The sequence below is a fragment of the Tursiops truncatus genome, chromosome 8 (genome assembly GCF_011762595.2).
Source record: "Tursiops truncatus isolate mTurTru1 chromosome 8, mTurTru1.mat.Y, whole genome shotgun sequence".
Taxonomy (NCBI): domain Eukaryota; kingdom Metazoa; phylum Chordata; class Mammalia; order Artiodactyla; family Delphinidae; genus Tursiops; species Tursiops truncatus.
This window is the reverse complement of record NC_047041.1, coordinates 103,165,969-103,226,916: the sequence shown is the minus strand read 5'-3', so window position 1 is coordinate 103,226,916 and position 60,948 is coordinate 103,165,969. Positions and strand designations below refer to the sequence as shown.

The 60,948-nt window shown below is 57.1% G+C and overlaps 5 protein-coding genes across 19 annotated transcripts in view; all 5 read left to right on the top strand.

Moving 5' to 3' along the window:
• The first annotated feature begins 5,067 nt into the window (after nucleotides 1-5,067).
• UNC93B1 (unc-93 homolog B1, TLR signaling regulator) lies at nucleotides 5,068-15,540 on the top strand. Of its 3 annotated transcripts, XM_073809260.1 has the most exons (12): nucleotides 5,068-5,238; nucleotides 5,409-5,550; nucleotides 6,085-6,277; nucleotides 8,564-8,725; nucleotides 8,929-9,061; nucleotides 9,409-9,502; nucleotides 10,056-10,180; nucleotides 10,696-10,878; nucleotides 11,732-12,005; nucleotides 12,184-12,292; nucleotides 13,830-13,948; nucleotides 14,790-14,944. In XM_073809260.1, exons 1-12 carry the CDS (start codon nucleotides 5,143-5,145, stop codon nucleotides 14,792-14,794), a joined length of 1,635 nt encoding a protein of 544 aa, XP_073665361.1. In that variant the 5' UTR covers nucleotides 5,068-5,142; the 3' UTR covers nucleotides 14,795-14,944. The 3 variants fall into 3 exon arrangements, with proteins under 3 accessions (XP_073665361.1, XP_033717174.1, XP_033717175.1); XM_033861283.2 differs by lacking the exon at nucleotides 12,184-12,292 and having other exon boundaries at nucleotides 5,071-5,238; nucleotides 14,790-15,540; XM_033861284.2 differs by lacking the exon at nucleotides 12,184-12,292 and having other exon boundaries at nucleotides 5,072-5,238; nucleotides 6,124-6,277; nucleotides 14,790-15,540.
• Nucleotides 15,541-15,833: 293 nt separating this feature from the next.
• Nucleotides 15,834-41,503, top strand: LOC117313237 (aldehyde dehydrogenase family 3 member B1-like). Of its 11 annotated transcripts, none has more exons than XM_033861281.2 (6): nucleotides 15,834-17,966; nucleotides 28,176-32,735; nucleotides 35,776-36,510; nucleotides 37,214-37,380; nucleotides 37,533-37,629; nucleotides 38,176-41,503. In XM_033861281.2, the coding sequence occupies exons 3-6, from the start codon at nucleotides 36,114-36,116 to the stop codon at nucleotides 38,526-38,528; spliced, it is 1,014 nt and encodes a 337-aa protein (XP_033717172.1). In that variant the 5' UTR covers nucleotides 15,834-17,966; nucleotides 28,176-32,735; nucleotides 35,776-36,113; the 3' UTR covers nucleotides 38,529-41,503. The 11 variants fall into 11 exon arrangements, with proteins under 11 accessions (XP_033717172.1, XP_073665358.1, XP_033717170.1 ...); XM_073809257.1 differs by having other exon boundaries at nucleotides 37,214-37,423; nucleotides 38,176-38,505; XM_033861279.2 differs by having other exon boundaries at nucleotides 28,176-30,605; nucleotides 31,729-31,813; nucleotides 32,537-32,735; nucleotides 37,214-38,304.
• A 1,495-nt stretch (nucleotides 41,504-42,998) lies between these two features.
• Nucleotides 42,999-45,983, top strand: ACY3 (aminoacylase 3). Its single transcript, XM_033861743.1, is given in 6 exon segments — nucleotides 42,999-43,097; nucleotides 43,894-43,954; nucleotides 43,957-44,104; nucleotides 45,068-45,118; nucleotides 45,120-45,147; nucleotides 45,717-45,983. Coding segments are annotated over 6 exon segments (654 nt in total).
• Nucleotides 45,984-53,757: 7,774 nt separating this feature from the next.
• NUDT8 (nudix hydrolase 8) lies at nucleotides 53,758-57,496 on the top strand. Of its 3 annotated transcripts, XM_073809253.1 has the most exons (6): nucleotides 53,758-53,882; nucleotides 54,480-54,574; nucleotides 54,982-55,665; nucleotides 56,305-56,437; nucleotides 57,011-57,088; nucleotides 57,190-57,496. In XM_073809253.1, the coding sequence occupies exons 3-6, from the start codon at nucleotides 55,472-55,474 to the stop codon at nucleotides 57,415-57,417; spliced, it is 633 nt and encodes a 210-aa protein (XP_073665354.1). In that variant the 5' UTR covers nucleotides 53,758-53,882; nucleotides 54,480-54,574; nucleotides 54,982-55,471; the 3' UTR covers nucleotides 57,418-57,496. The 3 variants fall into 3 exon arrangements, with proteins under 3 accessions (XP_073665354.1, XP_033717161.1, XP_073665356.1); XM_033861270.2 differs by lacking the exon at nucleotides 53,758-53,882 and having other exon boundaries at nucleotides 54,306-54,574; XM_073809255.1 differs by lacking the exons at nucleotides 53,758-53,882; nucleotides 54,480-54,574; nucleotides 54,982-55,665 and adding an exon at nucleotides 55,697-55,935.
• A 2,143-nt stretch (nucleotides 57,497-59,639) lies between these two features.
• The window catches only part of LOC101333911 (double C2-like domain-containing protein gamma), a gene marked incomplete at its 5' end in the record, with an annotated part of 5,592 nt that continues 4,283 nt past the window's right edge, over nucleotides 59,640-60,948 (top strand). Inside the window, 7 exon segments of the mRNA XM_033861271.2 lie at nucleotides 59,640-59,898; nucleotides 60,061-60,079; nucleotides 60,296-60,356; nucleotides 60,431-60,502; nucleotides 60,720-60,777; nucleotides 60,780-60,822; nucleotides 60,910-60,948. The exon segment at nucleotides 60,910-60,948 is cut by the window's right edge and continues 97 nt beyond it. Of these exon segments, the coding sequence (XP_033717162.1) occupies nucleotides 59,640-59,898; nucleotides 60,061-60,079; nucleotides 60,296-60,356; nucleotides 60,431-60,502; nucleotides 60,720-60,777; nucleotides 60,780-60,822; nucleotides 60,910-60,948 (551 nt within the window).

Here is a 60,948-nt window from a genome sequence, read left to right as displayed (position 1 = left end):
CCACCTGCTTCTCAAATTCATCCAGGGTCACTGTGTCAAAAGCTAACAAGACCGAAATTACTCCTCACTCAGCTTGGGACATTTGAATTTGCATTCTTCATGTCAGTGTTTTTAAAAATTAATCGATGTTTAAAATTTAGATGTAAATATATTTCCTTTTCGCTTTTAATAAGATTAGGACAGTGTCATTAACCACTGGGTGCCGTGATGGCAGGTGTGGAAACAAGCTACCAGGACCCCGCCCCCGCCACAAATGTTCTAAAATGAATTGATTTTAATAATGCCATTCAAAATTAAAAGTTACCAACATCACAGAAGGAGTCCACATGTAACAAGGACTCCAAGGACTTAATTAAATCATTTTAGGGCCCTAAATGGTACAGTAACCTCTGTTTTAGGCATGGACCAAGACCCCACAGAAAGCAAGCAATATTGCAGAAAGCCAACATCTAAGAAGTAGCTGCCAGAGACTTCCCTGGCCGTCCAGTGGTTGACTCCGAGCTTCCACTGCAGGGGGCATGAGTTTGATCCCTGGTCAGGGAACTAAGATCCCACATGCTGTAGCGGCGGCCAAAAAAAAAAAGGAAAAGAAAAAAGAAGTAGCTGTCAGTGGGGCTCAGCACAGGGGAGGCCAGGGGGATCCACTGGTATAGGCAGACCACCCACTTCCTGGAGCAGTGTCTCTGCTCCCCTCCTACCTTCTCTTTGCTTTCTGGCTGGTTCATAAAACACACTCCACTTGATTTCGTCTTGGGGGTCCCTCCTGGTGGGAGATAAACAGCCTGTGAGTTCTCGGTCTGCCCAAGGCATCTGCTGTTCAGTAAGCCTTGCCCCCCTTCCCCATGAGCACACAAGCCCGCCCAGGAGGCCTTTACCCTTTCTTCGACGACACACACCCGCTCTGGGTAAATACTGGGCCACCTGAAAACCTCAAAATGCTGGACGGGGGGCTCTCGGGCGGAGAGAGCTTCAGGTGGCTGCATCTTGGAGCTTCCTGACCCCTTCAGAGGTCACGCCATCTTCCCTTTGTCCCTTTATAGGACTTTTGTGGGCTTGCCCTCTTTCCAACATAGGGACAACTAAAAATCTTCCCTGTCCTCTCTCTCTCTAAGAGCCATTGGGCCTGGGACACTGCCCCTCTCTTTCCTTGGGTGCAGTAAAAGAAATGCTCACGTATTGATGTCTGGGGAAGTCATGCTGGCTTATCCGTGAGTTAACTTGAACTTGATGCTAACTGGAACAGCCTGTTTGTGGCCTTCCAAGCATACATTGTACATCTGCTTTAACCATTAAAGAAAAGGGCGCACTGACCAGAAGCAAAGAATGTCCATGTTAAAATAAAGATGAGGGCTTCCCTGGTGGCGCAGTTGTTGGGGGTCCGCCTGCCGATGCGGGGGGCGCGGGTTCGTGCCCCGGTCCGGGAAGATCCCACATGCCGCGGAGCGGCTGGGCCTGTGAGCCATGGCCGCTGAGCCTGCACGTCCGGAGCCTGTGCTCCGCGACGGGAGGGGCCGCGGCAGTGGGAGGCCCGCGTACCGCAAAAAAAACCCAAAACAAAACAAAAGGGAAAAATAAAGATGAAATGTGTCCCTTCCTGGGACGCCAATGCTGGTGCTCCTTTGATAATAAGACTTCTTTCTCAAGTGCCAAGGCCATACTGACTCTGTGTACGTGCTGATCTGTTTTTTTGAAACCATGAAGGAATGTCTCCCTGACTTGTTTGATGTTCTTTGTTCTGACAAGACATAAAACTGTGCTGAAAACCACGCTTCCTCAGAGCAGTTCCTCGGAGTTATCTGAGAGGCTGTCTTCTGGGCTATAGTCCTCAGTTTGGCTCAAATAAAACTCTATTCTATTCCCATTACAGATTGTTTATGGATTATTTTTTCATTGACAGGTGTCACACTCCCTTCTCTTGCCCCTAAAGGTCTCCTCTGGCCTCTAAGATGCTTCTCTTCCTCCTGGCCCCTAGGCTGGCCCCCTCCATCCTGTTTTCAGTGTGCAGAAGCCTTTTTCACCTACTCCTGTTTTGCAAGGGAGGAAATACTGGGGTGAGGGAAGATGAGGTGAGGGGGCTTCCCACACTAACGCCCAGACAAGACCGGGCACCCTGGGGACCCCGCTGCATGGCAAGAGGGCCCTTCCCCCACCCTTCCTCCCTGGCTCGTCCCAGGTTCTCCATTCTCCGTCCAAGGAGCTGGAGGAGCCAGGTGCACTTGGCTGAGGGATTTCATTCCATAACTGCCGCAGGTGCAGAAGGTGGCAGACAGGGAGGTCATTTCCCGACCACAGATGCCAGTCTCCACCCAGGCCCAGGGGCCCCCTTTCTGATACAGTTTCAGGAGGGTGCCCTCTCAGGAGGGGCCAGGGCTCCTCCCTGTCCTCCTCACCCACCCTCTGCGGTCACACCAGCCACCTCGGACAGCTACCTTCCCCTCCGGCCTGGTCTCCCGCCCGCCCGCTCAGTTCTACAGGACTGCATCCTCCTGGGGGCGGCAAAGTCCACTGCCTGCGTGTGCCCCAAGCCCCATGACCTCCTGGACCTCATCATCCTTCCCCACCCCGTGCCATGGCCATACCCTGGACTTTGTCTCTCCCAAGGTCATGAGAGTGGTAATGAGTCCACTCTCTGACCACAGCCCCCCCGCTGCCCACTGCATCCCTGCTCTCCCGCCTCCTCCTTGCCTCTGGACCACCTTGGGCCCTGCCCTCTCTCTTGCTCCTTCCCTGTCTCCCACTGCCAGGTCCTGCCTGCCTGACTCCACCTGTCTGCTTTACTCACATCTGCACCTGGGCACGGTCTGGAGAAAGTTCCACCACCTTGCAGCCAGGAGCCTCTGTAAATTCATACCCTCCACACGGCCAGCTCTCCACCTTCCCAGCAGCCCTTCTGGGTGGGTATTTGTCATCCATTCACCCGCCCGGGAAGGACCCCTCCTGGAAGGAGCAGGGGAAGGGGCTCTCCAACCGGAAGGAACAGCTTGTGCATTGTTCAGAGTGGGGGGGGAAGAAGGGGAACTGGGTAATTTTAAAAAATTAATTAATTAATTTTCGGCTGCATTGGGTCTTGGTTGCTGCACACGGGCTTCTCATTGCAGTGGCTTCTCGTGTTGCAGAGCACGGGCTCTAGGCGCGTGGGCTCAGTAGTTGCAGCATGCGGGCTCAGTAGTTGTGGCACACGGATTTCAGTAGTTGTGGCGTGTGGGCTTAGTTGCTCTGCGGCATGTGGGATCTTCCTGGACCAGGGCTCGAACCTGTGTCCCCTGCATTGGCAGGTGGATTCTTAACCACTGCGCCACCAGGGAAGCCCCCTCTACACATTTTTAAATCGGTTTTTGTTGTTGTTGTTATTGAGTTGTATGAATTCCTTTATGTATTTTGGATATTAACCCCTTATTAGATGCATAGTTTGTAAACATTCTCCCACATTCCATCGGTTGCCTTTTTATTTTAATTATTTCTTTTGCAGTGTAGACATTTTAAGTTTGATGTAGTCCCACTTGTTTTTTCTTTTGTTTTTCATGCTTTTGATGTCGTGTCCGAGAAATCATTACCAAGACCCATGTTGAGGAGCTACTGTTTTCTTCTAGGAGTTTTAGGTTATGGGGTCTTATGTGTCTTTGATCCATTTGAAGTTAATTTCTGTGCATACTGTGCGACAGAGGTCCCATTTCATTCTGGGCATGTGGTTATCCAGTTTTCCCGATACCATTTGTTGAGGAGACTATCCTGAAACCAATATTTTTAAAAGCTTCCCAGAGTACTTCTAACCAGGCTGACACCCAGAGCTGTGGAGTGTCAGCTCGAGCAAAGCAGAAATTTCATGGGCTCTCACTACAGCCCCAGACCCAGGGCCCAGTCAGGCAGGGGCAGGAGGCTCTGGTCCCTGCTACAGGGTGGTGTGTGTGTGTGGGGGGGTCGCCCCCCTGCAGTCCGGCAGCCCCCACAATCTCGGCCTCCCAGGGGCCCTGCCAGAGCTCCCACTTACGGGTGCCCAAAGGAAGCTCAGGGTGAGCGGGAGGTGGGCACGGGCTGCCAAGTCCTGTGGCGGGAGCCCTCTCCCCCCCCACCCGCTATGAGGGCTCTTTGCTGACCTGCAAACACACCAAATGGGTCAGGGATGACAGTGGTAGGGGTAGGGCTGGAGGTGGGGTAGGGATGACAGTGGTAGGGGTAGGGCTGGAGGTGGGGTAGGGATGACAGTGGTAGGGGTAGGGCTGGAGGTGGGGTAGGGATGACAGTGGTAGGGGTAGGGCTGGAGGTGGGGTAGGGATGACAGTGGTAGGGGTAGGGCTGGAGGTGGGGTAGGGATGACAGTGGTAGGGGGAGGGCTGGAGGTGGGGTAGGGATGACAGTGGTAGGGGTAGGGCTGGAGGTGGGGTAGGGATGACAGTGGTAGGGGTAGGGCTGGAGGTGGGGTAGGGATGACAGTGGTAGGGGTAGGGCTGGAGGTGGGGTAGGGATGACAGTGGTAGGGGGAGGGCTGGAGGTGGGGTAGGGATGACAGTGGTAGGGGGAGGGCTGGAGGTGGGGTAGGGATGACAGTGGTAGGGGGAGGGCTGGAGGTGGGGTAGGGATGACAGTGGTAGGGGTAGGGCTGGAGGTGGGGTAGGGATGACAGTGGTAGGGGGAGGGCTGGAGGTGGGGTAGGGATGACAGTGGTAGGGGGAGGGCTGGAGGTGGGGTAGGGATGACAGTGGTAGGGGGAGGGCTGGAGGTGGGGTAGGGATGACAGTGGTAGGGGGAGGGCTGAGGGGAGTTATTATGGGCCTGGCACTTTCCTAAGGTTTTGCATTAACTCAGTAATCCCGAAAGAGCCCTTGGAAGTCGTGCTGAGTATCCCTGATTTACAGGTGAGGAAATGAGGCACAGAGAAGTGGAGTTAATCCCCAAAGTTACAATACCGGGAAGTGGCAGAGCTGGGATTCCAACTCGCACCTCGCATTCCTGAGGCCGGCGATGGACGCACGGGCGCTCCCCTACACACACGCACACGCACACGCACACGCGCTGGGCACGCCCCCAGCGGCGCCAGGCCCTCCCCTCGTGGAGGAGGTGGGCCCCGGGGCGGGGCGAGGCAGGTCCCGGCGCCCGGAGGAAGTAGGGGTCCGCTGCCGGACTAGTCCTCCGGCTGGTCCAGCCATGGAGGCGGAGCCGCCGCTCTATCCGGTGGCGGGGGCCGTGGGTGCGCAGGGCGATGAGGACCAACTCGGGGTCCCAGACGGGCCCGAGGCCCCGGTGAGCGGGGACGGGGAAAGCGTGGCGGCGCGGGGACCAGAAGGGCCGGGGTCTCCCCCGCGGGAGCGGGATGCGGCCCCAGGGCCAGGGGGGGTGCCGGGGGCGGCCGGGGATGGACGCGGGGCTCCGGGGGTGCAGTGGCCGGGTTCGAGCGCCATCGTGCCCCGCAGCTGGACGAGCTGGTGGGCGCGTACCCCAACTACAACGAGCAGGAGGAGGAGCGCCGCTACTACCGCCGCAAGCGGCTCGGCGTGCTCAAGAACGTGCTGGCGGCCAGCGCGGGCGGCATGCTCACCTACGGCGTCTACCTGGGTAGGCGGCCCGCCGCGCCCCGCGGGTTGGCGGGTTGGGCCTCTGGCCACGCCGTTCCGCCCCGGGCCAGGCGAGGTGGCACGGCCCGGCGGGTTCTGCGCTGGGACCCAAGTCTTTCCCCTTCCCCCCGCGCGCCCTCCCCAGACCTGAGGTTTCTCAGGGAAAGAGAAACCTTGGGGCCAGTCGGCTCCCTTCCTCTTTCACTTCTTCTGCGCCCTCACAGCTGCAGCTGCGGCCTCCGCAATGGGGGTACGGTGCAGCGTGCCCGGGGCCCAGCCACAGGCTTCGTGAGTGTGTGGGCGGGCCCTGGGCGCCCTGGGCAGGTCTGCTGCCTTCGGAATCAGGGGCGCTGAGGTCCAAGTGGCTGGCGGAGGGGGGGGGGGGGCGGGGGTCTGGATTCAAGTCGCTGTCGTGGCCACTGGCAGGTAGGACTCTTGGCCCAGCCTGGGCTTCCCCTCTGTCCTCATAGGCATTGGAGTCGGGGATCCCTTTGGTGCCAGGCTTGCGTTCCAGCCTCTGCTTGGTTGCCCCCAGAGCCAGGTTGCCCCCTCCATGCCTGCTCCCTGTACCCAGGCCTTCTGCAGATGCAGCTGATCCTGCACTACGATGAGACCTACCGGGAGGTGAAATACGGCAACATGGGGCTGCCTGACATCGACAGCAAGATGCTGATGGGCATCAACGTGACCCCCATCGTGGCCCTGCTCTATACACCTGTGCTCATCAGGTGCGCCACTGCTGCCTCCCTGATCTCGAAGGGGTGCGAGGGCTGGTGGACACGGCGTCTCCAGCTGTCCTGGTGTTCTTGGGGGTGGGGTGGGGAGAGAACTTGCCTACCTGGAGGGGTGAGAAGGGGTGAAACCCAGGTTTGGGGAAGAAACAAGAGCTTTGCAACCAAGGCACCTTGGGTTTCAAGCAACAGAAATTCACTCAGGCTCCTTCCCTCAGATTGCCCGTACCCCATGTGGCATCATCTTCATGCCCTCCTTTGTGGCCTGGAGCTACAATGACCTTTTGAGATCAGGGCTGTGGAGTTTCTGGAGAGAATCTGATCAGCCGGCAAAGCCCAGGAACGCACCGCGAGCTCAACCAGCTGTGGCAGTGTTGAGGGACATTTCTCACTGAAAAGGGTGTGGCTGGGCAGGCGCCCCAGGGGGTCTCCTCCATACTGGAGCCTTAGTGGCATCTGGTGCAGTACAAAAATGCCCTCCACAAGTATCCTACCGCCAGGCAGTAGATCTGTGCTCACATGGGACCCAGAGATCAGTGGACACATTAGATGAGTTCCCCTGTCTTTCCGAAACAATAACACCCCCCTCAAACTCTTTTATCACAATCGCACAAACAACATTAGAATCGTAATTGAAATCAGAAAAAAGAAAACCCCTCCCAAGCCCTCCAGGCAATCAGCTGACTTTGTTTTCCCAGCGGCATGCATGGATAACATTTCTGTCCTTGTCAACTGGAGTGCGTGCATGTGTGCATGTGCAGTGTCACTTTTGCTTTCTTTTCACTGCACACCTCTTGGCCTGCTTCACAGTGGGGACTTTCGTGATGTTAGCATCTTCTGCAGACGTGGGGGCACTGAACTGTGGCTCAGGGCTGGACGTTGCGGCTCCCTCTTCTTTTTTGCATGTTCCCTTTATGCTTCTGGCTGTTTCCTCATCTTAAAATTAAAGAAAGAAAGAGAGAGAGAAAGAAAGGGAGGGAGGGAGGAAGGAAGGAAGAAGGAAAGAAAGAACGCCTCCTAGAATAAACTCTAAGAACCGCCCTTACTAGGTCAGAAGCATATGAAAGGCTTTCTGGCTCTTGAAACCTAGCAGTATTATTAATGGCAAACTCATTTCATTTCCTACGTGCTGGGCGTTTTATAAGCGTATCGCATTCCCTACAATCCAAGGTGGACGCTCTGATCTTAGACACGGGGAGACCAAGAGGTTGAACCCATCCCCACAGGCAGCAACTGGCAGATTGAAGGTCTGAACCCAGGCAGTGACTCCAAACCCCATGCTTGCCCCCCAACCCAAACTACCAGGCTGACTTTCCAAAGGGCTGTACCATCTGCATGACCTGTGGCTGTATGTGTTCTTTTTAAAACCACAGCCTCACCAGCAATGAGTGCTAGTATTTTTACTTTTTGCTGTTTCAAAATTTACAGTGCAGTTTGGGTGCCCTTCCCCAAATAGATCAGAGGAGGCTGCCTGTCAATTTATTATATGGCAAGATAAGGATAGTTAAAGAACCAGGACCCTGCAATAGAAGAGAAAGTAATTGTATCAGAAAACCAGAGTCATTGAGCTTTGAGCTTCCTGGAAACTCAGACAAAGAAAGGAAATAATGAGCACAAATATTCAAACAAACAGAACCCAAAACAAAACCAACCCAAAGACCGCAATGGTTGTGTCTAGCCTGATCAGCCTCCAGTGCCCTGAATGGGCCCTTACCCTGTCAACCTGCCTCTAACACGGTGCAACATTCTCCCAGAGCCAGTGAGGCCGTTGTTCTACAAGAAACTTCCCGACTGACCACAGTGGACTGAAAGGGCAAAGTGCAGAGGGGAAGGGGCGCCAGGGTTCCTCTCCCTGGTCCTCAGTCCCAGCTTGGGACAAGTCCCTCAGCTGTTCACCTGGGTCCTGTAGTCACTGCACGTGGGTGGAGAAGGGGGGCTGGGAGTCAGCCCAGGACACAAATGAGGGTTGCATGTGCCCAAGGGCCACTGACTCATGACACCCTCTCCCCGCTTTATCTCCTCTATCCCTGCAGTGGCCGTGAGAGGCTCGAGGTTGGGGCAGAGCCCACATTACAGGTGTCTGGTTAGAGTGGCTCCCCTGAGGCCACCAGCAAGTCCATGTCTCTGAGACTTATCTTAGGACCCTCGACTCCAAGGCCAGGGGTCCCTCCCCACCTCATACAGCCTCAGGAGCTGGGGCCTGGCGTTGTGGCCACGCTGCTTTCGGGCTGCAGCGGTCTGGATGTGCGCGTGGTGGCAGCATCCTCCTCCTACTGCTCGCAGGTTTTTTGGCACCAAGTGGATGATGTTCCTGGCTGTGGGCATCTACGCCCTCTTTGTCTCCACCAACTACTGGGAGCGCTACTACACGCTTGTGCCCTCAGCCGTGGCGCTGGGCATGGCCATTGTGCCTCTTTGGGCCTCCATGGGCAACTACATCACCAGGTGAGCCTGGTGGGCAGCAGGGTGGGAGACTGGAGACCTGGCAGAGCCTCTCCTGTGTTGCCCACCTCGTCTTGGGGACCTTGGACCAGCCCCATCCGCCCTCTGGGCCTCAGTTTTCCTGTTCGTGAGACATTGGCTGGCCAGTCCATAAGCCTGGGTGCAGAGGTTGGGCTAGGGAGAGCCTTCTCTCCTTTGTGGTCCAGGATGGCCCAGAAATACTACGAGTACTCCCACTACAAAGAGCAGGACGAACAGGGCCCCCAGCAGCGCCCGCCTCGGGGCTCCCACGCACCCTACCTCCTGGTCTTCCAGGCCATCTTCTACAGCTTCTTCCACGTGAGTGCCGTGTGTGGGGACACTGGGGGTGGGGTATTCCAGGCCCAGAATCACATATTGGAGCCCATTCCACAGTCTTTTCAGCTCTCTAATCCCACTGCCCTTTCTTGAGCCAACTCCTGTTTGCTTACCTCTGGTGACAGAGACCTCATTCCCTCCCTGTCTACAGCGCTGACCAGGAGGAAGTCTTCCTGCACTGGGCATCCCCCCCTACCAGGCTGCCCCCCGAGAGGTGGGAGGGCTCCTGTTCCCCCAAGGCTGTGCCCAGACCCGCTCCCAGATTGTGCCTGTGCTCCTTGCCCTGTTCCATGCCCCAAGCCTGACCCAAGCTGCCCTCCTGTCCACAGCTGAGCTTTGCCTGCGCCCAGCTGCCCATGATCTACTTCCTGAACCATTACCTGTATGACCTGAACCACACGCTATACAAAGTGCAGAACTGCGGTTAGTGCTCATGGGGGTGGGGTCCCTAAGGTCTGCTCACCTCCCCCACTGAGTCACCCAGCAGACACTGGGCCCTCAAGGGCAGAAAGGATGCCCTCGCTCACAGGGCTCAGGGCTGAGAGCCTGGTGTCCTACAGCTCTGATGACCGAGGCACAGGGCCTTGTCGTTAGGACATCTGATCCAGCCTGGGGTGGTGGTGGGGTGCATCAGGGAAGGCTGCCTGGAGGAGGTGCCATCTGGGCTGAGGCTGCCTGTGGGGTCTCTCAGGGCCAAGTATACCCTCAATGCAGGGCAAATGTATGGAGGTGGGAGGTGGACTGGCTCCCACGGCAGCCTCAGGGCAATAGGGCAGGAGAGAGGGGAGGTGCTTTCACCCAGTGGCCCTCACCTCCAAAGTGCTTCCCAAAGGAACCCTGCCTTTGCCGGCAGGGTCCTTGCCCACCCCCTCTAACCCTCCCCTCACCTGCCTGCTTTGCTGCGTTTCTTTGTGGCCCAGCTGACAGTGTGCCCTGCTCCCTGCCTCACGATGCCCCCCACCCTCCCCTTTCTCAGGCACAAACAGCCAGGGCATCCTCACCGGCTTCAACAAGACGGTTCTGCGGACGCTACCGCGGAGCCGAAACCTCATCGTGGTGGAGAGCGTGCTCATGGCGGTGGCCTTCCTGGCCATGCTGCTGGTGCGGCCCGTGTTGGGGGTGTGACGGGGTCAGATCTGGGGACCGTGGCGGGGAGAGAGGAATGCGGGCTGGGCGCGCGGAGGGCGGGCCGGAGGCTTGTTCTGAGTCCAGAGTTACGGCTGAGTCCTGGGGAGGGGCCATGAGCCGAGGAGCTGGGCTGGAGGCTCGGAGGTGTGGCTGGTGCCTGCGGACTGAGAGAGGAATTGGAATCCCAGAGGCCAGTAAGAGGGGGTCCAGGCCTGGTACGGGGTCGAGCTGAAGACAGGGTCCTAGAGGATTGGCTGTGACGCGGGCTGGATCTAGGGCCTAGGGTCAGAAGGTATGGCTCCAACTTGGGGGTGGGACCAGGAGGCAGAGCTAAGGCGTTGGGGGCGTGACTAGGTCGTCTCTTCGGGCTGGAGGCAGGGCTGGGAGGCTCATCTGTGGATTTGCCTGGGGGCGGGGCTGGGTCCTGGGGGCGGGGCCAGGATGCCCGGCTGCCCGCCCCCCTCCCTCCCTCACCTCCTTGCCTGCAGGTGCTGGGCCTTTGCGGCGCGGCGTACCGGCCCACGGAGGAGATAGACCTGCGCAGCGTGGGCTGGGGCAACATTTTCCAGCTGCCCTTCAAGCACGTGCGCGACTTCCGCCTGCGCCACCTCGTGCCCTTCTTTATCTACAGCGGCTTCGAGGTGCTCTTTGCCTGCACTGGTCTCGCCCTGGTAAGAGCAGCCTGAAGAGCGTTGCCAGATAAAATTACACGACGTCCGTTAAATTTGAATCACAGGATAACAACGAATAAGTTTTGAATATATATGTATAAGTATGTACAAGTACAGTGGGCTCTCTGCATTCGCGGATCCGGAGGGCCCACGGTACTCCCATTTTTTTTTTTTTTTTTGGCGGTACGCAGGCCTCTCACTGTTGTGGCCTCTCCCGTTGCGGAGCACAGGCTCCGGACGCGCAGGCTCAGCGGCCATGGCTCACGGGCCCAGCCGCTCCGCGGCATGTGGGATCTTCCCGGACCGGGGCACGAACCCGTGTACCCCGCATTGGCAGGCGGACTCTCAACCACTGTGCCACCAGGGAAGCCTGTACTACCCCATTTTATATAAGGGACTTGAGCATCCGCAGGTTTTAGTGTCCACGAAGCGTCCTGGAACCAATCCCCCACAGACACCAAGGGATAATTGTAGACCCGGATATTCCCCTCCTCCTTTTACCTCTCTCCCCCCATCCCACCCGTACCTTGGGAAAGTTACTTTCACCTCTCTGAGCCTGTTTCCTCATCTGTGAAGTCTCTAATGGCCATGCTGACTTCCAGAGGAGTTGCACTGTTGAGATGGGATAACAGCCATCAAGTGTTTCGCTCCATGCGGGGTTCAGCCTTGGTGTCTGGGGACACTGTCCAAGCATTTTCTCACTGTCTGTCCCCGAGGAACCTTCCCACAAGCCTCGGAGGAAGCTGGCCCTGCGGTGGCCTAGAGAGGGCAGGACGTGGCCTGAAGTGAGACCTCGTGGGGAGGGCCAGAGCCTGGGCCGGCTGACCTCCAACCCTCACCTCTGTTCCCCCAGGGCTATGGCGTGTGCTCGGTGGGGCTGGAACGCCTGGCGTACGTCCTCGTGGCTTATAGCCTGGGTGCCTCGGCCGCCTCGGCGCTGGGCCTGCTGGGGCTGTGGCTGCCGCGCCCGGCGCCTCTGGTGGCTGGGGCTGGGCTGCACCTGCTGCTCACTGTCAGCCTCTTTTTCTGGGCCCCCGCGCCCCGGGTCCTGCAACACATCGGGGTCCTCTATGCAGTAGCCGTGCTCTGGGGTGTGGGCAGTGCCCTCAACAAGACGGGGCTTAGCAGTGAGTATAGCCGTGGGCCCTGGATGGCTGGGCAGGGGACCCTGGGGCTTCCTCAGGGCGGTTGCAGGGAGCACAGACATCCCAGGGACAGACATGGGGTTGATGGGCACACTGGAGGGCTGTTACGGGGTCCCGTGCACTTGGTGGAGGTAGGTGGGGATCCCTGTGTGCACTCTAGGGGTGGAAGGAAGTCCCGTGGACACTGCGGGGACAGATGAAGGCTGTGAACACCCTCGAGGCATGCCACGGACATCCTGTGGACCCCCAGGGTGGGCACGGGAGTCAGGGTGAGATCTTGTGGCTCCATGGGCTGGATGTGGGGCTCTGTGGACCCCTCTTAGGGACAGTGCAAGAAAACACATTGGGGATGCCTCGTTTCATACCAGGGGACAGGGCGCAGCCTGGCGTAGTTTTCATGACACTGGAAGCAGGTGTCAGGGTCTGTGCCCCAGGGAGCATGGGATGCAGCAGGTGGCCTTGTCCACACCCCAGGAGGAAAGTGCACATATGGCATTTTTATGGAGAGGAGCTGGAAGCAGGCTGTAAGATCCCAACAGCAACCTTCAGAGTAGCCGAGTCCAGGCCCCAAGTCTGAGCTGCTAGGGTAGAGGCACCGGGGCCTGGGGCCCTGCTTGCAGAAAGGAGGGGGTGGGACAGAGTTCATCTGTGTGACGCTCTGGGCCCACAGGTGAGCCTTTGCCAGTGACAGGCAGCTGGTACACATGGGTGCAGCCATTTGGGTCTCCCACATCGGCACCTGTTCTGATGGGCCGGTGCCGTTAGCAGTTTTGAGCATCACCCCTATAGGGCATGGTGGAGGTCATGCCTGCTGCGGGCTGGGCAGGGGATGGTTCAGGCAACCTCAGCACCCAACATCCGAGAGAGAGAATCAGACACTATATCTGCCACAGGGGATGGAGCCCCACACCCTGGACCACACTGTCCTGGCTGTTTTCCCTCTGGACCTTGAGCCCATGATATGTCTGGACTTGGGCCAGATCCCAGCATCCTCTTCTGCCCAGCTCCGCTTACTCCCTCCTCTTATGCCCCACCCCCCGGGGGGGGGGTTCCGTGTCCCTTCACAGCACCCCCATGGGGTAGAGTCGCACTGCAGGACCTCAGGATGGGAGTGTCAATGTCCTGAGTGGCTGCCGTGCAGGCTTTCTCCCATTAAAACCTCACAGCACAGCATATACGTGTCATCTCATTTTATAGATGAGAAAAGTGGCTCTGGGGAGTTCACTTACCCCGAGTCACCCACAGACCCAACATCTGAATCCACATCCCTGTGCCAACTCTCTCCACCTTTCAGTCCTGAGAGTGGAATCTGAGTCTCCTGATTCCCTGTCCGAGGCTCTTTCTGCCCCACCCAGGGGAGGATGCTTTGGGAAACACATTCCTCCCTCCCAGCTTCAGGTTTGATTTGCAGAAAGCTTGTTGCTACAGCGATTTGCTCACCCTGAGCCCTGGGTGAGGAAAAACAGCCCCTGCAGGCCTGGCACTGCATGCCTGGGGTTCGGAAGAAGGCAGGATGTGACTGCTCACAGAACTTCCCACTTCTGAGGCCACAGATGGGTCCCAGAGCAGGCCCGTTGCATCCCAGCAGGGGGGCCCGCTGCTCCAGCCTCTGCTCAGCTCCCAGGCAGCGTGATAACCAGTGTGTACACTAGGGGGCCAGCCAGGACTGGTTTACAGCGGCTTTCTAGGCGCTCCTGCCAAGGGCTGGGACCAGCACAGGGCATCGGGGGTCACTAGTGGGAGAACAGCAGCTCTGGGCCCCAGCTGGCACCTCTCCCCTTTCTGCCCCATCCTGCCCACCTGCAGCACTCCTGGGAATCCTGTACGAGGACAAGGAGAGGCAAGACTTCATCTTCACCATCTACCACTGGTGGCAGGCCATAGCCGTCTTCGCAGTCTACTTGGGCTCAAGCCTGCCCATGAAGGTGAGTGCCCCGCCCCCACTCGATCCCCTAGACAACAGAAACTTCCTGAGTGCCCGCCCTGGCCTCACAGCCCCTGAAGGGCACCACTGCCCCAGGCCAGGTTCTGGGCCAAGTCCACTGGGCGGCCCCACACCCATCACTGGCTTATTACTTACCGCGTCCCCTCCTGCAGGCCTCAGTTTACCCATTTCTGAAAGGATTCACAGTTTGCTCTCCACTTGTGGGCACATCCCAGCCGCCTTGTGGGTAGTTTGGTAACCTGTTCTCTAGACGTTGGGCTCTGAGATGGATGCCGAGGGTCTGTCTCCCTTCTTGGCTCTCAGGGGTCCTTGTCCTCTGCTCTCACCTACTGGCGGGTCATTTTAGCAGGTTCCGGCCAACTTTTTAAAAAATGAGATAGAATAGGGAATAGCAGGGAGTATGCCTGTGAATATGTGTGTACGTACTGAGTTATTTACAATTATTTCTGACTGCCTGTTACAGTCAAAACCTCTAAGAAGCATTACTTATGATCCCGCATGTAAGGGACAGAGTAATCTAAGCTCTGGTAAGGGAGGGCCAGGCCTCCCTTCACATCTACCCTGTGAGGCAAAGGGATTACCATTACAGTTAGGGAAACCGAGGCCCTGATGGATAGGGTGACCATAAGGGACAGGGCTGGGCAGGAGGGTGCCCAGGAAGCATGGGTGGCGGGGCGGCTCCCAGGAGGAGGGAAGGACAGCAGAGGAGCTGCGGGGCTCAAGTCCCAGATGGGAGTGGGCTTATCGGGGCGAGGGGCTGGGCGGGGAGGGCGCAGGACTGGCTGCCCGCGGGTCCACCGCATCCCTCCCTGTGTGCCCAGGCTAAGCTGACGGTGCTGCTGGTGACGCTGGTGGCGGCCGCAGCCTCGTACCTGTGGATGGAGCAGAAGCTGCGGCGGGGCGTGGTCCCGCGCCAGCCCCGCATCCCGCGGCCCCAGCACAAGGTGCGCGGCTACCGCTACCTGGAGGAGGACAACTCTGACGAGAGCGACACAGAGGGCGAGTGCGGCGGCGGCCGGGGGGACTGCGCGGAGGAGGAGGCGGGGCCCGTGGGGTCAGAGCCCGGCCCCAAACCAGCCGGTCTCTGCCGCCGGCCCTGCCCCTACGAACAGGCGCTGGGAGGCGATGGGCCCGAGGAGCAGTGAGGGGCCAAGCCTGATCGCCGGCCTCGGTTTAACGCGTCTCGGGTCGGGGCCCCTATGATTCAGCGCCAACTTCTGGAAAGACCCTTGGCCCACCCCGGGGTTCAGGAACGGCCCTCCCAGAGCCCCGGGCGTTTGGGATCCTCCCCACAGCCCCCTCCAAGGGAGGGTGGGGCCTTGAGACCTCTTGGCCAGGCCCAGAGTGCCTAGGGACCGCACAGCCGAAACCCTCTTCCGACCCCAGGGGCCGCTCTCCACGACCCCCTACCGGGCCCAGCCCCGGGGCTGGGACCCCGCCAGTCCCGTCCCAGCTCTCGGCTACAGGCCTGGGCCGTGTGCGTCGCCCGCTTTGCACATCCTATCCCCATGGTCCGCCAAGAGGTACGACTTTAAGAACATGAGCAATAAAGAGATTTGTGTATTGTCCTGATCCGGAAGTCTCCTGCCGTGGGAGGACATTGACCACCCGGGGTGTGTGCCTGGCTGACCCTGCCCATTGGGTGCTGTGGCCATCTGCCTTGATCCGGGGGTGGGGGGGTGGGGGGTGGGGGGGGTGTGGGGGGTGGGTGTGGGGGTGGGGGGTGGGGGGGTGGGGGTGGGGGGTGGGGGGTGGGGGGGTGGGGGTGGGGGGTGGGGGGTGGGGGGGTGGGGGGTGGGGGTGGGGGGTGGGGGGTGGGGGGTGGGGGGGTGGGGGGTGGGGGTGGGGGGTGGGGGGTGGGGGGGGGTGGGGGGTGGGGGGGGTCCCTTAAGCCCCGCCCACCAGGCTGTCCTGGCTCCCGGAGGCACCACCCCTCCCCACACCAGCCGGCTTTTGCCAGTCGCACCCGATCAGCTCAGGACAAAGAAGTCGCTCTGGGTGGTCTGTAGGGACCGCAGCGGAGTGTGATGGGGCTGCCAGCCCCTCGTCAGTCTAGAGGATGGGACGAAGTCCAGAAACCCAGGTCCCGCTGCCCCCTCCTCAAGCGTCCCCAGCCCTCATGCCCACCCCCATCCTTTTTTTTTTTTTTTTTATCCCTTGGGACGCTTCTGCCCACAGCTCCCCAAGGGACTCCTTTGGGGGCCAAGTCCACTTCTGAGGCGAGTGCAGGTCACCCCGTGTCCAGTGTGGGCCTGGGGCATAGATGTCTGAGCCCAGGTAAACTTGGCTACTGATGTCTCTGGGCTACAGCCTCAGCTGTGATGCCCGTGAGGGATGCAGAGGCTGGGGGTAGGGTCCGACCCCTACAGCCCGAGGGCGCCCCCCACCGTGGGGAGAGGGAACTGAGGTCTCACTGTGAAGAGCTTTGAACGGTGGGGTGAGGACAGGCAAGGGGGCCACAGGAGAGTCCTGGAGCCCCCAACTGCGCCCCAGATCTGTACCACCAAAGCTGGGGGCCACACCATTCCTCACTCCTCACACGCCCTCCACCCCTGGCTGACTGCCAGACCCTGGTCTACACCCACTTCAGCGTCAGGTCTCCTAGATTCTTCCACCTGTAAACGGCGGCCCCCTCTCTCCTCTGCCTCATACAGTCCTCTTGAGTTTGGTTCCAGCAGCCTCAGCGGGGGCCCTGGAGCCAGGCTCTGCGACCTCAGGCAGGGGGTCGGCCCATCTGAGCCACAGTTTCCTCCTCGGTAAAGTGTATCTGTGGTGGCACCAAGGTCCCCAGGCCCTGCAGGAAACTCACAAGGGCACAGAGGATATCGGAGCTTTTCTAAAATTTGGACGTCTTCCCACTCTGAGCAAATTAATAGGTTCAGGTGGTCCACAGTTTCACTGTTAGATCACACCACGATCCTTTCATGTCATGTCTTCGAGAAGCTGGGTTTCCTGTGCTTTGGGGATAAAAAGTGAAAATCACTGTGGAATAGGAAGTGAGGCCTGGGGTCTCCAGTCTGATTCCAAGATTTGAGAAGCTGGCCCGGTGCACACGGCCAATTAGTAAGTCGTGGCGGTTATTAAAGAATGAAATAAACACAGTTTTTCTTTCTCTTGGTGTGTGTTACATTTTCTAAGCGACTACTAAGTTATTAGAGCCTAAGTACTTATTGGTTGGACCTAAAATAACTCACAAATAGAACAGTTAGATATTTCTTTTGGCCTAGGAGCACCATGAAAAAACTCCTGAGACACTGAGGGTTCCATGAACAGGGCAAGTTTGGCTCTTGTTAACCCAGGGCTGGCTCAGAGTAACTTACAGTGAGTCCCTTGTTGGACCCCGTGCCTCCACCCCCCACCTTGTCCAGAGAACCGGCGGGATCCTTTTTGGACCCAGCCTAGGGAAGGTGATTAAACCTATGGTCTGTGATGCCTGGGAAGGGAACCCCCAGGGTCTGCTGCGAACCAACATGAACTAGATACCAAGTTGTTTTCGGCAGATTCGGGGGTCTTGCAGTCATGGGGGACCGTGAAGGCCATAGGTCTCCTCTCCCCAGCCTCCCTACCAGGTGGTCTCTAGACTCAGACAGATGAAGGGCTGAAAACTGCCTGCCTCATACACAGACTTTCAGTGACAAACAGACCAAGACTGGTCACGCGGTGTGACCAGCACTCTGTCCTTCCCGTTCCCCACCCGCCTCTGGCATGGAACGGAACTTCTCTGACGGCAGATGTGGCAACATTCTCCTGGCAGGATTCCAGCTAAATTCCGGTCAGAGATGGGCAACCAGATGCTTGGGCAATAGGCCTGTGAATGCAGGGCAGGGTGCCATTTGGAAGCGTGTGGGCCCCTGGGCATGCCGGGCAAGGTGGGGGAGGGGATGAGGATGGTTCTACAACTGGTCTCATTTCAGAGTCATTTCCGGTGATGAGCAAATGAAAGCGTGGCCCAGGCACACGGAGAGAGCGCGGCTTCCGATCACATGCCTCACACCAAGGTAAGTTCCCCATCAGAAGACTCCATACCTCCTCTCGCTGCTCCTGGCACACGGACAAGACCCACAGACAGACACACGTAACAGGCCACACCCATGACAAGCAACACACACACACACACCCAGGACAAGCAGGGTAACTGTCACCGCCGCAAGCCCCAGCAGGCCGGTTCTTTTGGAAAGCCTAATTAAGCCATCAGATGTGAATGATGGAGCCCCTTGGCAGCTCCAGGCCTGGTTGTAAAGTATGACATTGATGTTTCTGTCACCTCTGGATAAGGCGACCGGGCAGAGGTCTGGACTCCGAAGTGGAAGATCAGACTCTGTGTCATGGTCTCAGTTTCTGTGATTTCGTCAATCTTCCCCAGGGTTATTTTATCTTTTTTTATTTTTAAGTGAACACTTTTGTGACAGTTAGTACATTCACAATGTTGGTATTGAATGTTTTTTTTTTAATATTTATTTATTTGGTAGTGCTGGGTCTTAGTTGCAGCATGCAAACTCCTTAGTTGTGGCATGAGAACTCTTAGTTGCAGCATGCACGTGGGATCTAGTTTCCTGACCAGAGATCGAACCCAGGCCCCCTGCATTGAGAGCGTGGGGTCTTAACCACTGCGCCACCAGGGAAGTCCTTGCACCAGGGTAATTTCAAAATTATCTGATTCCAAGACTCTACAGTGTAAGATTTTAACTATCTTTAACTTCTCAATGACGTGTTAGAGAGCCTGAAAAGTCTCCTGCTAGAAACACCTAGAGATCCTGGATCAGAAACAAATTGATTTTCAAATACATAGCTGAGCTCTCAAGAAAGTAAGCAGTCGCCCAGGGGGAGGGGCTGGGCTCTGAGACCAAAAGATGGCCCACTGAGTATTTCAGACATGAGCAGGGTGCCCCGATGCGTGGCAGCGTCCCAGACCCAAGACGTACTGAAGGAATAGGCAGAAGGCTGAGCAGCGGTTCTTGTGTAACCGCCTGGGTTTAAAGGTCTGAGGAGGTGGAAGGCCTGGACTTGGAATAGGCGGGTGGGGGCTTGCTTAATATCTGCATATTCAGGACTTGGGAGCACCTCCTACTGGAAGACACTTCATGATGTGCTGATTTTGATTCTCACCTGTACTGTGAGAAATTTGCGTTAGAATTGTTAATTATGCATTTTATATTTTTGATAATTTTTTTTTTTTTGCCACACTGCACAGCTTGTGGGATCTTAGTTCCCCGACCAGGGATCGAACCCGTGCCCCTGCAATGGAAGCTCGGACTCCTAACCACTGGACCGCCAGGGAAGTCCGTATTTTTGATAAATTCTGCAACTTAGGTTGATCGGTGTCAGCAGGATACCGAAAGCGAAAGTCGATATTTAGAGGGTCTTCGGGTTTATATTTAGAGGGTCAGTCTGGTCTCCATCCCTTACAGGATGCGGAGCAAGCTTGTGAACGTGGACATTTTCCTGAGGGTATTGTTCAGGCTATGAGCCTTTTATGAGAAGGGGAGACCTTCTGATAGTTGTTGAAGTTTCAAAATTTGGCACACGGGCAAATCCTTTTGTGTTGGATATTACAGCTTATGAGGCAACAGATGTTGTGGTTTTGCTTTTAGAGACAGCCAACCCATCAGCACAGCCCAGGAGTCAGGAGAAGTGCGCACGAGGCCCCGGCTGGTCAGGGTCCTGCTCCGGTGCTAACAGTAGCACCCGCTTCGTCCAGCTGAGCTGCCCCGTGTTGATCAGGGAAGGCCCACGAGAGAGGGAACCGCCGCTCTCAGGGAGCCCCTTTATTGTTTACTCACTTATTCCTAGGGGACCCCAAAGTGGTTAACGACTCTGGGACAGGGGTGGCCTCGCCCAGCATCATAGTCTCGGGCAAGGGACCAAGGGCGGGGGTGGGGATGGGGAAGGGGTGGGGCGAGACTCTGCCAGATGACCCAGGTCTGGCTTTATCCTAGAGATGTCGTCTTTACTGTAGCAAGGAAGCTTCTGTGGCCCACCTTCCTGACCTAAGACATATGCGCAGCTGTCTGAAAGGTCATCAGGTCAGAACCAGCGAGCTGTTATGTAAACAGAAGTTTTATATGCGCTGGGGAACCAAAAAAATTTCTTGCGAGACTTGCTCTATTACGATACTTGCTTCCTTGTGGGGTGTGGAACAGAACCTGCAGGGTCTCCGAGGTCTGCCTGTAGGTGATGGTACGGCTGGTCAAGCTCATACCCAAGACAAGGCCAAGCCAAGGTCAACCCGACTGGTTTGGCTGGTAAAGGCACAATGAGCCACTTTTAGATTCAAGGCATATTATTTCCATGGACAGCGAAAAGGAGAATAAGCCCAAGGTGCCAGCCCCTGGAGGTCCTTGTCACTCGCTCCGAGCTCAAGGGGCCCAGACTGCGAGGCTGCTGTGGGAGACCCTGCAGCTGGGGAGCTGATTCTAGACCACTGCTGAGTGCCTTTTTATCCTGTGCTTTCTTCTGAGGAGGGCAGCAGAAAGCCTCAGGCCTCATCAGACTGGAGGTGATAAGAAGCTCTCAGGACAGCCTCCAAGGTGGGTAGGTGGGCGAGAGGCAGACGGCCTCGCAGCAGCTCCCACAGGCCTCCCACCCTCTGGAGTCCTGGTGGATTATAGCTTCCTGCCAAGACTCAGATGAGCTGCGGTTCAGGCCTCTGCCTGCGTGGCCCGTGTGGACACGTGCGGGTCACTGGGGCGCAATGGAACCTTGAGGGCTTGTGCCCAGGTGGGCTCCATTTATGACGAGCAGACTTCTGAGAACTTGTATAACTAGGTTTCTTTTTTCCTTTTTTAAAAATTGAAGTATAGTTGATGTATGATATTGTATTAGTTTCAGGTGAACAAGCACAGTGATTCAGTATTTTTTGCAGATTATATTCCGTTATAGGTCATTACAAGCTAACGGATGTAATTCCCTTGCTATACAATAAATCTTTGCTGCTCATCTACTTGGTATAGAGTAGTTTGTATCTATTAATCCCATACCCTTAATTTGCCCCCCTGCCTTCCCTCTTTGGTAACCCCAAGTGTGTTTTCTATGTCTGTGAGTCTGTTTTGCATATACATTCGTTTGTATTATTTTTTAGATTCCACGTGTGATATCATATAATATTTGTCTTTGACTTATTTCACTGAGCATAATACCAAGTCCATCCATGTTGCTGCAAATGGCAGTAGTTCATTCTTTTTTATGGCCGAGTCATATTCTATTGTATGTATATATATATATATATATATATACACCACATCTTTCTTTTTAAATTTATTTATTTTTGGCTGCGTTGGGTCTTTGTTGCTGCCCGGGCTTTCTCCAGTTGTGGCAAGCAGGGGCTACTCTTGGTTGCAGTGCATGGGCTTCTCATTGCAGTGGCTTCCCTTGTTGTGGAGCACAGGCTCTAGGTGTGTGGGCTTCAGTAGTTGTGGCACGTGGGCCCAGTAGTTGTGGCTCACGGGCTCTAGAGCTCAAGCTCAGTAGTGTGGTGCACGGGCCTGGTTGCTCCGCACCATGTGGGATTCTCCCCGACCAGGGCTCGAACCCATGTCCCCTGCACTGGCAGGTGGATTCTTAACCACTGTGCCACCAGGGAAGCCCTGTTTATTTTTTTTTTTAATAAATTTATTTAGTTATTTATTTATGGCTGCATTTGGTCTTTGTCGCGGTGCATGGGCTTCTCATTGCAGTGGCTTCTCTTGTTGTGGAGCACAGGCTCTAGGCGCACAGGCTTCAGTAGTTGTGGCATGCGGTCTCCGTAGCTGTGGCTCGCAGGCTCTAGAGCACAGGCTCAGTAGTTGTGGCACATGGGCTTAGTTGCTCCACGGCATGTGGGATCTTCCCGGACCAGGGCTCAAACCTGTGTCTCCTGCATTGGCAGATGGATTCTTAACCACTGCGCCACCAGGGAAGTCCCACCATGCTGTTTTGATTTCTGTCGCTTTGTAGTATAGTCTGAAGCCTGGGCGGGTTATACCTTCAGCTGTGTTCTTTTTTCTCAGGATTGCTTTGGCAACTCATGGTGTTTTGTGGTTCCATATAAACGTTAGGATTATTTGTTCTAGTTCTGTGAAAAATGTCTTGGGTATTTTGATAGGGATTGCATTAAGTCTGTAGATTGCTTTGGGTAGTGTGGCCATGTTAATAATATTGATTCTTCCAATCCAAGAGCAAGGGATATCTTTCCATTTCTTTGAGTCATCTTCAATTTCCTTCATCAATGCTTTATAGTTTTCGGTGTACAGTTCTTTCACTTCCTTGGTTAAGTTTATTCCTGGGTATTTTATTCTCTTTGATGTGACTTTACATGGGATTTTTTTTAACTTTCTCTTTCGATGTTTCATTATTAGTGTATAGAAAAGCAACAGATTTCTGAATCTGTATCATGAATCTTGTATCCTGCTTGTATAAATAGTTTTCATGAAATTTGTAAATGGGAATATGTCACCTCAAAAATCCAAGTAGGAAAAAAAAAAATCCAAGTAGGCCTAAGAAATATTATTAGAAAACTCTTTAATAAGCATTTGGGGGAACTCCCTGGTGGCCCAGTAGTTAAGACTCCACGCTTTCACTGCTGAGGGCTTTGGTTCAATCTCTGGTCAGGGAACTACGATCCTGCAAGCCACACAGCGCAGCCAGAAAAAAAAAAAAAAAAGCATTTGGACACTTCTGTGGAAAGTGTTGTCAATAAAATGTCACACTTGGATTCTGCGGACAACTACATGTGACCGAGGGTCTGTCTGCATGGATTTCATGCCACAGCTGGGCTCTTCAGGTATCCTGGGGAGTGGAACACAGGTGTACCGTGCCTGGTCCAAGGTGAATGCAAATTGCTGAGGGTGACGGTGTGCCACACGGGAAAGCCCCGATTGAACAGTGGGGCCTCCAAGAAGGTTAACAGGGTAATCCCTTAGCCCTCTCTGCTGGAGCTCCACACAGAGAAGGACTTACCTCAGAAAGAACTGTGGGTGTACCTTTCATCACATGGACTGAACTTCAGTGAGAGTCACAGAATTCCCACAAAGTTTTTGAGAAATTTCGCCAGCTTGGACTGAAAGGACGCAGACAGTTCAAAACAAAAAGAGGCCATCAGAACCCTGCCGAATCCATCAAATTCTACCGGCAGGAAGTAGGCTGAGAAAACCACTCAGCTGCAAACACATGCTTCCTTTCATGAAAAAGGAAGGATTCAGACGACCAGGACCCAGAGAGCAGAGCCAAGAGCCATGGAGAATTCTTCCCAAACCTTGGAAGCTGATCAAAGAACTTCCAGCATGTTCCTGGCTGGATTGCAGAATTGCTTTGGACCATGGGACTTCCTGGCGGTCTAGTGAGTAAGACTTCATGATCCCAATGCAGGGGTCCCGGTTTCGATCCCTGGTGGGGGAACTAGATTCTGCATGCATGCCACAACTAAGAAGTCTGCACGCCTCAACTAAATATCCTGCATGCCACAACTAAGACCCGGCACAGCCAAAATAAATAAATAAATATAAATAATAAATAAATATTTAAAAAAAAGAAGCATTGCTCTGGACCAGTCTGGTCCCCCGTGCCTCACATTTTCTCCCTCTTTTAACGGGAATGTCTATGGCAGTTATCCTGCACTGAGGTTATAAGACTGCAGTCAAGGCATCAGCCAGAATTCCAGGCATCTCAGGGCTCAGACGGGAGTAAACAAGAGAAGCGGCAGAAAGAGCATGAGCCGATGGAACAATAGTCTTTTAGTTTCATGGAAACAAAATTCAAATAACACGCGACTCACCATTTTGAAGTTGCAATTCAGTGGCATTTTCTGCATTTGTGAAATTATGCAATTCATACCCCTCTCTAGTTTCAAAACATTTTCGTCACCACTAGATGAACAGCCTGTACCCACTCAGCAATCACTCCCCATTTTTCCTGTCCCCAGACCTTGGCAGCCAACAGCCTGCTTTCTGTCTCTATGGCTTTGCCTATTCTAGACATTTCATGTAAAAGGAAGCATGCAGTATGTTTGGTATCTGTTTTTTTTCCACTTAACATAATGTTTTCAAGGTTCGCCCATATCGTAGCACATGTATCACTACTTCATTTAAAAAAAATAGACTTTATTTTTTATCGCAGTTTTAAGTTCACAGCAAAACTTCATTCCTTTCTATGGCAGAATAATATTCTATTGTATGGCTATACCATATTTGGTTTATCCATTCATCCATTGATGGACATTTGGGTTGTTTCCATATTTTGGCTGCTGTGAATAATGCTTCCATGAACATTTATGAACAAATATTTGTTTGAACACCTGTTTTCAGTGTTGGGGGGTATACACCTAGGAGTGGAATTGCTTAGTCGTGTGGTATCTATGTTAAACTTTTTGAGAAACTTGCAAACTGTTTTCCAAAGCAGACGCACCGTTTTATATTCTCACCAGCGATGTATGAAGATTCTAATGTCTATACATCCCAACCAAGACTTGTTATTTTCTGTTTTTATGGGGTTTTATTGTTGTCATCTCATTAGAGCTATCCTAATGGGGGTGAAGTGGTATCTTATTGTGGTTTTGATTTGCATTTCCATAATGATCGATGAGGTTAGACGTCTTTCCATATGCTTTTTGGTCATTTGTACATCTTCTTTGGAGAAATGTCTATTCAAGTACTTTGTCCATATTTAAATTGGGTTGTTTGCCTTTTTGTTGCTGACTTGTGAGAGTTCTTCATATATTCTAGATATAGAACCCTTACCAGATATAGGAATTGCAAATATTTTCTCCCATTCTGTAGGTTGTCTTTTCCCTTTCTTAATAATGTCCTTTGATGCACAAAAGTTTTAAATTTTTGTGAAGCCCAATTTATCTATTTGCTCTTTTGTTATTCGTGCTTTTGGTGTCAAATTTAAGAATCCATTGTCAAATCCAAGGTCATGAAGATTCACCCCTATGTTTTCTTTTTTTTAAGTAGAGTGCAATATATTTCCCACTGTATTCTCTCTCTCTTTTTTAGAAGTTTTATTTTCTTTTATTATTTTATTAATTAATTTATTTATGTATTTATTATTTTTATTTTTGGCTGCGTTGGGTCTTAGTTGCAGCACCCGGGATCTTCTCTGCAGTGTGCGGGCTTCTCTCTAGTTGTGGCGTGTGGGGTTTTCTTTCTCTAGCTGAGGCACGTGGGCTCAGTAGTTGCGGCGTGCAGGCTTAGTTGACCTGCGGCACGTGGGATCTTAGTTCCCCGACCAGGGAACCTGCGTCCCCTGCATTGGAAGGCAGATTCTTTACCACTGGACCACCAGGGGAGTCCCCCCATCCCTGTTTTCTTCTAAGAGTTTTATTGTTTTAGCTCCCATACTAGGTTGTTGATACATTTTGAGTTAATTTTTATACGTGGAGTGAGGTAGGTATTCAGCTTCTTTGGCCTGTGGTTGTCCTGGTAACCCAGCACCATTTGTTGAAGAGACTATTCTTTCCCTACTGAGTGATATTGGCACCTAGTTGGCAATCGATTGCTCATAGATGTTTGGGTTTATTTTTAGTCTCTCGGTGCTATTCTATTGGTGTATATGTCTGTCCTTAAGCCAGAACCAAACTGTTTTTTTTTTTTTTTGCGGTACGCGGGCCTCTCACTGTTGTGGCCTCGCCCGTTGCGGAGCACAGGCTCTGGACGCGCAGGCTCAGCGGCCATGGCTCACGGGCCCAGCCGCTCCGCGGCATGTGGGATCTTCCCGGATTGGGGCACGAACCCGCGTCCCCTGCATCGGCAGGCAGACTCTCAACCACTGCGCCACCAGGGAAGCCCCCAAACTGTTTTTGATTACTATAACTTGAAGTAAGTTGAGAAATCAGGAAATGTAAGTCCTCTTTGGTTTTCTTTTTAAGTATATTTTTGGCTATTTGGAGCCCCTTGCAATCATGTATGAGGATTGGCTTTTCCATTTCTGCAAAACATTGCAGTTTTGATAGAGATTGCATTGTATCATAGATCGCTTTGGGGAGTATTGCCATATTAAAAATTATTCAGTTTTCCAGCTCTCGGGTCCTGCTTCCAAGATGACCAGGAAAAGAAGGAACAATAGTTGTGCCTAAAAGGGCTGTGGCAACATGCAGCCTACTCGTTGCACCAACTGTGCCCAGTGTGTGCCCAAGGGCAAATCCATTAAGAAGTTCATCATTCAGGGACTTCCTGGTGGCGCAGTGGTTAAGAATCTGCCTGCCAATGCAGGGGACATGGGTTCGAGCCCCGGTCCGGGAAGATCCCACATGCCACGGAGCAACTAAGCCCGTGTGCCACAACTACTGAGTCTGTGCTCTAGAGCCCCCGTGCCACAACTACTAAGCCCCAGTGCCACAACTGCTGAAGCCCGCACGCCTAAAGCCTGTGTTCCGCAACAAGAGAAGCCGCCACAATGAGAAGCCCACGCACCGCAACGAAGAGTAGCCCCTGCTCGCCACCACTAGAGAAGGACCACGCGTAGCAATGAAGACCCAATGCAGCCAAAAAATAAATAAATAAACATTTGAAAAAAGAAGTTCATCATTCAAAACACAGCAGAGGCTGCAGCCATCAGGGACATTTCTTTTTTTTTTTAATATTTATTTTACTTGTTATTTATTTTTGGCTGCGTTGGGTCTTCGTTGCTGTGCGTGGGCTTTCTCTAGTTGCAGAGAGTGGAGACCACTCCTTGTTATGGTGCGCGGGCTTCTTATTGCGGTGGCTGGGACTTCCCTGGTGGCGCAGTTGTTGAGAATCTGCCTGCCAATGCAGGGGACACGGGTTCGAGCCCTGGTCCGGGAAGATCCCACATACCATGGAGCAACTAAGCCCATGCACCACAACTACTGAGCCTGAGCTCTAGAACCTGCGAGCCACAGCTACTGAGCCCACGTGTCACAACTACTGATGCCCATGCGCCTAGAGCCCGTGCTCCGCAATAAGAGAAGCCACCACAGTGAGAAGCTTGTGTACCACAATGAAGATGGTCCCCACTCGCTGCAACTAGAGAAAGTGTGCACGCAGCAAAGAAGACCCAATGCAGCCAAAAGTTAATTAATTAATTAATTTAAAGAAACACAAGAAGCAGGGCTATTTCTATGGTTGGGTATCTGAATAAATCTTATCTGTAGCGAGTATAGACTAGAATGAGGGTAAAGCTGTAATTGGTCCAGCAGTTACCCATACTAGCCAGGATAGTGGAACGCTTAGTCACTTTTGTGGTCTGGACAACGTTCATGTTTGGGGGATGATGGTGTGTCAGGGGAGGTTTGTTGGTTGTAACAAATGTACCCCTCTGGTGGAGGATGCTGACGGTGTGTGTGGAGGGGGGACAAAGGGAACTCTCTTTACTTTTTGCTCAATTTTGCTGTAAACCTAAAACTACTCTAGAAAATAAAGTGAATTAATTTTAAAAAGATGCTCGGCAAAGGATTACTGTTGCGAATATATAGAGAATTCCTACAAACCAGTAAGACAAAAGAAAAATAAAACAATAGGAAACTGAGCAAAAAACTGAACTGACAGGAAGCCTGAATGGCCCACACGCCAATGACAATATGGTCAGCCTCGAGAGCAACTGGGAGAATGTAAAGTAAAACAATTGTAAATGCCTTTGCACATCTATTGGATCAATTTCCTAAGACGGCCGTAACAAATTACACAAGCTTGGTGGCTTAAAAACCAGATGTTTATTCTTTCACAGTTTTGGAGGGCAGAAGTCTGAAATCAAGGTGTCACAGGGCCGTGCTCCCTCCGAAGCCTCTAGGGGAGGATCCTTCCCACCTCTTCCGGCTTCTGAGGGTTCCAGGCATTCCTTGGCGTGTGGCGGCATCACTCCAGTCTCCGCCTCGTGTTCACATGGCTTTCTTCTCTTCTGTCTCAAATCTCTCTCTTCCTTTTTCTTATGAGGACCCTTTTCATTGGATTTAGGGCTTTCCTGAACAATCCGGGATGATCTCATCTCAAGACCCTTAACTTGATTACATCTTGAAAGACCACTTTTCCAAATAAGATCATATTCCCAGGTTCCAGGACATGCACATACCTTCGTGGGGAAGGGTGGCACCATTCAACCTGCTACACCCATTGGCAAAAAATAAAAAGTCCAACCATACCAAGTGCTGGAGACCATATGGAACAAGGGGACTGTCATACAATTGTCAACAGGACTTTTAATTAGTCTCTTTGGAGGCAGCATCCACAATCCTGGGAAAGTTGAAGATGTACGAACCGTATCACCTGTTTCACTCCCAGATACACACCAAGAGACGTGACCCAATGTTACTGGCAGCAATGTTTGTAATCCACAAAAAGGGAGCACTTCCTAAATGTCCACCAGCAGCGGAATGGGTAAGTCGACTGTGGTGTGTTTATTCAACCACAGTATGAGTAAGTACGGATCACGGTGGGAAAACCTCAGAAACAGAATGTTGAGGAACAGAGCACATTGCAGAAAGATAAGAATATGACACCAGTGGTCTGAAGTTTAAGCTATGCAAAGCAATCCTATGTAACGTTCAATGATAGCAGATATACACCAAGAGCACGATGCCACTCACAGGGTGATAAACGTAAGGCAAAGGTCTGACGAAGCTGGGTGGTGTGTACATGGTGATTATATGCTATCCTGTGTGTTTTTGTGTGCTTGAAACATCGCATAAGGCATAAAGAAAAAAAGAGGATTCTGTGTGTCCCAAATCCCAGTGTTCTCCATATTCTGAAGTTTAGAGCGGCTAAGAAGAGCTTGAGCTCTCAAGACTACACGTTTCCCTGGGTCCACGGTGCTAAAACAGAGTGGTTCTGGGGTTTTCCCACACTGAGATTCAAGCCCATCCTGGGACCACAGCTCCCCAGCTGCCCCTCTGCCCCGTGGTGTGAGGGGCATGCAGGCTCCTCTGGCCCTGCCTCTGCTCCTTGCCACACCCTCACCTGGCTGGGTTCTTGGAGCTGGAAAGGACACATCAACCTTTGTCCCTCCCACCACCCCTTAGGCTTCTCACTGCCTGCAGTGCTTTGAAGTTTCTGGAAGCATCCCACCTGGTCCGATAACTACCTCCCAGCAACCTTGTCAGATGGGTGTCACTTTTTTGCTTCTTTTTCCCCATTCTATGGATGGGGAGACTGAGGCTCTGGGCTTTCTGGACAGGGTTGGTTCCTGTCTGAAGAGCTTCCACGTGGAAGAGGCCCGGAGGGATGCTGCCAGGGGCCCCCAGATCTGTCACAAACCTATTGGGTAGCTTTTCCCAGGAATGACCAGGGAGCAACCACCTGCTCCACCCAGGGAATCCAGTGGCAGTTTCTAAATCCATCTGAACCTTGAGATCATTTGGGAGCTGGTTAAAAACGCTGATGCCACCTGCTGGGGCAGAAACACAGAGTGAGCCCCTGGAATCTTCAGGTCCCCAGGGAGGTTCGAGGGTCCCTGAATTAATCTGTTGAGTCCCACTGAGGAGGCCGGGGTCCTGGAGTCCTGGGCACTGCTGTTATTTTTCCCCCCAAGAAGGATCCCCCTCACAGGGCACCCAGCAACTTGGCTCTCTCCCTGCTCCTACCTGAGGGAATAGAGGGTCCCTTTCTCCAGGCCCCGCCCACCAGGTGGAGAATCATGCCAGGTCCGTATCTTAGGCAGCTTGGGCTGTTCTAACAAAATACCACAAACATTTCTTTCTTGCAGTTCTGGAGGCTGGAAGTCCAAGACCAAGGTACCAGCTGATTAGGTTTCTCATGGGGGCTCTTTTCTTGGCTTGCAGGTGGCTGCCTTCTCCCTATAGCCTCTCGTGGCAGAGAGAGCCAGCAATCTCCCTAGTGTCTCTTCTTATTAGGGCACCGATCTCATCACAGGGGCCCCACCTCCTGACCTCCTCTAACCTTAATCACCTCCCAAAGACCCCAGCTCTAAATACCACACACTGGGGGTTAGGGCTTCAACATATGAATTTGCAGAGACACCATTCAGACCACAGGAGTCTGTCAGATCTCACTGGAAGGTCATGGCCTAGACCAGAGGCTGCTGCTCTGCCCTCAGATTTGTCACAGCAAATCCCTCACTCCCCTACCCTGGCTGGTGGTTACTTCCTGGAAAACACAGAAACCCCCAGAGGAAATCGCCCCTCATTCTCCCACGCCCAACTCTGCAAAGCCCCACCCCACATCCACACGCGCCACCCCCGGTGACATCCCCATCAAGGGGATCATCCTGTAAGCACCCAGCGTGTCCCTGGACCACCACTCGCTACCCGACCCCGCCTGTCAGCCGTCACCCATTCTCTGCTTCCCTAGAGCAGCAGAACCTCTTGCAAGAATCATCTAGGGTGGTGGCTCTCAACCGGGCTGATGTCATTCCCCTGGGGACACTTGGCAGTGTCTGGAGACCTTTCGAGTTTTTGAGGAGGTGTGTCCCCATAAGAGAGAGGCAGAAGGAGATTCGACACACACGGCGAAGGCCATATGAGGACAGAGGCAGAGCTGGGAGGGCTGTGCTAGGAGCCGAGGAGCGCCAGCAGCCACAGAAGCCAAAGGGGCCACGGAGGACCCTCCCCTGGAGCCTGCAGAAGGGGTGCAGCCCTGGCAGCACCTGGATTTCGGACTTCTGTCCTCCGGCACTGGGAGACAGTAACCCCGCCGTTTCCAGCCTCCACGGTTGCAGCCGTTTGTTAGGGCAGCCGCAGGAAACTCATCCGACGGGTTTGCAAAGCATCTTACAATCGTTTTATTCTGCGTTTCGCAATTGCTCTGGAGGTTTTTGGACATATTTTCATTGGCTTGCGGGTTATTCAGGCTGCTTACCGGTTCCATTCAGTTTAGTTTGTTTCGTTTTTTTGTTTGTTTGTTTGTTTTTTGGCCGCGAGGTGAGGCTTTCGGGATCTCCCCGACCAGGGACTGAACCCACGCCCTCGGCAGTGAAAGCGCAGAGTCCTAACCGCTGGACCGCCAGGGGATTCCCTAGTTTGTTTTAACAGGTTTACTGAGATACAATTCACCCCTTTGAAGTGCATAATCCGATGGTTCCAGGGAGGTGGGCCTCGTCGGTCTCTAGCCCCCGCGCCCTGCTCTTAGACTGGACTTGCCAGCCCTGGCTTCCCTTCTGGTGTCTTGTGTGGCTCCCGCTGGCCTGGTTCCAGTCACAGCCAGGGATGATGCCCACGATGCCAGGGGGTTCTCACGCTCTGCCTGGAACAGCTCTCCACAGCCCTTGGCCGCGGGTGTTTTGGTCCCTTGGGACAGGCTGGGGTTTGCTGGGGGGACAGGGTCAGACCATACATGAGGGATAGCGGTGGGGCCTGAGCCCATTCTGCTGCTTCCCAGAACCTAGCAGGTGCTCAAGAAAGGCTCGTGGAAACATTAGTAGCCAACACTTAAGAGCGCCCGATTTTGCGCCAGGAGCTATGAAATGTCTTGTCTATTCTTTCATCTTCTCATGTGATCCTCTCAAGAACCACGACAATTAAGTGCAAATGTTACCCCAGGGAGGCTCAGGGAGGTTAAGTAACTTGCCTAGGGTCACACAGTAAACAGAAGAATAAGGGAAAAAAGGAATGAGGTGTGCCGCTCTGCAGCCACAGGTTCCCCAGCCTGTCCAGGCTCTCTCTGCAGCTGCCAGGGCCCCTCCCTCTGCCCCAAGGATGCCAGTCGGGCACATTAGGAGCATGCAAATGAAGGAGCCCTGCAGGGTGGGGATGGGGGCATAGACTTGAGGACCTGGTGCAGGGGCTTCGGTGGGCCGCTGAGGGTGCAGGCTGAGGGCGTCCTGGAGGAGGCTGCCAGGGTCCCATGGATATTTTCATCCTGTAACCTTTCTCCTTATCAGGTAACTTTCTGCCAGGCCCTCCCCAGTGATCACAGAGCAGCCTGGAGTTGCCAGACCTGTTCCCAGGCCAGCTGTGCCAGGTCAGGTGAGGCAGCTGCCGGAGGTGCCGATGTATAAACCAGGAGGAGGCCAGACTAGCTGGAGCTTCGGTGAGGTCAGCCCGGGTGCCACGCCACTGCCAGACGTGGGCCCGCGACATCTGGTGGGGGGCTGCGCAGGCTCCTGGGAGGATTGGCCGTCAGCGGAGGCAGGGGTGAGATGGGCCAGGAGCAGAGTCAGCACATGTGAAGGCAGCATGTCAGGCAGAGAGCAAAGGCTCAGCAAAAGGGTCCAGGGTCGGAGCCCACACCTGCGGGGTACCTGGGGTCCCGGGGTGAGGGCCAGCAGCACGAGGTGCGGGGAGATGAATGGGATGTGAGTCCACAGGGTGGGGGGCCATGGTCCTGGGGCCTGGCTCAGCACAGGGAGGTGGGTGCTGCCCTGCCCCAGCTGTGTACGTGACCTCCGGCCCGTCATGCTGTCTAAACCTCACTCCCCCCGCCCCCCCCACAACCCCTGTGACAACCAGGAGTACCCTCGGAGGAACCCTCCATCCCTGGCCTCTGCTGGCCTGGCCCCGGGGGTAGAGGCAGACCCTGTCCTCCCTCGAGAGGCTCCCCAGGCTGGGGGAGGAGGTGGCGTGTGGACAGACGGGGGCCAGCCAGGCGTGGCCCGGGCTGTGATTGGGACGTGCCGGGGAGTTGGGACGAGGGAAGCTTCTTGGGAGGTTGTAGAAGCAACACTCACTGTTCATTTCTGATTCTGGAAGCATTGGATGCTCACTGTAGAAAATTTGGAAGCTGCAGAAAGATGCTGAGAAGTCAAAAAAAGTGCAGGGCACATATTGATGCTGGTGAGGAGGTGCTGCAGGACCACCAGACCTGGGACTGAAGCCACCACGTAGCAGCTGTGAGGAGGGCAAATCGGATCACCTCTCAGAGCCTCGGGTTGCTCTTCCTTACAACGAGGTAACAAAAAGACCTTTGAGGCTTAAATGAGACGATGCACGCTGAGCACTGGGCCCCAGGCGCCAGCTCTGCTTCCCCTCCCGCCTGTGTTCTCGTGCCCACAGAATAGGTCCCAAATCCCTATGTGAAGGTCCTGTCAGGCTGCTGACCTGCCCAGTTGCATCTTGTTTTTCTAAATCTGCCCCCACAGGGCCTTTGCATGTGCCGGCCCCTCTGTCCCGACACCTGCCCTCCGAGGGCCCTGCCCTGCCCCTTTCCCACTGCAGTCGGGGCCTCTGCTGGGTCTCCAGCCGGCCTCTCCCAGGGCCTGCGGCACCAATTCATTTATTTGTTTTTGTTTTGTTTTGTTTTTAGTATTTATTTATTTGGCTGCGCCAGGTCTTAGTTGCTGCACGCGGAAATCTTTTAGTGGCAGCGTGAGGGATCTAATTCCCTGACCAAGGAGCGAACCCGCCCCCCTGCACTGGTAGCACGGAGTCTTAACCACTGGACCACCAAGGAAACCCCACCAGCTCATGTTTATAATTATCTTGTTTTCAGTGTCATTATTGTTCCACGTCTAGACCGTGAGCTCTGCACAGGCTGGTTAGGTCTGCCGTGGTCACCTCTGTGGCCCAGGTCCAGCCAGGCCCTGCCTGGTCAGCAGCCAGGGCCCCTAGTCAGCCCCACCTCAACGATCACCTGGGATAAGGAGCAAGGGGCAGCCATCCCGCTCCAGGGCCCCTGGGGATGCGGCCGACCTCAGCCCCATTCAGCCGTCTGCCTCCTCATTTGACTGGGCAATGGTGGGGCTGGGATTCGGCCATGCACAAGCTAAGCCTGAGGCTGTCCCCAGGCACTCCAGGTGTGCACAGTGAGGACACAGACAGTGACAGTGGAGAAAGTCAGGGAACCCCTGCCCTGCTTGCCTCACCTGGGAAACGTATGATTGAGCTGGGGCCGGGGTCCCTCGACAGACCTCAGGACACCTGGATGCCATAGCTCACCCCAGACTCCTCCACTCTGGGCCTTGATTCAGCCCTAGAGAGGCTCTAGGGAGCCATGGACAAAGTCAGAGCAGGGCTGATCGGACCACGAGCCACTTGACCCCAGCCCGGAAAGCCAGGTGAGAGAGGTGATGCTGGCACTGCAGGCAGAGCTCTGGGTCAGCCCTGCAACTTGCAGGCCTGAAGGGGCCCCAGGCAACCCTGGACTGAGGGTGGGCGCTGCCAGTGGTCAGAGTTGGGCCCAAAGCAGCCCCAGCCAGGCCCAGCTCCTCCAGGACGCGCTCGGGAGGAAACGGCCCCCTGCCCCTCTTGGCCCGGAGCCTGGGCCTAGGACTGACTTCTCTCTGCCCCTCTGCAATCTGGGGCAGGGGTCTAGGTGGGGCCACCCCAGGGCCCGGCAGTGGGTGGGCACAGCTTGGGGCCCATTCCAGCCCAAGACATGGTGGACAAGTCCTTACTGAACACCTACTGTGGGCCACGTCCTCCCCCAGGCCGTGGGATGGGGGGAGGGGATGGACAGTGCCGGGAATGAGGGCCTCACTGCCAGGCGGAGGGAGGTCGTTCTGCAGGTGTTGCCCAGGAACATGCCCAGTCTCTGTTCCTATCTCCCCATACTCCTCAGCTTGGGTGGCCCCCTGAGCCGGGCACCAGTGCTTTCCCCGTCTTATGGTTCCTAAGAATAATAAGCTCAGTGGCCAGGCCTGTGCTGTACACGCCCATGGAGGAGTGTTGTCCCCACTTCCCAGATGAGGAGACTGAGGTTCAGACAGGAGGAGGGGGAGGTGCCGATGGGGCCCCCGGCCCGCAGGGTGCCCATGGGGGACGTTGAGACCCATCTCACTCCATGGCCAACGCTCTGAGGCAGAGGTCCTGGGCTCAGGCCTGTGGGATGCTGCTGGACTCTGAGGACGACTCACATCCACACACAGAGAAAGAGAGACAGAGAGACAGAGACGCAGAGAGACAGACAGATAGACAGAGACGCAGACGCACAGGCAATGGTATGGTTTCATGGCCCCAGCTGGGGTGCTCAGAGCACTTCCTTGCTCAAGGTCCAGGCAGTTCCCCCCCAGAGACCCTGCTGGGCTCCTTCTTCCCACCCCCATACCCCATCCCTCTCCACTCTCAGCCCCACTGGGGCTCCCTTGGACGTCAGGCCAAAGCCCAGATGGGCTCCAAGGCCGCAGTCAGCCCTGCCGCAGGCCTTCCCATGGACGCCCCGCCAGGGTGAGCCCACGGGCCAGGCAGGGGCAATTCCAGGGCAGCTCGGCCCAGGCCCAGGGAGAGTCGCTGACTTTCTCGGGACCTCTGTCTCCTTGTGGGGACTCCACTGCACAGGCAGCTCGAGGACTCTGGGGGAGTGGGCTTTGGGGTGATCCTCGGTGGGGCCTCACTGTCCCAAACCCCAGCTCATGCCGCTGGACTCGGCCTTCATCCGGAAGGAGCCCTTGGGCCCGGGGCTCATCATCGCCCCCTGGAACTACCCCCGTACCTATCCCTGGTGCCCCTGGTGGGCGCCCTCGCGGCAGGTGATAGAGAGCCTCCTCCTTCCTGCCCCCTGCCAGTCCCCCCAGCCTCGTGGCCTCACAGCCGCCCACAGAGACAGGAAAGAGGGGCACCAGGTGGCTAAGAAGGCCTGGTTCCCATCTGGCCCACCATCCCCAGGCTGTGTGACCCTGGGGCCGGCAGGGCAACTCTGTACCATATTCTTCCCCTGAAGGTGGAGTAAGGCCGGCACCTGCCCTGCAGGTGTGAGGACTGAATGGAGACGGGGAGTGGCTACAACTGGCCACCCCCTCTCTCCCGCTCCGCCCCGCCCTGCCCTGCCCCACCCCCTCTCCTCTCCCCACCCCACCCCGCCCCTCAGGGAACTGCGCGCTGCTGAAACCCTCAGAGGTCAGCGAGAGCACTGAGAAGGTCCTGGCCGAGGTGCTGCCCCGATACCTGGCCCAGATGAGGGTGGGCCTGCTCCTTCAGCATCTGCGTCCCACACCCGCACCCCTGCCGGTAGGAGGTCCTGCAGTGTCCCCTGAGCCGTCTGTCCCCCCTTGCAGAGCTGCTTTGCCGTGGTGCTGGGCGGGCCCGAGGAGACGAGGCAGCTGCTGGAGCACAAGTTTGACTACATCCTCTTCACAAGTGAGGGTGGCCCCGACCAGTGTCCTGGGGGAGAGGGACATTGAGAACGGGATGGAGAAGGCCGTGGAAGGAGGAAGTGGTGGCCAGTGGGGTGAAGCGTCCCAGGTGGCAATCAACCCAGGCAGGTGGGCCTGGCACGGTGGGATCCGGGTGCAGCAGGGCAGGGGGCATAACCCAGTGGGTGAGCCAGGATGGGCTGGGAAGGTGGTGTCTGAACCATCTGGCCAAGGGCAGTTGAGGCTTGGGGTCAACTCTCATGTCCCCAGGGGGCCCCCGAGTCGGCAAGGTCGTCATGGCTGCTGCCGCCAAGCACCTGACGCCCGTCACGCTGGAGCTGGGGGGCAAGAACCCCTGCTACGTGGACGACAACTGCGACCCCCAGACCGTGGCCAACCGCGTGGCCTTCTTCCGCTATTTCAACTCCGGCCAGACCTGCGTGGCCCCCGACTATATCCTGTGCAGCCCCGAAATGCAGGCTCGACTGCTGCCCGCCCTGCAGCGTGCCATCACCCGTTTCTATGGCGAAGACCCCCAGAGCTCCCCAGACCTGGGCCGCATCATCAGTGAGAAGAATTTCCAGCGGCTCCGGGGCCTGCTGAGCTGTGGCCACGTGGCCATCGGGGGCCAGACTGATGAAAGCGATCGCTACATTGGTGAGTCCCGCCCTCCCTGCCACTGTGCCCGACTCCCAGCCCACCCCAGCTAAGGCCCCCCCACGCTGGGGGCCACAGCTGGGCCCCGAGTCTGGGCCCAGCCTGTAACCTCGGGCCCTGAGGCTCCCCGACCCCACTGCTAGAGCCCAGCCTGGTCCACGGCTCTGGTGCCACGATTCTGTGACACCAGTGTTCCGCGTTGCCGTGTCCGAGCCTGTGACCCCACGACTCAGCCCTCTGGCCCAGGCTCTGGATTCTCCAAGCTCAGACCCCGGAGTTCTAGGGCTCAGGTTCCAAACTTCAGCCCCAAGATCTGCTGCTGCACGGGGCCGTGACCCCAGGTCCTATGAGCCCACGATTCCTGGTTCTGAATTTCAACAGCCCGTCCTGAGCACCCGCTACGCTGTGAACAAAGCAGCCCCAGTCTCCTGGGCTGAACGGCTCAGAGGGTGACGCTGCTCCCCAGCAGGCTGGGACCCGGGACCTCAGGTCCGGTCACCCTCTGACTGTAAGACCAAGGCTGAGGGGCTCTCTGGGCCCCACAGGCCCCGGTCAGGCTGGGGAGCCCCTCAAGGTCACTTCCCGGGGGCTGTGGGGAGATCACCTTCCCCAGAACGTCCCTGAGCCTGGAGCCCTGGGTCCCTGGGCCCTGCCTGCCCGAGGCCCCACCCCTGGGGCTGAGCCGTGCCCTGTGCCCGGGCAGCTCCGACGGTGCTGGTGGGCGTGCAGGAGACGGAGCCGGTGATGCGGGAGGAGATCTTCGGGCCCATCCTGCCCATCATGAACGTGAGGAGCCTGGACGAGGCCATCGAGTTCATCCGCTGTCGGGAGAAGCCCCTGGCCCTGTACGCCTTCTCCAACAGCAGCCAGGTGGGGCTGGACAGAGGTGGGAACAACAGAGGGGCCCAAAAGGGTGAGACCGGTCACCTCCCCTTTCCCGGCCCACTTGTGAGGGTTAGGGCAGCAGGTGCCTCCAGTGTGGCTATAATCCAGGCCACTGGACAACGGCTCCCTGCACACAGGTGCCTGGCAGAGACGGGGAGCAGCATCAAGAAGCTGGCAACACGTGGCTGGCCAACTGTCTGCCCTGGCCGGGGCAGCTCCCGCCCGGACGACGAGGTGCCCTCTCTATCTGTCCTGCCCCGGGGCGGCCCTCTTGTCCTCAGTCGTGCAAAAGTTCTGTGTGGGCGAGCAGAGCCCCTGAAAGGGGAGGGGGCAGAGCCAAGGTGGGACCCGGCAGGCAGAGCCAGGCTGGCCGCCATGGAGCCTGTGCACTGCTGCTGCTGTGACTCTGGGTGCCGCTTCTCAGGGCCACGGACTCCCCTCTGTGAGCTCAGAGGGGCGACACTCACCGGATCAGCAGTGGCCCCTTTGGAGGCAAGGAGGGCTTCATCTACCCGACTCTGCCGTCCCTGCCACTAGGGGGAGTCGTTGAGCCCTGCCCTCCTTCACCCTCCAGCCCCAACTCCCTGGGAAGCTCAGGTTGGCACCCCAGACCCAGGAAGGCCCAGTTTTGCCTTCCCTCGCTGTTGATCCAGGCCCCAGGCCTCTCAAGGCCTCAGTTTCCTTATCTGCAAATGGCTCTTAGAATGGCCTGGCTTTCCCTGAGCTCCCTGCTGGGCGGTGGGCTGCTGCTGAACGGCCCTCACTTCCGTGCCCATGCAGACAACAGCGGAATGGCAGCTACCACAGCAAGTTCTCCTTTGACGCCTTCTCCCACCACCGCGCCTGCCTGCTCTGCCCCTCGGGCCTGGAGAAGCTCAAGGACATCCTCTACTCGCCCTTTTCTGCCTGCACACAGCAGCTGCTCAGCTGGGCCTTGGGCAACCAGCGCTGCCTCCTTCTGTGAGCACCCTGTCCATCTCCAGTGCCCCATCCCCACGACCCCCCTGTCCTGCTGTTGCCCAGGTGCTCAGTGGCACCCCAAAGGCTGGTGTCCTGTCCAGGAACACAAAGATCCTGCTGCTGGGGCCTTGTCTGAACAGACCCCTGGCTGGGCAGGACCTCTGGGACATTAGTCCAGCCCTTTTCAGGGCCAAAGTCCTCTCTGCAGCCTCCTGACAGATTTGTTGACCCTCTGCTTGAACATATCTGATGACAGAGAACTTACCCCCAAGGTTGGGCAGCTCTGGTGGTTAGAAAAGACTCCCTCACGTCAGATCTATAAATAAGCTCCCAAAATACAGAGTGATTTCTAACAGCTCCAGTCACACCTGGTTTGGGGAGCTGGGTTTGTCTCACCTGAAGTGATCTGATCTTGAACTCAGGTCTGGCCAGTCGCTGGTGTTGGCCTGAAGTGCGTTATTTACAAGGACTCTGATGGTGTGTGTGGAATCTATAGGAAGGAGTGCAATGATTGATTAGTGATGTCTGCTCTGGGCACAGGAGGGGGTTGTGCTCATGCTGGCCACATCGTCATTCCTGCTCTAATCTCCCAGAGAGAGGTCAGGGCGGGCAGAATCTAAATCTGGTCTCTTCATCTGACACATGGGAAAACAGATTTAGAGCCAGGATAGGGCTGAACTGAGTTTATACGGTAAAGCAGGGCAGAGCTGAGTGACAGTGGCCCTCATCTGGCTCACACAGAACCCTACCTGTCCCTGCAGTAGCTCCGTCACCTAGAAAGCTTGGGTTTGCGTCAGTCCCTGGCCATATTGTTACTGGGTGCCTTTGGGCATGTCCCTTAACTTCTCTGAGCCTTATCTTGTAGAATGGGGTTCCCACTTACCTCTTACAGTTGGTGTGAGTGTTAAATGAGATCATATGTGTCTGGGGCCCAGGGGCCCCCACCCCAGACATAGTAGAGTCCACACCCTCATGTAAGTTAAGCCAGCATTGGGCAGAGGCCCTGGCTGCAGAGGTGCCCCGGCCACACACCTCCGAGCTTCCCAGGGCTCTGTCACAGTCACAGTTTTTGCGACAGCAGCCTCTCCTTGTCCAGCAATCATGGCATGCTGCTGTCCCCAGGCTTGGGGGTGGTCCCAGGGTCCCTTAGATGCTGGTTCCACCCTGGGAACAGGCCACAGTCCAGAGTGGGTCATTAAGAAAAACAACAATATGGGGTGATTCCTCCTCCCACCCCCACCCCAGGACACTAGGCCAGCAAGAAGGAGTGGGCAGGGTGGTCCTGGGGTCATAAAGGAACACCTGATATGAGGGCGCTGTGAAAGGCTGACAGGAGGGGGTGAGCAGAGGCCAAAGTGGGACTCAGAACCCGGTCAGGATGGTAGAGGGACAGGCAGGGGCTCCAAAGCCCCTGGACAGGGACTTCCCTGGCAGTCCAGTAGTTAAGACTCCATGCTTCCACTGCAAGGGGCGCGGGTTTGATCCCTGGTTGGGGAACTAAGATTCCGCATGTCGCGGTGTGGCCAAAACCAACAGTAGCGGCAACAACAAAAAACAAAGTGGCCCTTGGGTGTGGCTCCCAGGTCACGTGGCTCTCCTGAGCCAAGACTTACAATTCTGTGGGATGGTTCAGGTTCTGACCCCGCTCTGGGCCTCCGTTTCCTCAACTGCAGTGAAGAAGTTGGACCTTTGGATACTCACGATGCCTCTGCCCTCCATCAGGCCAGGGTCTGCTGCGCATGTGTCCGTTCTCCAAGCTTGCACCTGCCCCTTTGCTCCCTTACTCCTCACAGCTGCCCGGACCCAGGAGGGAGCCTCATTCCCATTTCACAGGCAGGAGCCAAGGCCCAGAGAGGGCACTGACTCCCCAAGTCACACAGCTTGTCAGGGAGGGGTGTCAGAGCCAGTGGGGGCTGGGGGCCCCGTCTACTTCCTGGGGCTCAGAGGTGTGACTCAGCAGGCCCACCTCCAGACTGTTCTCACTGCTGTGGCTCGCACACACGTTGGTACACGCAGCACAGACGTGAATACACAGATCCTCAGACACCAGCGCACACACACACGAGCTTGCACACTCAGTTGGGATTGGGGGCTGCTGTTCCTGGGAGCTCTTGCCCTGGCTCCCAGATGCCCTTCCATTCTATAAACACTTTCTGAGGGTGTGGAGAAGAGGGGAGCCTCCTATACTTTTTGTGGGAATATAATTCAGTGCAGCCACTATGGAGAACAGTGTGGAGATCACTTAAAGAAACTACAGATAGAGCGGCCACATGATGTAGCAATCCCACTCCTGGGCATATAGCTGGAGAAAACTTTAATTCAAACAAATATATGCACCCCAATGTTTGTAGTGGTATTATTTACAATAGCCAAGACAGGGAAGCAACCTAAATGTCCAACGACAGATGAATGGATAAGGAATGCACAATGTAATGTACAAATGTACAATGGAATGTGACTCAGCCATAAAAAGAATGAAATCATGCCATTTGCGCAACGCGGATGGACCTAGAGATGATCACATGAGGTGAAGTAAGTCAGAGAAAGACAAATATTATATGATATCAGTTATATGTGGAATCTAAAAATTAGGACAAATGAACTTATTTACAAAACAGAAGCAGATTCACAGACATAGAAAACAAATTTATGGGGACTTCCCTGGTGGTCCAGTGTTTAAGACTCTGTGCTCCCAACGCAGAGGACCCAAGTTCGATCCCTGGTTGGGGAACTAAATCCTGCATGTATGCCGCAACTAAGAGTTCGCATGCCGCAACTAAGACCCGGCACAGCATAAATAAATAAATAAATTTAAAACGAAAACTAAAAAAACACACAAATTTATGGTCACCAAAGAGGAAGTGGGGGAGGGATAAATTAGGAGTATGGGATTAACATATACATACTACCATATATAAAATAAAAACAAGGTCCTATTGTATAGCACAGGGAACTATATTCAATACCTTGTAATAACCTATAATGAAGAATTAATTTAAAAAATTAAAATAATTTTTAAAAGAATATATATATATATATAAAACACTATTGTAAATCAACTATACTTCAATTTAAAAAATAAATTAATTAAAAAATATATATATATACCTTCTAAGAGGGCGACGCTAGACCCCAGCCAGGGGAAGTGAAACTTTCCAGGACCCCCTAAGGCTGTCCTCCCCAGAGCTGGGGGCCCACCACCTCCTGGCAGGAAGCATTCTGGTCTCCAGCAACCCCCCAGATAGCCAGAGCTGGTGCTCAGACCCTTCCTTCCTTCCCAAGAGGCCCAGCACCCAGAGAACAGCAGAAGCCCGGCAGCCTGGGGGGGCCTCTCAAAGACTGCGGCTTCTGCCTTAGAAAGCAGGGCCTCGAGGCCCCTACCCTGAGCGAAGCGGGGAGCAGGGACCCGGAGGGAGGCAGACACCCCACTGACTCCCTCCACCACCCCTGGCCAGGGGGTCGGCCGAGTCGCTCAACCTCCCAGAGCCCAGGTCCAGCCCCACGAACAGAGCGAATGGTAGCTGCCCTCCGTTTGCGGCGCCAGGGCCGTTGCCCATGAAGATTCAGTGACCCCACCCCCCCAGCTACCCTACTGAGGTACCAGCAGGCCTGACAGGTCCCACAGCTCCACCTATGGGGGTGAGCAGGAGAGCAGGAAAGTGCAGGTGAGCCCAGCCCTCACGAGGAGTTGCCTGTGATCTGAGCAGCTGCAAAGAGGGCTGGCCTGGAGGGAGCCCGAGCTGCTGGGCCTGGTTCTGGAGCTGGGCTGACACCTCCTGGGAGGACTCAGCCTGGTCGTGAAGAAGGCCTGGGACCAGACGCCTGGGGGAGGCCCAGCTTCAGGGCCCCAGTGCTGGCACGCAGGAGGCACTGGTGACCTGACGGTCACTGCCCAGCAGTGCCTCTCTACTCAGGGACCACTGGACCACCCTCGGCTCCTGGGGAAAGGACAGGACTTGGGGCCACGTGCGGGGGACTTAGCCTTCATCCTTACCCCCTTGTCCCTTGAGAGCAGCAAGAGGAGAGTGGGCTCAGATTGGACACCTCCCAGGTTCCAATTCCAGTTCTGCCTCTAGTGCCCTGGGTACCCTTGGGCATCCTGTCTGAGCCTCAGTTTCCACATCTATAAAATGGATCTGAGGGTCATTTCCAAAACAAAGCAAGTTGAATCATTTGAGGCATACCTGTCCCTGAAAACGATCAATAACAATGAAATATTTAGAAATTGTTTAAAGCACCAAAGAGCTGTAAAGCTGGGACCCCACAGCTCATAGCCCTTTAGGGTAAAGCGTGACCCAGGAGTGACCCTGGTCCTCTGAGGGCCGCAGGGACAGAAGCATGTTGCTGAAGGGATGGAGGGAGGGGGATATTCCTCATCTGGGTGGCCACCAAGGCACCATCTCAACAGGCAACTTGTGGTGGCCTGGCCTGGTGGTGGCCCATGGCTCAGCCAGTGGTGGATTCCAGGCCTGCCCTTCCTTGGCTGGACACCTGGGCAATGAACGGTCTGCACTTGGCAGCCCTCCAGGGCTCTCTCTGGGGGAGTAGTCTTCATCTCAGACTTTAAAGAGTCCCTACAAGCAATTTCCCAAAGCCTTGTGCAGCTCCCCAGCGGGAGCCCCAGCTGGCCCCAGGAGGCGGGGATGCTGAGATTCCCAGAGGAGGGACCAAGGGCAAGAGCAGGGGCGTGGCCGCAGGACCTGGACTCAGTGGACCACGGCAGCAGCAAGCAACAGTGTGAGGTAGAGGCAGGCAGGGAGACCCCAGCACTACTGACCTCAGGGTGGACCTCAGCCCATCACCCACTCCTGCGCCCTGCTCTCTACCAACTCAGCACAGACACTTCCTGCCCAGGGATCTCCTGGCCCATAAATACCCATCGTTCCAGGAGGTGCACATCCCAGCCCTGGTGGCCCAGGCAGCTGAGACCTGCACTGACAGGTAACCACCCCTTCTTCCCTAAGGCCCCTGCACCAGCTCAGAGGAGCATGGGGGAGGGGCAGGAAGGAACAGGAGTCGCCTGGAACCCGACACTCCACAGCCAGCTCCTGTGACACCGTCCACTTCCCCTGCTGTGCCCGGTTTCCCCATCTATAAAATGGGAGCACAGCCCTCTTGCTATAGGGAGTGTGCCTTGGTGGATCCATCTTCCCAAGTCTGGGCCCCTTTTCTCAACTTGGGAGAAAGAAACCCCTTCTCTCCAAAGGGAGCAGAGAAATGATCTCCTCAGAGAAAGGCAGGGGAGGGCAATGCTTACCCTCAAGGGAAGGGTGCCAATGGAGGGACTGCAGGCACGAGGAGGGACCAACCTGGGCCACTGGAGGTGCAGGTGGGACACCGCTGAGCTAACATCCAGCCACGGCTTTGGACAAGCAACAGCCCCGCCTGGCTTGGGCTCCTCAGGCCTCGGGGAGCTCACCACCACCAGCCTAGCTCTAACCACTGGGCATTGTGCTGGCGCCAGGGTTGCCTAAGCAGGTCCACCCGCCAGGTGCGCCACCCCACACGGCGACGTGCTGGCTGCTGGTGCCCTGAGAGGCCCTGCACCATGTGGCAGTGACCAGGGCTACTCACGGCAATGAGACAGCTAGCGCCTACCTGGCCGGCACTGGCTGCGGGTCCCAGGGGAGGTGCAGAGACTCAGCTTCTCCACCATGCCTGTGCTGCTGGCCAACCCGGTGGCCTCAGCCGCCTGCTGCCGCTACGTGGGCCATGACCTCAGTCATGCCTTCACCGGGTCCTTCCTCAGGTGAGCACCCTGCCCTGCTGCTACAGCTCCCGCTGGGGAGCTGCCCAAGGCTTTGGGAAATTGCTTGTAGGGACTCTTTAAAGCCTGAGATGAAGACTACTCCCCCAGAGAGAGCCCTGGAGGGCTGCCAAGTGCAGGGCTGCCAAGGGCCCCCACCTGCTAAGCTGGTCCAGTCCCTCCACCCGGCAGGAGGCACCCTTCTGCCTGTGATGCCCATTCCTCCCTTTTCAGTTTAGAGAAATTCAGATTGATGTCACCTTCTCCAGGAAGCCCTTCCGGATCCCAGGCTGAGACACGGCCTCTTCTGGGTTCCCCAGACCCGGGGCTTGCCTCAGATCAGCCCCCCACAGGCTGCGTTTACGCAACCACTGTTTATACCTTCCTTCAGTGGATACTGGCCGAGCCCCACCTCTGAGCCCCATCTCAGGCCAGCTCGGGTGAGAGAATGGGGTATAGGACTGAGGCGCTGTCCTCAGCTTACTAAGGACAGAGAATGGACTCAGCGACCACAAACCAGGAGGCTAAAGGCAGGGCTGGGGGCTACACGAAGCATCTAACTTGGTCAAGGGCAGTCAGGGAAGGCTTCCGGAAGGAGGCGGGGTCTCAGCCAAGCCCCAAAGGGTGAGTGTAAGTTAACCAGGTGGAGAGGAGAGGAGTTCCAGGGAAGGGCCCAGCAGGTAGGAGGCCTAAAGGCGAGACCAGCACAGTGCTTGGAGGTGTGGCCGGCGAGAGAGCTGATGAGGCGGGTGGGCAGGGCCAGGCTGAGGGTTTGGGGCCGTGCGAGAGGGCAGGCAGCCACATGAGCCCCTGAGCTGCTCTGTCCCTCCTGCAGGGTCTCAGGGGCTTCACTCCTGTCGGCGGCACAAGGCTGCCCTCCCCCGCACCACTCACACACTCTGACCCTCTGATCACTGACGGAGACTGTCAGGGGCTGACACTATATCTTCGCCCCTGAAATGCCAGGGCCAGAGACCTGAACCAGCTGCTGGGGCCCAAGGCCTCGGGCCGGGCCTCTACTTATCCCAGACCTTCACAACACCACGGCCTCCCCTGGAAGGCACCTACGTTTATGCCACGCACCTGCGCCACCACCCATCTTCCTTGTGGATGCTGAATAAGAGACATTTTGAGTGATTTCTCCCACAATTTAAAAATTTATCTAATAAACTTTTATATTATATTCACTATGTGTCAGGCACTGTTTTAAGCACTATTAGCTGTTTAATTTAGACTTCAGGATAATAGGAGGAGATAGAATAATCCCTATTTTACAGATGGGGAAGCTGAGGAACAGAGAGGTTAAGTGACTTGCTCAAGGTCACACAGCTAGCAAGGCTTTGGACGCAGGCTTCACTATCTGTGCCCGTAACCACTAGGGTACACTTCCACAATGACAAGTGCCTTTCTAAGGTGACTGGTGTCTCCATTTCTAGACACAGAGCCAGTTGGCATCTCAGCAGACACCCTGTTGCATTGATCGAGGAAGTGAAGGAGCAAGTGGGCAGGGCCATAAGTGAGCAGCATCTCTTAGGCAGTCCCTGCTGGGGTGGCCCGCACTGAGGCCAGGGCAGAGGTCAGCCCCAGCAACCTTGGTCCTTGGCTCTTCTCCCAGGACTGAGATTTTGAGCCACTGCGGCCTGGCGCACCCATCTTCCAGATGTTCAGCGGTGAGGACGTGCTCTATGAGGGGGAGTCCACCATGGACCCTGTGTTCATCAACGAGCTTGCCTCCTACGAGAAGGGCATTGCCTTCCTCCAGACTGAGAAGCTCACGTTCTCCGTGCCTGCCCTGCCCGCAGTGGCCTCCACCCCGCCAGCGTCCCTGATCCAGGCCACATCTGCCCGGCATCAGCCCTCCCTTCTGAACAGGGGGTCGTGAGGCACAATCTTGGGCCCAGGGCCCTCCCTTTGCCACCCACTGTGTACCATGTTTCTTGCCATATCCCCACACCTCCCTGCCTCAGTTTCCCGTTCTATAAAATGGAAGATGTCCAGGGGTCCATGGTTCATGTCCTCTCACCTGCACGGCCCCTCTCTGTGACCTCAGGGTCTGGGGCAGGTCTGGCTCAGGGTGGTCTTGGACATTCTGTGTGTACTGGGGCCGGGGGTGGCTGTCTCTGTGCCCACGCTTTTTCATCAGTGCCCAGGGGGAAGATCCCATAGTGTGTGTGTATGTTGGGGGGGACTTGGAGAAGTACTGTCCTGGGGCCAGCAGAGGGGCTTCCAGAGGCCATGACCCAGAGGAGGGCTCCAACCCCTCTGCATTCCCAGGGCCAGAAAGTGGATCTCTGTGTGCCCGTGTGTGTGGGTGTCCAGGCGTGTGCCTGCCCCAGGTGCTCTGTGGTTGTGTGTGTGTGGGGGGGGGGGGGCGTCTGCACACACATGTGTTTCCGAGAGCCTCAGTACCTTGGGCATTCTTCCGGGGGATCCATATGTGGCTGGTGGCACAGCCCAGATGTGCATTTCCAGGTGTGTAATGAGCTCAGGGCTCATGGGGGCTCAGGGGGCGTCAAGGCTGGGGAAGAGGTGCAGCTCGACAAGGCTCTCCCCACCCAGGACAGCCGTCCAGGCACAGGGATGCAGGGAAGAGGTGCAGGTAGGGCAGGTAGGGCAGGCAGAAGTCTCCTGCACCACCCAGGACAGAAGTCAGCGTCGGGGAGGGAGCGGGCACAGGGTCTGCGGCTGGGGTCCCCTCAGTCCTGCCCCAGGCACTCTCTGCAGGGTGTCCACAGCAGGGCTGAACTGGATGGGGTGGGATGATGCCTGGACACAGCCTCACACCTTCCATGCTCCACCCCCGGGGCCCACAGCCCACCCCGCCCCGTGTTGAGAGCATCGCTCCTGCCTGACAGTGGGGCTGGTGGAGCCCAGAGCTCCGTCCTCTCCAGGCATCACTCTCTGGGCCCTCTACACCCCCGCCGCCTGGCTCAGCCATCTCCCCGCGGGCACAGCTGCCACGCTGACTTCTGCTATTGAGCAGCGAGATGAGAAGGTGGGAAGGATATGGGGGGCACCAGGGACAGGCTGGCAGGCAAGAGGGATGAGGGGGCAGGGGGCCAGCAGGCGCCCCTGGCAGGAAGGGCAGACTGGCCGGGGAGGAGGCTGTAAAGGGAAGCGTGCCTGTGTGCATGGTGTGTATGTGTTTGTGTGTGTGTGTGTGTAAGAGGAGCGTGTGCACATGTGCACAGGAGTGGTGGCAGGTCATCAGGTCTTGAGTTCGTTTATGCATTTGGGCTGACATGTGAGTGTGCCCACGTACGCATGAGCATGTGTGTGTATGGGTGGGGGGTCCCAGCACACGGACCAAAGGCATGTGCAAGCACACACACACCAGGAGCCAGCAGAACCCCGGACCCCTGGGAGTCCGGGCTGAGGGGGAGCCACTAGGACTGGTGCAGATCCCCCAAACCCCTCCATCACCTGCCTATTTCTCACCTGCCCCACTGTGCATCTTGGGACAGGGTGGCACCTGGGGGCTGCTGGGACCCTCCAACACAGGCGCAGAGAACTCTCCCCCATCTTGCCCAGCAGCAGACTCCAGTGCAGGTGCAGCCTTCCTCCCAAAGCTGGCCGTGGGTCTATGCCAGGGGTCGGCCCATGCTCTCCCCGAGGGAATCCTCCCAGCCTGGCAGGCAGGGACCGGGGGCACAGGGGGTGGAAGCAGCAGGCCTCCCTGAGCTGAAGGGAGGAGAGGTCTGCCCCTGACATGTGACATGTGGCTCTGGGAGGGGCCAGCCCCTCTCTGCCCCCTGTTAGGTATGGCCTCTGCCAACCCCTTGTTCCCAGTGCCAGACTCTGGAGGAGGTGCGGGGGTCCAGCCGCCTTTGGGGACCCCAGTCGAGCATGCCCAGCTCGGTGGGCTCTCACCTAGTGCTCCGGCCTGGGGGCTCGCCTGCGATGCTCCCTCCTGTAGTGGGCTAACCGGGGTCTGGCCTGATGACCCTCCTTGCACCACATGGCAGACACCAGCTTCGGGGAACCCCCCTCCTCTGCCTTCCTGACTGGAGATCTGTGTGTTCCCTGAATGCCCAGCCCCAGACAGGCAGGGGCCGCCTGGGGAAGGTGTCTGGTCAGGACACGCCCCAGAGGCCTCTGACCTGGGCCAGCGTCCCCCGCTGTGGGGACTGTGTAGGCATCGTCAACCAGGATGGGGACAGCTTACTGCCCCCCAGGCTGGGCCAGCCCATCCCAGGTAGAGGCGATTATGCACTTAGTTCAGTTGAGGAAACTGAGGCACGGAGATGTCATGGTCCTGGCAGCGTTGCATAGCTCATAGCTCGGGCCGAGCGGTCAGGAGGACCTGGCTTCCTGCCATCCAGTCCTGGGGCTCTGCCTCTGCTGGTACTTCCGGCTGCTGCCCCCTTGCCTTTCCTGCTCAAGCTCCCTGGTGATTCCACACCAGCAGCCCCAGGTCAGGTGTCTGGGTCCTGGGGAGAGAGCTTCGCCTCTGCCATTCACCCCTCCATGCTCCTGCCACCACCGCAGCCCCCTGACCTCCCCGAGGCCCTGTCAGCCCCGGCCCCTCCAGTCAACCAGGCGTGGGCCCCTGCAGATCACCCAGCCTGTCCTCGAGATGGGCCCTTACCCTGTGTCTGGGCCCATTGATCAGGAATGGCTGGGAGGCTCCTAGCTGGGGAAGGGAGGAAGCCGGGAGGGGGGACCGGGAGAGGGAGAGGAGGCTTTGCCACGTCAGAGCCTTCCCACCTGCCCTCCTCCCCCACGGCATCGCGCCTGGAGCTGCACCAGCCCAGCCGGGGGCCTTGCACAGTCCAGTACAAGGGTGGCTTGGAGAAGGGGCTGTGCACACCCCAGAGCCAGGGTCCTGCCTACAGAGACCAGGTGCCTGGCTTGGGTGGAGAACCAAGACCTGGGCGATCGAGGAGGGAAGGCCAGTCCTGCCAGGAGACTGGGGACTGAGTGAGGGCCCGAGAGCTGAGCCGTGCTGCCAAATGGACCAGGAGACCGGGAGGCACTGACCAGAGGCGGGACACGCAGGGACCCCAGCTGAGCCGCCCTTCTCCAGGAGCCGGAAATCCGGGCTGTCCCCATGGCAGGTATGGGACAGGCGGCCAAGGGAGCCCCATGGGTGGGCTCAGGCTCCGGGGTGAGTGGGGTGGGGGGCAGGGACTGGGCGTGGGGACCAAGGAAACGCCACTGGACCCAGGGCCTGGGCAAGAGCATGGGGCAGGGCCACCCCAGGCTGAGGCCTCAGATCCCCCAGGGCGGGGTCGATGGGCTCACAGCCACCCAAGTGCAAATATAGGGGTGCTGACAGGCAGGGAGACACAGCGATTTCTGGGAGGTGAAAGCCTTATCAGACGTTGGTGAGTGTGGGCCTGGCTCCGCCCCTCTCTGGGCCTCACCCCGTGAGTATCAAGGTTTGGTGGGGGCTGGACAAGGAACCTCTAACTTCCCCTCCAAACCTGACTTCATGCCGGTGGGAAACTGTCAACTCCTGACCCCAAGAGGTGCTGGCTTTTAGAGGAGTTGGGCAGAGGACAGGGCCCTGCCCAGGGTTATTGAGGGTGCCCAGGGGCGGCACATTGACTGGGATGGGCAGGGTGTAGGCTTGTAGAAGACTTGGAAGCCAGTAACCAGCCTGTGAAGGCCCCAGGACCAGCAAAGCCATGAGCCTCCCCGACTTGGGACGCATCACCATGGACCCTGGGGGCTGGCATCGGTTACCGGGATGATGTACGTGCTCCAGCAGGACAGCTGGGTGATGGGCAGTTGCCCACGTAATGGCCTGGTCTAGATGGTGGGGGGCATCAGTCCATCCACCCTTCATGCCCCTCATGCCCCAGTGAGACCCACCCACCTCCAGACTACAGAACTCCCAGGGGCTTTAGTGAGGTACCACTTCTCACACGTGGCCCTCAGGGCTGCTAAGGATGGGGCCGTGGGCCCGGAGCCCCACACTCTCACCAGGCACCTACTGTGCACTGACTCTGGCCAGCACATCACACGCTATACCATCCCGGGAACCTCCGTCTACCCATCTATCTATCCGTCTATGCATCCATCCATCCAACACCAAAATTCTACCTCTGCCCAGAGGATCTCATGGTTTTACCAGGTCCTCAGCCCCTTACGGGGCTGCTAGAAACTGTTTCTCAGGATATTTTTCCTAGCTTTAAAATTGTAATTGTGTTAAAATATACAAAACGTAAAAACTATCATTTTAACCATCTTTAAGCGTTCAGTGGCATTAAGTGCATTCATACTGTTGTGCAACCATCACCGCCGTCTCCAGAACTTTTTGCATCTTGCAAAACTGAAACTCTGTCCCCATTAAACATTAACTCCCCTTCCCCTCCCCCTGTCCCTAGCAACCACCTTCCTACTTTCTGTCTATGAATTTGACTCCTTTAGGCACCTCTCGTGAGTGGAATCACACAGTATTTTTGAGGCTGACTTGTTTCACTTAGCATAACATCCTCAAGGCTCATCCACGTTGTAGCCTGTGGCAAGATTTCCTTCCTTTTAAAGGCTGAATAATATTCCATTGTCTGTATAGACACATTCTGCTTATCCACTCATCCATCGATGGACACCAGGGTTTCTTCCACATTTTAGCTGTTGTGAACAATGCTGCTATGAACACCGACGTACACATATCTGTTCGGGTCCCTGCTCTGGATTCTTTTGGGTTTATACCTAGGAGTGAAACTGCCGGATCATATGGTAATTCTATCTTTAATATTTTGAAGGACTGTCAGCAGTTTTCCACAGGGTTTACACCATTTGAGATTCCACCAGCAATGCACAAGAGTTCCAATTTCTCCACATCCCCGCCAACACTTGTAATGTTTCATTTCTCGTTTTTGTGATTGTTTTGGATTTTGGTAATAGCCATCCCTGTGGGTGTAGAGTAGTATCTCATTGTATCAATAGTTAGGTTGTTTTTTTTTTAATCACAAGGGTGGAGCTGTGGCAAAGTTTTTGGCCAAGACTTGTGCCAGGGCTGCAGATCAAAAGGTGGGCTCCTTAGAAAAACGTGAGGAGGCCAGAGCAGAAAGATGTTAGAACCAGCTTCTGGAGGCAGGATTTGGGCCAGTTTGGGGGGTCAGAGATGGGTAAGAGTGTTCGTGGTAATTCGGGGATCTCCTTCAGCTCAGTATTCCTTAAGCAGCACGAGGCAGCCAGGTCTCCCCAGAGCTGAGAAAGACCCCCCACCCCCATGACCCCACGTGTCACGGCATCCATAACAGATGTCCTTTATGAAGGACCTACTGTGTGCCAGGCTCGTGTGTGTCCTCACAAATCCTCACATCAGCCCTATAAGGCAGATATTAAGAACCGTTTGTGACAGATGTGGAAACTGAGGCTCCGGGAGGTGAAACAATTTGCTCAAGGCCACTAGGCCTCTTGATGGCTCAAAGTTTCCCTGGGGAGCCTGAAAGGTCCTGTCTCTGGTCTTCAGGAGCTTTAAGTGAGCATTTACCTCATGAAGTGATGCCGAGTTGGGGATCCTGTGGGAAAACAGGCCTGGCAGTCAGGGGGAGCTTCCTGGAAGAAGAGGCATCTAGGTGCAGCCTGAAAGATGAAGGCTGGCTGGGTGGAGTGGGGGTGGGTGAGGTGAACAGGGGCCCACACTCCGTCCTCCCTCTCCAACCTTCCTCTCTGCCGGCCTCGGGGTATTTGCCCCCTTGGAGACCTACCCTTTGCCCATGACGAGCTCCAGCTGGAAGTCCCAGCTGGACTCCCTGTTACCACCAGGCCCTTCCACCAGCTCCACAGGGGCCCAAGCCATGGCTGAGCCCACAGAGCAGGGCCCCAAGAACCCACGTGTGTCTGATGTGACGGTTCAGCTGGAGATGAAGGCTCTGTGGGAGTAATTCAACCAGCTGGGCACAGACATGATTGTCACCAGGTGGGCAGGTATGAGCAGTGGCGGGGGGGCAGGGCGGTGGCGGGAGTGGGGGGCAGGCCGGAACCACAGTCGAGCTGCTGAGCACCCCCTCCTGCAGGAGGATGTTCCCCACCTTCCAGGTGAAGATCCTGGGCATGGACACACTGGCTGACTACGCCCTGCTCATGGACTTCATGCCTTTGGATGACAAGAGATACAGGTCCGGGCCTGGCTGGGGGTCACAGCTCAGACCTCAGGCACTTGGTCGGGGAAGTAGACCCCCACCAGCACCCTGAGGGAGGCAGGGGCCAGTCGGAGCAGTGTCGGGGGGGGGCCCATCCTGGGCAGCAGTGGGCGCACCTGGGCAGGTAGGGTGGGCTAGCCCAGGGCAGCAGATGCAGCAGGTGAACCCAGGCCAGACGGCACTCTGGAGCCTCCGGTTCTTCATGTGCCGACGGGGCCAGTGCATGGGCAGTAGGAGAGATGCCCCGTCAGTCTTGGCTCCGGGTGGGGGCAGCAGATGAGGTGCCGTGGGCTGCAGTCGGGGCGCCCTCGCCACCTCGCTCTGTCCCCAGGTATGCCTTCCATAGCTCGGCCTGGCTGGTGGCGGGCAAGGCGGACCCGACCACGCCTGGCCGTGTGCACTTCCACCCCGACTCGCCGGCCAAGGGCGCACAGTGCATGCGCCAGATTGTGTCCTTTGACAAGCTCATGCTGACCAACAACCTGCTGGACGACAACGGCCACGTGAGGCCCGGGCCACAGTGGGGAGGGTTGGGCCAGGGCAGGGGACGCTGGGGCCTGATTGTGATGAAGCCCGAGCCAGGGCTGGCTGGGCCTTTGGTGCCCGAGTTCACCTGGCCAGGGGTCGGACAGCAGAGACTGCCAGGCGGGTGGGCCAGGCCCACGTAGCTGCAGGAACCCGGCACCACTGACACTGTGTCAAACAGACAAAGATCCCTGCCCTCACGGGGGCTCACCTCCTGGGGTGCCAGGCAGATGGTAAGCAAAGAATCCAGACGGCAGAAGGGTGATAAATGCCAGGAGAGAAAGGAATCCAGACGGCAGAAGGGTGATAAATGCCGGGAGAGAAAGGAAACAGGGAGCGGGGCTGAGACGGAGGGGGCCGTTGAGTTCAGGGGGCTCAGGAAGCAGCTGAGGCGCTATTTGAAGAGGGGTCTGATGGAAGTGGAGGAGGGAGCCTGTGCGTACAGAAGGGGGAGCCGTTGCAGGCAGATGGAACAGCAAGTGCAAAGGCCCTGAGGCTGGAGAATGCTGGGGAGTTGAGGAAGCTGTGAGGAGACTCCCGTTTGGCTGGGGTGGAGCTCAGAGGGGCAGTGGGAGGGGAAGGGATCCTAGGGGCATCCAGCACTGCTCTGCAGGGCCAGTTGGCTGTGGAGAGGATTCTGGTCTTTACTCTCTGTAGCTCACGAGGGCTCTGAGCTGACTCACTGGGGCTGCTGTGTGAAGGGAGTGCAGCCAGGAAGCAGCTGCGGAAATCCAGGAGAAAGATGACGGTGGCCCGGCAGGGTGGAGCCAGTGGGGTGGGAAAGGTGGTCAGATCCCGGATAGTTCCGAGACAGCTGGGGCGTGGGAGTGAGAGACACCAAGCAGCCTGGAACCTCCAACAAAGGGGCCTTTGATACAGAACTGCAGATTCTCAAGTTCAGACCTGGCACCGCCGCTATCAGATGGGGGCAGCGGGCCCTGGAAGAAGGGCTTCGGCCCCAGAGAGGGTTTGCGGCTGCCCCACCCCTTCCGCACCCCCTGCAGATCATTCTCAGCCCTGTGCACCGCTACCAGCTGCGCTTCCACGTGGTCTTCATGGACCCACGCAAACACAGCGAGCGCTACACGGAGAACTTCAAGTCCTTCATCTTCACGGAGACCCAGTTCACGGCCGTGACGGCATATCAGAACCACCGGGTAGGTCAGGCCACAGCTCGTGAGGCAGCTGCCAGCCCACCTCACAGGGGGGAAACTGAGGCGCCAGGCTCTTAGGCCCCACAGGCACACAGACCCCTGCCCTTCTCTCCTTCCCAGACTCAGTGGGCATCTACCCACAGTCCTTCCCCTGCCTTCATGCCCACTGGCTCTGTGGCTCCTGGGCTGAGGGGCCCAGGTCCCGGGGCCTCTAGATTGGGGACGGGGTGGTCCAGGGAGGAGAGGGTGGCTGAGCCCGGGCCCCACAGCCTTTCCCCAGCTCAGGGCTGGCCCATAACTACCCTTTCTCCTCTGCAGAGCACCCAGCTGAAACTCACCAGCAACCCTTTTGCCAAGGGCTTTAGGGAGAGTGACCCGGACTCCTGGTACCATCTGGCCCCTGACAGCTCCGCCCAGCTGCCCTAACCCACCCCCTCACCCCATCCCTATCCCCAGGCATCTCCTAAGGCCTCCGACCCTTCCTTCAGGGTCACGCCCACTGGCTTGTCCCGGGGTCCCACTGTCTGACTCTGACCATGACCCTTGGCCTGGGTTCTCCATCTTGACCCCCTGCCTCATTCCTGCTTGCCCCACCTTCAGGCCTATATCTCCACGGCCCCTACTCAGCGTCCGGACCCGGAGTCGCAGCAGCCTCCGCCCCTGCCTGCCAAAGGGCTCCACAGAGCAGGAGAAAGGTCAGGCCCCAAGCCCACAGACACAGTGGAACCAGAGCCTGCGTAGTGGACGGGGCCACAGGGCCCCCAGGAAGGGGCTTCTGCATGCTCAGCAAGCTCCCTGGGCATCTGTGTGGACAGAGAGGGGGAGGCAGAGAGAACGGTGCCGGGACGAGGTGCTGAGAGCTGGGGCAGGGGCGTCGGGGGGACTTCCTGGAGGAGGTGGTTCCCGAGCTGGGCCTTGGAGGACTGGGAAGGGTTTGGACAGAGGGAGAAGGTGGGGGAGAAATTCCAGGCAGAGGGAAGAGCAAGCACAAAGGCTAAGTGGCGGGCAACTTGGGGTGGGAAGGGCAGGGAAGGGGACGGGAAGGCTGAAGGTGTGAGGGGAGGTCTGGGGCCCACTTACACCATTTCCTCCCGCCCCGTAGACCCCCTAAACGCCGACCCCGAACATCCTGGAGCACTTCCTCTGAGGTCCCGGACCCCCGCGGGCGCGGAGAAACGCGGGTCCCGGCGGGGCCTTAACAGCCAGACACCCCGACTCGCGAACCCCGCGGTCAGCACGGCCGTGCCCGGTCGCCGGGCCAGGCGCGACGCCAGCTGCTCTAGGCGTTCGTAAGAGGACACTCTCCAGACCATCCACGCCAGCTCCGCCCCGCCCCAGGCCCGCCCCTCTACCGGAAGTCCAGGCTATCTGGTGACGCCCCTTGGCCACGCCCCACAACTGGCGGAGAGGCCCCTTCCCGGCCTGGGCCCGCCCCTTAATCGGGCCCCGCCCCGTGGGCAAGGCCGCTGCCGCTACGGGAGCCTCACCCTGCGGGCAGACTCCTCCCACGGCCCGCCCCCCAGATTCCCGAGACACCCTGGGGTGTGCGCTCTGCCCGGTGACCTCGGTTTCCCGGCCGCGCTGGGCCGGACATGCTGCCCGACTGCCTGTCGGCGGAGGGCGAGCGGCGCTGCCGGCGGTTGCTGGCGGGGGCCACGGCCCGGCTCCGCGCGCGACCTGCGGCGGCCGCGGTTCTCGTGCCGCTGTGCTCGGTGCGTGGGGTCCCGGCGCTGCTCTACACGCTGCGGTCCAGCCGCCTGCCCGGGAGGCACAAGGGTGACGTCAGGTACACCGGCCGGGAACTCCTCTCCCTTCTAGGAAGAGGCCGCTGAACCCAGAGACCACAGGGTCGTGGGCAAGGCACTTAGCCTTTCCGAGCCTCGGTTTCCGCCTCTGTAGAATGGGTCTGGGTCTGAGAGCCCGTCAGGCAGAGGGCTATGGCGGGAGTCAGCAACCCACGTCCCTCCGCCCCGAATCTGGCGCCGCAGGTGGTCCTGCCCGGGCGCCGCGCGGATCGCTCGACACCTCGTTCAGATCTGTGTCCCCGTCCAGAAAGGCAAGACTCCGCCCCCTTCCAGCGACTACTGGGAGATTCGTGTCCCCGAGCCGAGGAAGCGCGCGGGGCGGGGTTACCTGGCTTCCCGCCCTGGCCCCGCCCCCGGCGGGAACTGGGGACACCCTAGAGTCAATGTCAGCGCCTCTGGGGCCACCATAAGCAGAGTTTGCATGTCTGAGCCCCAGGGCCTCTCTCCCTTACTCCCGTTGTTCAGGGAAGTAAACGGTCTGGAGAGGTCGTGTGGCTTGCCTAGCCCTCTCTGCAAACTAGGGGCGGAGACGTTATTTAGGTGGGTCACCGCCACAGCCTCCACCCCCACCCCTCCAAGGCCCCAGCAGCCCGAGAACCAGGCTCCCTGTGCCTGTTCAGTTTCCCAGGTGGCAAGTGTGACCCCGCTGACCGCGACGTGGTGCACACGGCCCTGAGGGAGACCCGCGAGGAGGTGGGCCTGGTTGTGCCTGAGGAGCACGTGTGGGGAGTCCTGAGGCCCGTGCACGACCAGGTAAGCCCGCCAGGCCCTGAAACCACCACCGGCCCTTGCCCCATTCAGCCCCTCTGCTTGCCCCGGGCTAGGAGCAGGGACCCCAGGGACAAGGAGGGTGGTCATGGACTGTGGCAGTCACGGAGTACGGTGGGGACACCTGCCTGGCAGTTGTGTTCCACCCTCACACAGCCCGTCAGGAAGGGGCCAGGGGTATTTTATCCCCTTTCACGAGGGATACTGAGGCTCAGGTCCTGGGGTGGAGGTGGCTCCAGGGTGAATCAGCTCTGCTCTGCTCCGTGGACAAAGGTTGGGGAGGGCTTTGCAGGGTAGGCAGGGACTGAATGACCACTGGGAGATTTTAGGGTAGTAAAAATAAGGAAAAGCGAAGGCGCAGAGGCCTGAATGGGTCCAGTGTGTTTGGGGGGCCTGAGTCAGTCAGCGTGGCTGGGGCGAGTCCAAGGGCAGGGGCCGGGTGGACCTGGCCTGCACTGCTAAAGGCCCCTGGAGTCTTCCTCTCAGGCTCCCTGCCCCAGCCCCAAAGCCCTGTCGAGGGCGTGCCTCCCCTGACTGCCTGCCCTCCTCCTGCCTCAGCGAAAGACCACTGTGGTGCCAGTGCTGGCCGGCGTGGGCCCACTGGATCCCCAGAGCCTCAGGCCCAACCCCGATGAGGTGAGTGGGGAGATGCTAGGGGTGGAGTCTGGGTCGTCCGGATGGGCGGAGGCTGCAGTGGCCAGTGCTCTGTCTACCCTCTCGCTGCCTCCTGCCCACAGGTGGATGAAGTGTTTGCACTGCCCCTGGCCCATCTGCTGCAGGAACAGAACCAGGGCTATACCCACTTCTGCCATGGTGGCCACTTCCGCTACACACTGCCTGTCTTCCTGCACGGGCCACACCGGATCTGGGGGCTCACGGCCGTCATCACTGAGTTCACCCTGCAGCTGCTGGCACCTGGCGTCTACCAGCCCTGCCTGGCCAGCCCTGAGCTGCCCAGGGGCTGATGACCTGGCCCTGAGCAGCCCCTGCCTTTGCCCTGCCACGCCAGCTCCACTCCAGGACTGAATAAAGAGCCTTTGCCAATTCCGTGGCGACTGCACCTTCTGGACTGGAGCCCTGACCTTGGGCAGACCCCATGGGACAGCTGGCCTCCTAGCTAGGGTGCCTCTGGATAATCACACTGTTACTTGCTGTGCCCACTCACTGTGTGCCAGGTGCCTGGAGTCTTTTTTCTCATTTCACTCTCACCACAACCCTGTGAGATGGGGCCAACGCTGTCCCTGGCTGGTGAGACTGAGGCTCAGGGAGGGTAGACACCTTGCCCAAGGTCACCCCGGTTTGGGATTTGAACCAGGCCCTCTGTGACTCCAGAGACCAAACTCCTAGCCACTACCCTGTACGAGCTCCTGTTCCATCTTCCGTGCCTCGCTGACCATGTGCTGGGCAGTAGGCATCCAGAAAGGAGCCTTGCCTGCTACTGCAAACCTCTAACATGCCAAGCTCCCACCATGTACCAGGTGCTATGCTGGGGTCCCATCTGTGCACCGGCCAGATGCTACTCTGCCCTCTGGGGGTGCTCAGTCTGTGGGAGATCTGAGACCAGGTCACACAGATAATCATGTGATTGTATATTAATTACTCACAGATATGTAGTAGAATTATGTATCAATCATGTAAATCTCTGCGAGAGAGTTGAAGGGGTGGGCAGTCTAACCTTGACATGGTGGACTGGGCAGTATTAGGCAGGACAAGTGATAGAAAACCCTGCCCACTAGCTGACTTTGCCAAAGGAAGAATGGTGATTACAAACTCCAGAGATAGGCCAGCTTCAGGTATAGCTGGATCCGGGAGCTCAGGGACTCTTCTTTCCACTGTATTGGCCTCACTCTCAGGAGCATTCTCTACTCCACAGGGGTGAGAGGTGAGGAGAGGGCAACAGCTCTAGGATGGCACGGTACCAGCATCCCATCAACAGAAAACAGCTTCTCTTTCTGGGCCAGTCTATCCCAGAATTGTACTTTATTGGCCTGCTTCGGGTTACATGCCCTTCCCTGAAGCTGTCACGTGGCTGCTGGATTTGGAATTCATTGATTGGCAGGGTCTGGGGCACAGGCCTGGGGAGCAGGGTGAACCTCCTAGAGTGAGAGTAGCGAAGGTGTGGCCCCCAAAGGACCCCTGGGGAAAGACGGAAGGTTGAGCAGGTAAAGGCAGCCACGTTCCCCTGCAGAGAGTGACCTTGAGACCATAGGTAAGCGGGAGCAGGCCAGGTCAAAGGGCAAGGGAGGAAAGTCGGGGCACAAGGAGCAGTATGTGCACACAGCTTGGGGTGTTCTAGGAAACCAAGAGGGGCCGTGGGGACATGGGGGGAGGGGCCCAGCACTCGGGGCCCCAGTGAGCGGCCAAGGGGACCAGCCTCAGTGATGGGTTAGGATTTTATTCCAGGCTGGCAGAGGGGGAGAGAGGTGCCGAAGTGATCGGATTCAGGTGTTAAGAAGCTTGAGCTCCAAGGGGACTGGGTTGCGGTGGCACCCCCACCCCGTCTCTGCAGAGCCCTCCCCGCCCGCCCATCTCCCCTCCCCCCAGCCTGCCCTCCACACCCCTCCCCCTTCCCACACGCCTCCCCACACGCTCTCCCCCAACCCCTCTGTCTCACCTACCCCTTCCTCCCCACACTCCCCTCCCATTGCCCCTCATACCCCTTGTATCACCTCTGGCCCTCCAGCCTCACCTGGGAGCAGGGCCACGTGATGGCGGTAAAAATAACTCTCCGGCTGTGTGTGAATTGGGGAGGGGTTGGGGGAGAAGGAGGGAGGCTGGGCCCCAGCACTAGGGAAGGGGCCCTTGGGGTGGAGGGCAGGGAGCTGCTGGTCTCCTGGGCCCCAGAGAAGCGTTCTGAGTCCCACCCCTTCCCCCGTCCCCAGGGCCACACTCTGGCTCTCTGGGTCACCTCCGTCAGGCGCACACCCAGCACCGGCAGCGACCCAAAGCAGATGGAGGAGCTCTGAGGGCGGTAAGTAGCCCAGCCGGCCTACCTGCCAGCCCACGGGGTCCCCCTCCCGGCTGGAGGCCCCCACCCTGCCGACCTTGACCTTACACTCTGTCCTCAGGTCCCAGCTGCTGCCCAGGACCCCCCCGCCCCCCGCCAACACCCTCAGTGATGCCTCCTCGCCCTGTCTGGTTGGCCTGATGCGGTGCCCTCATCTCCGGTGCTCAGGGGCTCCTCTGAGTGCCGCCTCCATGTCCAGGCCCCCATGGCGGGCACGGCTGGCCGGGGGCGGTGAGCGTGCAGGAACACGTGGCTATTGACGTGAGCCTGGGCCCCATCCGGCCCATCCACCTCATTTCCGACTACTTCCCGCACTTCTACCCCTTCGCTGAGCCCACCCTGCACACCTGAGACCTACACCCTCCAGTGACCCCCACCATCCACTCTGCATCCCAGTCCCAGCCGGACCCAGAGCCAGAGGGAGACTCAGACGACAGCAGTGAGTGGGCGCGGGGCACAAGGGGGACCCTCTCGGCCCAGCCCAGCCAGGATGGGGTCTGGGGCATCCCCAGGCTTCCGACCTGGGGAGGGGAAGGGCAGGAGGCATGGCGCCGGGGCTGAGGTTGATGTAGAAGCTGACCTGCCGGCCACCTGCCCTTAGCCACCCTCGGCATCCTCAAGTTCACACTTCTTTTTTTTTTTTTTTTGCAGTACGCAGGCCTCTCGCTGCTGTGGCCTCTCCTGTTGCGGAGCACAGGCTCCGGACGCGCAGGCTCAGCGGCCATGGCTCATGGGCCCAGCCGCTCCGTGGCATGTGGGATCTTACCGGACCGGGGCACGAACCCGTGTCCCCTGCATCGGCAGGTGGACTCTCAACCACTGCGCCACCAGGGAAGCCCCACGCTTCTTTTTGACACAGACAGTAGCACACTGCACTGCACAGCTCACCAGGCCAAGGTGAGGATGGGGCAGCATGCCTGGGTCCCAGGTGTGGGCCCTAGGCCTGTCCCACATCCACTGTCTCTTCCCAGGGCCTCAAGCCACCGGCCTTGGGCTCCGTGGACACCTATGTCAAAGCCAACCTGCTGCCTGGGGCCAGCAAGGTGAGGGTGAGACACAGGCCCCTACTGCTGTCCCTTGGCCGCACACCCAGCCTGGAACACCCACCTGGCCTGCCATGCCCCTCTTCCCCAAGGCCTCGACCTCAGACAGGGAGCCCCCCGTTGCTGGGATGTGCAACTAGAGGCTATATGAGGGAGGGGGACCAGGCTGGGGCCCTGGGGCCCGACAAGGCTCTGACCCTACCTGCTCAGCCCCCAGGCCAGCCAGCTGCGGACACGCATGGTTCGGGGCACAAGGGGGCCTGTCTGGGAGGAGGCACTCATGGCTTCACCTTCCAGGACACCCGGCGCAACACCCTGTGGTGAGGATAGGGCCTGGGCCACAAGGGGGCAGGGCCGAGGTGGGGGTGAGGGCTTGCCTGGCCAGGTCTGCCCTGTGTGGCCACCAGGCTGTGCGTCTGGGAGGACCCACAGCTGCAGCAACGGCG

Excerpts from the sequence above, each read along its gene's own strand:
- UNC93B1 (XM_033861283.2), top strand. The coding sequence starts at position 5,143 with ATGGAGGCGGAGCCGCCGCTCTATCCGGTGGCGGGGGCCGTGGGTGCG. Across the intron at positions 8,726-8,928 it reads ATGGGCAACTACATCACCAG|GATGGCCCAGAAATACTACG; the intron begins GTGAGCCTGGTG and ends TTTGTGGTCCAG. Across the intron at positions 9,503-10,055 it reads ATACAAAGTGCAGAACTGCG|GCACAAACAGCCAGGGCATC; the intron begins GTTAGTGCTCAT and ends CCCCTTTCTCAG.
- LOC117313237 (XM_073809256.1), top strand. The coding sequence starts at position 36,114 with ATGTCCCCAGGGGGCCCCCGAGTCGGCAAGGTCGTCATGGCTGCTGCC. Across the intron at positions 36,511-37,213 it reads TGAAAGCGATCGCTACATTG|CTCCGACGGTGCTGGTGGGC; the intron begins GTGAGTCCCGCC and ends GTGCCCGGGCAG.
- NUDT8 (XM_073809253.1), top strand. The coding sequence starts at position 55,472 with ATGCTGCCCGACTGCCTGTCGGCGGAGGGCGAGCGGCGCTGCCGGCGG. Across the intron at positions 55,666-56,304 it reads AGGCACAAGGGTGACGTCAG|TTTCCCAGGTGGCAAGTGTG; the intron begins GTACACCGGCCG and ends GTGCCTGTTCAG. Across the intron at positions 56,438-57,010 it reads TGAGGCCCGTGCACGACCAG|CGAAAGACCACTGTGGTGCC; the intron begins GTAAGCCCGCCA and ends CTCCTGCCTCAG.